General features: G+C 37.6%; 5 protein-coding genes, 1 non-coding gene and 1 pseudogene across 6 annotated transcripts; 4 read left to right on the top strand and 3 right to left on the bottom strand.

Moving 5' to 3' along the window:
- Window positions 1-6,512, bottom strand: part of LOC137712282 (probable trehalase) — a 9,601-nt pseudogene extending 3,089 nt beyond the window's left edge.
- Window positions 6,513-7,399: 887 nt separating this feature from the next.
- TRNAG-CCC (transfer RNA glycine (anticodon CCC)) lies at window positions 7,400-7,470 on the top strand. Its single transcript has one exon. It is a non-coding gene; the product is annotated as a tRNA-Gly (tRNA).
- Window positions 7,471-7,911: 441 nt separating this feature from the next.
- On the bottom strand, window positions 7,912-15,244 carry LOC137712625 (ABC transporter F family member 3-like). The gene is made up of 18 exons (XM_068451733.1): window positions 14,905-15,244; window positions 14,028-14,243; window positions 13,607-13,796; window positions 13,226-13,434; window positions 12,955-13,101; window positions 12,472-12,600; window positions 12,269-12,370; window positions 12,025-12,171; window positions 11,562-11,624; window positions 11,364-11,410; window positions 11,196-11,255; window positions 10,962-11,044; window positions 9,930-10,024; window positions 9,630-9,716; window positions 8,969-9,056; window positions 8,648-8,733; window positions 8,439-8,501; window positions 7,912-8,331 (listed from the first exon to the last, which is right to left on the bottom strand). Exons 1-18 carry the CDS (start codon window positions 15,103-15,105, stop codon window positions 8,209-8,211), a joined length of 2,136 nt encoding a protein of 711 aa, XP_068307834.1. The 5' UTR covers window positions 15,106-15,244; the 3' UTR covers window positions 7,912-8,208.
- A 17,019-nt stretch (window positions 15,245-32,263) lies between these two features.
- Window positions 32,264-38,828, top strand: LOC137713241 (glutamine-dependent NAD(+) synthetase-like). The gene is made up of 13 exons (XM_068452525.1): window positions 32,264-32,696; window positions 32,987-33,292; window positions 33,820-34,043; window positions 34,197-34,300; window positions 34,504-34,638; window positions 35,564-35,732; window positions 36,177-36,312; window positions 36,955-37,093; window positions 37,235-37,411; window positions 37,539-37,706; window positions 37,896-37,991; window positions 38,188-38,316; window positions 38,417-38,828. The coding sequence occupies exons 1-13, from the start codon at window positions 32,503-32,505 to the stop codon at window positions 38,639-38,641; spliced, it is 2,202 nt and encodes a 733-aa protein (XP_068308626.1). The 5' UTR covers window positions 32,264-32,502; the 3' UTR covers window positions 38,642-38,828.
- Window positions 38,829-39,562: 734 nt separating this feature from the next.
- LOC137711907 (luminal-binding protein 5) lies at window positions 39,563-43,485 on the bottom strand. Its single transcript, XM_068451062.1, has 8 exons — window positions 43,287-43,485; window positions 42,037-42,304; window positions 41,737-41,951; window positions 41,401-41,643; window positions 40,836-41,315; window positions 40,573-40,727; window positions 40,388-40,470; window positions 39,563-40,293 (listed from the first exon to the last, which is right to left on the bottom strand). The coding sequence occupies exons 1-8, from the start codon at window positions 43,342-43,344 to the stop codon at window positions 39,792-39,794; spliced, it is 2,004 nt and encodes a 667-aa protein (XP_068307163.1). The 5' UTR covers window positions 43,345-43,485; the 3' UTR covers window positions 39,563-39,791.
- Window positions 43,486-48,426: 4,941 nt separating this feature from the next.
- On the top strand, window positions 48,427-53,410 carry LOC137712701 (importin subunit beta-1-like). Its single transcript, XM_068451835.1, has 3 exons — window positions 48,427-48,574; window positions 49,967-52,392; window positions 52,508-53,410. The coding sequence occupies exons 2-3, from the start codon at window positions 49,973-49,975 to the stop codon at window positions 52,704-52,706; spliced, it is 2,619 nt and encodes an 872-aa protein (XP_068307936.1). The 5' UTR covers window positions 48,427-48,574; window positions 49,967-49,972; the 3' UTR covers window positions 52,707-53,410.
- Window positions 53,411-53,953: 543 nt separating this feature from the next.
- Window positions 53,954-57,290, top strand: LOC137713249 (beta-amylase 1, chloroplastic-like). Its single transcript, XM_068452541.1, has 4 exons — window positions 53,954-54,704; window positions 55,612-55,822; window positions 55,917-56,033; window positions 56,186-57,290. The coding sequence occupies exons 1-4, from the start codon at window positions 54,160-54,162 to the stop codon at window positions 56,990-56,992; spliced, it is 1,680 nt and encodes a 559-aa protein (XP_068308642.1). The 5' UTR covers window positions 53,954-54,159; the 3' UTR covers window positions 56,993-57,290.
- Window positions 57,291-71,500: the final 14,210 nt, after the last annotated feature.

Raw genomic sequence — 71,500 nt, 5'->3', positions numbered from 1 at the left:
AATAGCAATTCTTAATGAATTTAGGGACTTATTACCAAAAAAATAATTCAATGACCTAATTTCACTGAAGTGATAATTCATGGACTAAATTGGCACTTCACCCAAATATTTATTAAATACCCAACTCTGCTTTTTATTAAAGCAGCTTTTAAAAGCAACCTACATGTTGCTTTTGAAAGTTGTTGTCTGAGCTCGTTGTTTTTAAAATAAGCAAGATATTTTACTTTTACCAAACACTTTTTTACTGCTTAACTAAGTTTTAAAAGTCGGCCCTGCATTTGAGCGTGAGAGATTTTTTAATGTGTGCGAAACACGGAATGAAACATTACATATCATATACAATTAGAAGAATACTTGAAAATTTGTCGAAAAATTAACGAAAAATTGAATAAAATAACTTTGAATATAATAGTAAGGATGAAAATAACAATTTTTTATGAATTTAGGGACTTATTTTACCGAAAAAATAATTCAATGACCTAATTTTCAATGAGGTGATAATTCAAGAACTAAATTAGCACTTCATCCAAATATTTATTAAATACCCAACTCTGCTTTTTATTAAAGCAGCTTTTAAAATAAACAGGATATTTTACTTTTACCAAATATTTTTTTTACTACTTAACTTTAAAGTGAAGTAGTTTTAGTGAAAGAAAAAAAAAAAAAAAAAGCAATACCAAACAGAGGCTAAATCAAGTGATGATTTTAAAGCTAATTATATATACAGCTATGAGATTTAGGGTCATTTTCAAGAGGGCATCAAATCCTTGATTGTAAACAGTTGAAGCCACTTTAGCTCAAACTGCATGGTCTTTGTCAACTGCCTATGTGGTTGGGAGAAAAAAAAAAATAGTCCGATCAAGTTTTAAAAGTCCTACACTTGAGTATGAGAGATTTTTCAATGTGTGCGGAACACGGGACGAAACATTACATATCATATACAATTAGAAGAACACTTGAAAAAAAAAAAAAAAAAAAAAAAAAAAAAAAAAAAAAACATTCCTCCGATTATATAATAATATGTAGTGTTACATCCCTTATTTCAGGTATACTGAAAGATCTCTCGTAGACAGTTAACGAAATACCTAAATAGTTTGAGCTAGTGTGACGTAAATTGTTGCCGATTTAAATTTTAATACCTTAAGGTAGTAATTCCAAACTTCAAATGTGTCTTCCGTAATTAGCTCTTAATTTTATCTCTCTCGTGTAGATGAAAATATGAAAAATAAAGGTAAATTCATTTTTATATTATTTTCATTCTAACAAGGAGTCTTCCGCAAGAAAATCGATTGCATTTTTGGCTCAAGTACTAAATAGGATGAAGATTAACGCCACCTTCGAAAATCTGGAACTAGGATGAAGATTTTCAAATAGCAGAAATAACGCAACACATGGACAGCCATGTGACATGCACTGTCAACCAACTATATTAATTAGTAAAGCCCGTTTTAGGTTGTGTATAAAAGTGCTTTTGATCATAAGTACATTGGTCAAAAGTGTTTTTACTAGGAACGTGTTAAAATTTTCATAGATAAAACACAATCGCTCCTTGAAAATGTACTTTTCAAAAAGTGTTTCCACGACTCATAAATGGTTTTAAGATTTTCCTTGCCAAACATTTGTCAAAAACAGTTTTAATTGACATAAGCGTTTTTAGCTACTTAAAAAGAAGCTCCATGCATGCCGTAAATAGTACATGACCAAGCTAGAATAAAATAAATGATTGAGAGATTAAATTTTGTAAATTAAATAATATGGGAGTTGATGAGTGGATTATAAGTAAGGCTAAAGAGATCAAAATTTACAAACTCAATAATGTGATTATAGATGATTAGATTATTAATTAAATGTCGATTAACGTATTTGCTTCTTATTGGTGATACATCATTTGGTTTAAAAAATTTAGTCTCTCAAGCATTACTCGTGGATTATTACTTAAACGTTGATAAACGTGCTAATTTCTTATTGATAACACATCATTTATTTTGTAAATTTAGTTTACAAATTTAATCTCTGTATTATTTATAAAAGAAAGGTAGCATGATTGCTCCTATCTGAGCCTTATCAAGATCCGTGCACAATGATTCAAACACCATTATCAATCCAGCTTTGCTTCCTCAAAAGTTGAAAAAAGAAGACGTAGCACTGTGTTATCAGTGTTTTGGCCACAACTGTTAAAGTTTAAAGTTTTCAATCCAAAAAAAACAAAAAAAGGAGAGAGATTAACACTAATGACTTGCCTAATCACCCAGTAAGAATCCCAGTAATAAACCTCCCTAAACCTTGAACCAGGAATCACAAACTGCTCAGGCAGAGGAAGCACAGAGTGTGCAACTTGTGGACCCCACCAGAGACCTTCCCGCTCAGGTTCTTCCAAAGGGAATGCACCTCCAGAGCCCAAACCCTCACTTCCGGGTGCTTCACCATCGGCAGGAACCCCTCCGATCCGGCCCCGGAACGAACTCCTCCGGCTCTGCAACCACCACATCCTCCCCTGCACCCTCGAAGTATTCATCCACATACTCCTTCAAATCTTTGGCCGACACGGACCCACCTGCTGACCGTGGCAGCCGATCAAAAGCCTTCTGAGTCGCCGGCAATTCGAGCTTCAGCGACAAATCGACGTAGTTTTTCGGGTCGAATTTTTTTTTTCCGAAGGTGGTTAGGGCGGTTTCTTGGAGTTTCTCGAGGAAGGCGACCAACTGGGTGGTGGGGTTTAGGGGGCCGGAATCTGAAACGCAGGGAGTGCGTGCTTTGTTTACAGTGATGGTCGAGGCTTTGGTCACTGTTGTGGTCGTAGTACATTAATGGGAACCACAGTCAAAACCTAAACGACCCAAAGTCATGGTAAATAATAAATTTTAATCATCTTTCGAAACCTTCATTCATATTTTCAGCGGTCATTCACATTGTTTTTATAATATTTTAAAAGTTTTAAAATTCCAAAATTGTGAGAATAAAAATTAAAAAAGATTGTGCGAATAACATCTTCATCAAGCAACTTTTTAATATTCATCAAAAGATCATTTCTATAAAAAAAGATTATTCAAATCAGATCGTTTATGTATCAAAATGTATAAAATAAAGCGATTATAAACACCAACTAACATATACATGATTTATAAATACCAACTAATATATGCATGATTTGATATATTTGAATTACTACTAAACGGTGGTTAATGTAAATATTTTTCTTACACGATAAAGATACGTTCTTTGCAAAAGATGAGATATGATGTCCTTTGAAATAGCGTAAGGCTGACCGCCGACCATCGGGATTAGGGCAATCATGTGAAACCACCACCAATCCGCCCTTTTACATTGATTTATCTCTTCTTCTTTTTATTATTTATTTTTCTTTATTTTGGCATTTTCCCATCTTCTAGTTACCGACTGATGAGAATAGCGAGCGAGATGCTACCTCCAAAGAACCCCCAAAAGAGAGAGACATTGTTTTCTTTTGAGTTTTTTACTCATGAAATCCATTTAGAAAGGCACCCCCATCAATTTTCCTTACACACGGACGTGTCGTCCAATTTTCATTGCCAATTCATTTTAAAGGGAATAATAAAAGCGAGAATTAAATTATTACTAACTCATATAAGGCTAAATCTTATATCATTCTTTCAGAGTAGATTATATATTTGTTAAAAAAAAGAGAAAAATAAAGTAAGAGAAGAAGAAAAAGAGAAAATTTAGGGGACAGAAAATGACAAAAGGAAAGGGTGTGTGGGTGGCTACTGGTTAAGCACCTCCCTCAGATGTCCCTTTGAAATGAGGCATACAGACGGCAGGATATGGCACGGTCCGCTCGGCCCAGGCGAAATCGACCATGAGCCTATTTACAGAGTTCTCACCCGGTTCAGGACCGGTTTGATTGGTTTTTTACTTTAAAACATTAAAACCGAAACCGACCAAACCGGGTTTGGTTTGCAAGGTTTCCTTGGAATTTTAACCCAGTCCAAAAGCAGACTGACGAGATAAAAAAAAAAAAAAAAAATTCCAATGGTTTACAAAGGAAACTTCAAACTCGGTCTGATTATGGTTGTGAACAATATATATCAATTCATAACCTCCTTCACAAGACCACTAAATCATCCCAGAAAAATAATTTTTCAATCGCATAAAAATAAGGACCTACGTGTAATAGATTCACCACTACGATGCACGATGCATTCCCGTCCATGGAAGACCACTAATACTTGTTGGTTCTCTAGGCCTCACTAGAACCGCAGTGCATTTACTCATAGATTCGTAACGCTGAGTCATGACACACAATCTAACCCCCCACCCTGATCGAAAAAGTGGTTTCAACTTTGAAAGGATCCATGGCTGGTCAAAAGGACGTACAATCTTCACTTATGAGGCTGAAAGATGTCATAAGGACACCTCACCAATCCAATTATCTAGCAGTCCCAAAAATAATTAACTTCACGAACTAAATCCCCCCACCCATCCAAAAAATTTCCCAAAAAGGGTGGTCCATGGTCCTTTTTTTTTTGCAAGCAATAAATCCTGGAAGCGGAGAGGGCAGTAAAAATAATGGAAGGTTTAGCAGACAACCAACCTGGAAATCTGGATTTTGGACCAGGCGGCAGCAGAAGACCAGGCTTCCGGAGCAGAAAAGCAGCACCTCCCTAGGTTGACTGGAGGACTGAAGCTGAAACGTCAGCCAATAGTAACTCACACAAGAGAAAAGATTCCTCTCCTTTTCCCCCCTTCCTTATAACCTGAGTGCACACGGCACAAAGGGGTTATACAGAATTGGGAGGAAATCCAGGAGGAGTGAGAGAAGTAGGGTTCATGGAGAAGTCTGCTTCTTCCCTGGAAAAGCAAACTAAAGCTCAGGCGCCCAAGAGAACGTTGAAGGAGAAGAGAGCAAGGTTGTACATTATCAAAAGGTGTGTGCTGATGCTAGTATGTTGGAAGGAACATGCAGACTAAAAGTTTCACCATCCATTTTTTACTTGGTATTTTTGTTCCAGTGTTTGCAGTAGTTGATTAGAAATGTTTGTTTTGTGTGTGTGTGTGTGTGTGTGTGTGTATGTGTGTGCAAGAGAGAAAGAGAGAGAGAGATGTGAAGATGAAACATCAAATTGTAAAGATAAAGTTGTAATGCTTGTACTATTGATTATTTCAAGTGACTATAACTAGTTTCTTCAAATTTTGAGACAGCAGTATCTTTGTAGAGGAGCATTGAGGCTATAATATGCACCATCCTGCACATTCAAGACACAGACATGAAAACATATAGAAACAGTATACGTCAACATCGCAGATAAAAGTTCCCGAGAAGTTTCATTACAAGGTGTGATAGGGGAGTGATAGATGAAATTTGAAGCCAGATATGGAAACACACTCCCAAAGACAATTAGAAGCAATCAATTCTCAAGTATTTCCAAGTTACTTCTACCATCTAAGTTATCTAACATTACCCCAATAGGAATTAAAGGGTTGAGATCAGAAATGCAACATAAAATCCAGGGTCTTAAGCTCCAATTTCTATATAAATATGTGGAAACTCTTTCACTCGCACAGCTCCGGTTACCAGCACAATCAATGACAAATAAGAACACGTCAGTGTTCAAATCGAACAAGTGATCAACCTCTGAACAAAACCAACAGTAGCGTCTTATAGATTAACATCCGGAAGAGAGGGGGACCGCGTCCGATCTCGCCAATATGATATATTCTCCATGCTACCCTGAATGTGTAGTTTATTAAGCATGCCTTCCTTAATGTGTAATATACTGAGGATGCAACCCTAAATACTGAACATACTTCCCTGAATGCATAACTTATCAAGCACATTCTGAAAAATTTGTATCCAACAAGGAGATAATCAAAGCAATAAAACCATAATTGTAAATCAACTTGATTAAAACGTCGAATCCGAACAATTGACGATTAGGGTCAGACATAAATCCCTAATTTGCTACCTAATGCCAAAGATTCAATCTTTCAGTTTCTACAACTTTATGCATGATTCAACCAACGGAATTACAATGCCAGTAAAACAAAACATCAATTAATCATCTCAAGATACCGGATTAAAGAAAAAACAAATTTATTAATCAACAATATGTTCGACTGCAATCCGCATTATACAGCTCATACATTCCCCATTCACATTCATTAGGCATTGAGACGCCCGCATGAAATTCAGAACCGCAAGCTGTTTTCGATGAGCCCTAATTACAATACAAACGAAGATCTAGTGTGAGAATACCGCAGATAGAAAGAGAAAGGGAGAGAGGGAGAGATCAGACGGGGAGACTAGCGACGTCGTTTGAAGGTTCGTTGTTGTTGTAATTGGTGAGGGTGAGAGGGCGGTCCTTGGCCTCGTCCTCGTCCTCGTCCTCGTCCTCGTCATCGGGGTCGGTAGTGGAGAGATTGACGCAAGAGAAGCGCTCGAGGGAGGAGAAGAAGGCGGTGCACACGGCGGCGCTGAGCCAGCTCGCCACCTGGTCAAGCTTCTCCCGGGATATGATACTGCTCTCGTTTTCCATTGCTTTTCTTCACCTTTTTTTTCTCGAAAATTGAAAATTTGGGATTGACAGGTTTGACTCTATTTATGGTTGGGACGCGGTTTAATTTGAAATGGGCTATAAAGAGTGTAAGGCCCAATATAATCTGAAATTTAATTGTTCCCATATCCTGATAAAACACGTAATTAAATAGAGAGAGTCGCCCACACGCGAGTGAGTAGTTTTTAATTGTCGTCAATCCAATGCAATAATGACATGTTTACAAATCGAAGGTCCTTAGGTGGATATTGGTTGGATTGAGGAGGAGAAAGAATTTTAGCCTGCATGAGTGTGTCCGTTTGGGTTGGGGAGGTGAAGTTGTAAGAGTTATTTTAGAATGAGAAGAAAATGAGGGTGGTTTCGGCACAAAATTTCTTTAACAATAGCTTAAGTGAGTGTGATATTTATATATACGAATAAGGCAGCATGAGTTTGATACTGATAATACTAATGCTACACTAGTGCGAGTTCAATAATTGTCAGACATACTTTACAACTTACTAGTTTATAAGTATCACACTCATAAGTTTAATATATTAATCTCACGAGTTCAGTATATTGGTATCATACTCAAAATTTTCAAGCCATTGCAAGAGAGTGATTTCTATATGAGCTCAATATATTGATATCACACTCACTTTTTCGACCTATTGTGGAAGGACTAATACCACCTTCCTTAAAAAAAATTTCTCTAAAATTTTAGGAGTATGATTTCTGATTCTAGATGGCTCCTTTGAACGAGTACCGCAAAAAAAAAAAAAAAAAAAAAAAAAAAAAAAAAAATCTCTTCCCATATGACTTGATTAATAATGGAAATTGTACCAAATTTTTTCTTTGTATAAAATATAGTTTCGCAAAATTAACAACATGCGCATCTGGTGTAGTGGTATCATAGTACCCTCCCACGGTACTGACCAGGGTTCGATTCCCTGGATGCGCATTTATTTTTGTTTATTTTATAAACCACCAATTTTTTAATAGCCAAGTGTTTTACTTTATTAAGTTGCACTTTTTTTTGCCACTTAGTACTACAATCTACTAGTATTTCTTTTATTTGTAAGTAAGGTTTTAGGTTGATTCTTGCCAAAGTCTAATTCAAACCACATTATTGCATCATATTGTGAGGCTAAGACAACCTCATTCCTATTAATGTAAATAATATCGTATATTCAAAAGAAAAACAAAAAAACAAAAAAAAAAGTTGCACCCTTCTTCCTGACATCGGAACACAGGAACTTTTGTACTAATATCAATTCCATGGGCTTAACCTTCTGTGTGATTTGCTTACGCTCGTTACCCCACCCATTTAGTTGTAATCGAGTTCATATCTCCCTGGCCGTAGATTAAAGTAGCTTCGTCCAAGCAAAAATGGCAAACAATGTAATTCAAGAGTTATAGCACATATGAATCTTGTTGCTCATTCCAATGGATACTCTGCATTGTTGTTCATTCACACTTCATTATAAACCTTAAGTTAAGCGTATCAATGGAAAAATCGTCACATAAAGATTAGTTTTAAATTTATAAAGAAAAGGCCGGTAAGTGCATATCAATCCGATTATATTGCTCAACCATTTGATTGGAGGGAAAAAAACCTAATCGCTCCAGATTCCGTGTTCTTCCGGCAGTCCACCGTAGCCATCGGCCATGAGATGGATGAAATGCTCATAACTGTTATCTACGACGACTGCAGTATCTTCTTGTAGTCCTCAAAACTGCCATGGAATGGTTGTATCCTACCTTCTGATACCACCCATAGCTCGTCCACACTTCCAGAGATCAGATGCTCGTCGTGACTAACCTGTAAGAAAGAAAACACGCTGATGAGTCATACTAGTTCATCAAATAATTCTCGTATATAAGCTCTCGTTGCAAATGGAAATTATGAAGATATTAGGGATGAAATACCATGAGAATGCCTCCTTGGAAGAGAACAAGACCTTGAATTAGTGCCTCCACAGCATCCAAATCCTACATGTCAACAAACATTGCAATGTGAATAAACGCGCAACCAGCCAAGGCAGTGTTCTTCGGTTCATTTTATACCAGCAATTTCGTAATCCAAAATATTGTTACTTCTTTCAAGCAATAAAATAATGAGAAGGATTGTGACTTACCAGATGATTGGAGGGCTCATCAAGTAGTATTATGTGCGGTTTCTTGAAAGTTATCTTGGCGAATGCAACTCTGCTCTTCTGACCACCTAATATACCCCCATTTTAAATATTTAGAGAATAATGTTCGAAGCCATAGAGCAACACTGGAATTGACTCTTTGAGTAAAACTCGAAGCTAGCATTGGCTGCTAAAGTATGCCGGCTAGTCATTCGACTTGGCAAACGATGCCAAGGCCAATCTTTAAGAGGTTCAAGTAAAATAATAGTTCTAGAAATCAATTGATCTCTTTAAACTATTCACAATATGGAATTGAGAAAATACCAGACAATGTGTACATAGGCTGAAGTGCAAGATTTCCACTGACACCGAAAGAACCCAAGTGAGATCGGAGCTTTTGTTCGGGCACTCCCTGCAAAAAAGATTCTTCATTACTTAATGTGATCAATTTTAACAAAAAATAGAAAAAGCATGCCAAATCTGACTAACAAGATTGTTTGCCCAAATGAGATTAATCCACTGTGAATGATTGATTCCTAAGAGATCTCACCCCACCCAAAATTAAATCTGTTCCAGTAGTGAAGTTACGAAATTGAATGGAAACTTGTTGCCGTAAACGAAAATGGAAATTTGTTTCCATGGTCAAAAAATGGAAACTTGTTTCCATTGTAACAATTTTGGTATCAATTCCATGTCTTTTTCAATGGCATAAAATTGGAGAGGGAAAGCGCCAAAATATCCCGTTTAGGTTGCAAATAAAATAGATCCGATCCCCTGACTATATCCTAGATTTTAAAGAAAATTATACATCCGGATATGGAAATGGATTCAGAGGGGTTCAATTGCAGGATCCTATCACGGACACTTGTGTATACATTAGTTCAACAACTAACTAATAAACCCTTAGAAACATGAACAGAAAAATGAAAATTTTTTCCATATACATAAAAAAAAGGGAAGAAAAATGGTACTATCAATAACTCACCGGGAAGCAGCGCATCATATACAATAGGGGATTAGAAGATAAATCTAGTCCATCAACATGGTGCTGACTGAATACAGCGATCCGAACCTGTGAGCAGTGAAAGAGATGCAATGGTCAAAGAGTAGACACATAATGAAGGTAAGGAACACAATACCAACATTTGCATATATAAACAATAATATCTATAACTTAGATAAATTGGAGGACAGCCTAGTGACATGTTAGTTGAAGTCTGAAATTAATACAATCAATTCAAAATTGTTATCCAGTAAAAGTAAACCCAAGAAACATGCAAGAGACCTTAGCTGAACGAAAAACTGTCCCAGAGATTGGTTGTAGCTCCCCTGCAATTAGTTTGAGTATCGTTGATTTACCAATACCATTTGGCCCGACCACTGCATAAAGTAAAGCAAACAATGTAAGAATTTCGACTTCCCTGTGAAACTTGTTCTTTGGTGTATCCGGCAATAGACTAAACTTAGCAAATAGAGAATGGCTAGAAACAGACAAGATTTATACCGGTTCGGCAGAACTTTTGCCTACGTCCAGTTTATGTATCCGGCAATGGACTAAACTTAGCAACTAGAGAATAGCTAAAAACACACAAGCTTTATACTGGTTCAGCAGAAGTTTTGCCTACGTCCAATTATGATTTTCTACATCTTCTTTGGAGTGTACATTGCTTTTGTAAACCCTAGAACTAATCCCTCTGACTTCTCCCAGCTGTCTCTTTTTTCTCCCTTGTGTTTTCGCCCCTTGCCACACCCTATTTATAAGTATAGGTTGCAGCTTACACACCTATTTAGTATTTACTGATTAGGACTCCTATTCTATTTGGGATAGGAAGTACACTTGCATTCCTACTCCATTTCTGCTTCACGAATTCCTAATCTAATTGTACAAGAAAACTTATTCTTTCCTAATCCTTGTAGGACCAGAATATGTGCACCTTTAGCTTTCCTAAATACAATCCCAAACAAAATAAGACTACTACAAATGACGAGCCAAATCCTAACAACCAATATACCAGATAAATTCCAGCTTATTCCCGTCTTTACCCAAGATCCCAGCCTCACAATTCCATTTTTGGCTAAGTTGCAGATTAAATGGGCTTCTAGATGCAGTATTTCGTTGGTGATCATACAGAAAAGAAGAATCTATATTTCCCAAGAAAATGAGGCCTCAAAATTGAAATATTGAATGAACAGTCATTTTCCACTAGAAACAAAATAACGAAAAATACTCTCAATTGTAGAACACATAATATGTAAGCCACTCAAGCAAGATATGGATCATTTTCAATGATAGACAAGATTTAATTAGCATCCTTACTTGCGATGCGGCTGTCAAGGTCAATTCCAAAATTTAAATTCCTAAACAAGATGGGTCCCCCAGGATAACCAAATGATGCATCACTGCAAAGACATACCACCAGAAAGATACAATAAGCTCTTGATCTAGGAATGAAAACAGCTGAAAGTCAAAAAAAAAATATAAGAAATGGATCTGAAGTGACTCGCTGAACCCAAGGAGGGCGACGAAATTGCGCTCCATGAGCTGACAAACCTGAAACTTATTATTGGAGGACCAGGTCTGTCGTCTGGAGTTGGGAACTCAAACTTATAGCTGCACATGAAAAGGCCAGAGGCATTACAAAAAACTAGAAAGAAAAGTAGAAATATTGTTTCTATATGCTCTTATCCCTATAAACCATGAAGACAAATCAGTGCATACTCAGGGTCATTTACAATCTCATCCACATGTCCCAACCGGTCCAAAGCCTAAAAAACAGTAAAAGAAGATAGACCAGTTATTTGTAACACATTAAGATCAATACAGCAACCCAGTTTGAACACGAAGAATTTGATAAATAAACAATATAGAGGTAACAGTTTCCAGAAATGTTAGCATGCAAGAAAAAAATGAAATCACCTTAATTCTTGACTGAACAAGCGCGGCTCTCTTGGCATTGTAGCGGAACTTATCAATAAACGACTGTAGATCATAGGAAAAAAATTGAATGTCAAACATAAGTTACTATAATTCAGAACACATGTTAAAAAGAGCTGAAAGGAAAACAAAAGAAGAGAGTGATTGAACATCTGAAAGACATAATTTCATCCATATGTTTTAAACAGAATGCTGCATGCAGAAAATTCCGGAAAAGAAAAATACAAGTCGAAAAAAGATGTTGACCATGAAGATCAAATTAGTAATCACTGGTCGAAATAAACAAAGACTACCGTAAATACCTATTCCAAAGCAATAAGAATGAGGGAACAAAACAAAGTAATATGGGCAACATGTTAATAAAGTTGTCAAACTGCCGTAGATATCACGATAACAAGACAAAAGCATAATAGCATCATTTTGTCATTATGGTATGATGAAAGACCTGCATATGTGTTCTTGAACGCTCATTGGCCTCAAAAGCCTTCTGTTGGTTCTTGACTAGTTCTATTCGCGTCCTCTCATATGTATCGTAGTCTCCCTTGTAAGCATTCAATTTTTGCCCATGAAGATGTAGTATATCAGTGACTACCTGAGAAAACAGAACATAGAATGCGTAATGTGTTAAAGAAACCATACTAATTATGCAGTTGACATGACCAAATGTGAAAATAAACCACAAAACTTACCGTGTTCAAGAATTCTCTAGCATGAGAAACAACTATGCATGTTTTTGGCCACTTCACCAGGTAAGCCTCTAGCCAGAGGACTGCATGAAGATCAAGATGGTTCTGAAAATAGAAAAGAAAATAAACATGAGTGGGGAAAAATTAAAAACATGCACCAAATTGACAGAATAATATGAAGAGCCTAAAGGGTATGAACAACAGACCGTGGGTTCATCAAGCAGTAACAAATCAGGCTCTATAAACAGGGCACGAGCAAGAGCTATTCGCATCCGCCATCCTCCTGAAAATGCTTTAGTTGGTTTTCGCTGCATCTCCGGAGAGAAACTAAGACCCTGTAAAATTCCTTGTCAGTATGATGGCAATTCAGATAAAATAACAAGAGGACAAGCATTTCTCCACAATGTACCTGAATGGCACCATTCACTACCAGCAGGCAGGATTTTTTGTTTCAATTATTACTTAGTATTTGTGGCTTGGTGATTTATACCCTTAATAATAAGTTCAGCATACCAGCAAAGAAATTCAACCTAGAATGAGATAGCATTTACAACTTCTTTTCCCACTTCTTTCTGTCGCTAGTTATTCTAGTTTTGGAGAGTTGAAGTCAGCCCTAAGATGTTTAAAATCAGGCTTAAGTCAAGAAGACAATTGTATGCGACTAATGCAGCAATAAATGGAGAACTGACCGCAAGAATGGAAGCTGCCCGTGACTCTGCCGAATCAGCATCAATGAACTCGAGCCTTTTGTATATCTCCTGAAGCCTCTGCCCAATGGCATCTTTCTCAACTTCCCCGTTACTCTTTTCCGTTGAGTCCTCAAACTCCAGTGCTCTCTTCAGGTTAAAGTAATTTATTAAGCACAGTGAAAGAGCATACCCATAAAAAAACATAAACAGAAAAGCTAAATGTTTCCACATCAGCAGCTCCCTTCTAATTAAGAACAATTATGCATCCAACCTGTTGGGCGAGAAGACGAGCTTCTTCTTCCAAAAGCTTTGTTCTTTCAACATCAGTGTTAAGAACACACTGCAAGGCTGTTGTATCATCACCCACCACTTCTTGCTCCACATGCAATATTTGGAAGTTCCTAGGAATGCCGTCAATGGCATGCATAGCCAAGTGCCTAAGAAACGTTGTTTTCCCCGTACCATTTCTTCCAACAAGGCCTGCATAAATTGTGGAAAGATCAATAAAGGTTTACAACTACAGCATTGTTCAACAGCCCTAGATATAAGAAGCTACAAGTACCATAAAATCATTTTGGAAACTCTAACAGATGGCCCTCTCAATTTTGAAACCAAAGAAAGAGGATCATAAAACATTGAAAAGCAAACTCACCATAATGCCTTCCAAAAGAAAGTGTTACTGAACCATCCACAATTAGATCACGGCCACCCACAGAAACATTGAAGTTTTCCAGACGGATATCCCTGACATTTGGGCCACCAGCACTTTCATGATTTACGGATACAACAGGCATTCCTGCCCTGACTGCTTCCATTTCAGCTAAATGTATTTGATATTGTTGCTGTTCATTGACAAGGAGAATATATAAAAATTACAAAAAACTAAACCAATTTTTCAAATATTTAAATCCTCAGCACGGACAACAACCTAGCTTGGATATTATCTCAATCTAAGCATATCCAAACTCAACATGGACCAGTAATCTTGCTCCTCAATATCACAAAAAAATCTCACGTAAACATTAGGATATAATAGTACAACTCACATACTAAATATCTACCAGAAACATTACCTCTCTTTGGCGATCATCCTTCCTCTTTTTCCTCTCTATCTTAGCTCGGTCACGTTCAGTTAACAGAGGGCCATCAATCACCTCAACCTTCTTCTTTGGAGCTACCTTCTCATCCATCCCATCATCCATTCTTACTGGTGCTGATAGGCTCCGCACAGTCGGTTTAGCTTTAACCAACCCATGTTTCCCGAACTTCTCGGATATTATACTACAAACCTACGTCAACCTCCACAAGTGTCAAGAACAATACAAAACAAAAGATTGCAAAACCACGTTTCCAAGAACTAACATAACTAGCATTGTTAATTTCCACAAGCAAGCCTCGCCTCCACAATGCGTAACAATAAATTTTCACTTAAATAGGAACAAAAGGCCTATAATTCCATAAAATAAAATAAAAAAACATTTTTTTACGATCCACAGATTCAAAACAAACTCTATAAAGCTCCGACAGTAAATAATCCAGTACTCTACTCCTACAAAACCAGTTTAAAAAACTTTCCTTCCAAGCATTTTCTGAGCGGCCAAATGGACCATATCAAATTAATCGAAAAAATGCAAACTTTTTGGATATCATACCACAAACCTACATCAAACCTCCAAAAATTTCAAGAACAATACAAAAATCAAGCTTGCAAAACCACATATACTGGAATCTCCATAACTAGCATTGTTAATTTCCACAAGCAACCCAATCATAAGTCTTTTCTCTGAGCTAACAACATAAAGCCAACAATTCCCAAAAAATAATTCCTTTACGATCAAACAGATCCAAATAAACGTTTTACAGCTACCAGTGTTTCTTTCCTTTCCACTGTCCAGCATTTTCTGAGCAGCCAAACAGACCAAATCAAATTATAGAAAGAAAAAAACTCACCGAGCGGCACTCAGCGAAGTCGCTAACACAGCCGGCTCCGACGAGGAGCTCGCCGAGAGCGTCGAAGGCGCCTTCACCGTCGTCGCCGAAATCGAAGTCCTCGTCGGCGAGGACGTTAACGATGTACTCGATTATGGGCTCGTCGACATCCTCGGCCCGCCGGCCCAGCACTTCGTGGACCACTGAGCTCGCCACCGTCATTGCTCCGAACCCGAATTCAAATCCAGAAGAACGAAAATCCGTTCGGTTCCCTGCGCGAAGGTTTTGGGAGATGATGAAAAAACGATGGAGAAGCTCGGCAAGCCTTTACTATCTTTGCAGAGAGGAGAATGGAGAGTACTTGATACGACGGCGTTGTGGCCGAGAATAGGTATGTAAAAATTGGCGGGCGTCGGCTCGGCCCAATATATTCGGGCAGGAGATGAAGGGCTAACAAATGGATTGGCCCGTTTGCAACGTTGGGTATTGTTCTTTTGTACTTTCACTAGTATATGCCTACACACTTTGTGTGCATGAATATTTTTTAGTTTTGTTTTTAAAATAGGAAGGAGTGAGGGAGAGAGGGAGCGTTGGAGTGGCAGTGAGAAGAGATGTTTTTTATTTTATTTTTTATTTTTTAATATTAGATATATGCTAAAATCACCTATAATCGGTAGATGAGGCTTCAATAAAAAAACAACAAAATTTGGTTTTGTAAGTTACATTATTGTCCATTATTTTTCTCTGCTATAAAAGACTAAATAGTCTTTTCATCCTCTTTTGGTTGACAAAGAGGATTCTGTTAATAGTTAGTTAGATAAAAAAAACAACAATGTGAATTGCAAACAGAAGAAGCATCAGTGGGTTTTTTTTTTTTTTTTTTTTTCCTGTCTGAATTTTTATCCTATGAGGTTTTTTTGTTGAGGCCTACTTCTTTCTTAGTTTTTTATTTCCCGTGATACTTTTTGAGCAATGTATTTTTTGTAAGAATCATGGTGGTAAGGTTTTACTTTTTAACTCAGTGTGTTCTGGTTCAAACATTTCTCCTCCCTTTAGTGTAGAATATCATTTGTATATTAAAGCTAATTCTTTTATGATAGAGCTCGATTCTTTTCTTGTATAGTATGAAGAACATCAGTTTTTCGCATAATTTAAGGCAAATTATATTTCACACTTTTCAAGTTTAAGATTCGTTTTAAAAACAAGGTCTTAATTTTTTCATATTGCATATATACTGTTGAAATTGAATCAGTTTATTCACTCTATAAATTTGAAGGTCTAATCTTCCGCTAAAGTGCTGGTAGAAAAAATTTGTACACTAAAGTGAGAATTTAGTTGCCCTCCTTGACTGTTGGGTTTAAAACTTATAAACTTATATTTGTATGACCCAACGTGCTTTGTTGATCCTTCATGTATCATTATTGGCTTCGGTTATCAATCAACCACTCTCGTCGGGTCACGTGTCATTAACTATTAAACATCTTCCCTTAGATTTTTAATAAGTTGTCAACAAATTCCCTTGTGTCACATGTCCTTATCTGATCTTCTAATATCCTCTTAATTCTCCATAAAAAGCCTTCAAACTACATCATATGTTCACACCAATCATCTACATCTGTTCAAACTCATCAAATCTCAGATTTTAGACATTTGGTCATTTTTTCAATGTTTCACAAACAGAGGTTGTCAATGATCTACGAGTGAGAAAATGAAGAATGAGACGTAAGGGTTTCAAAACCAGTAAGAAAAAGTAAAAAAGGAGCAGTGCATGCAAATGAGCAATGAGACATCCTGCATCAAAGTGAGGTATGTGATTTTTCAAAATGTCATCTAAACACATAACTTTATAACATTCATACAGGAAAGAGCAAGTCAATTTTCAAGTACTAATTACCGATTATAATGTGAGAATGATATTTTCAAGTATTAAATTACTGATTATAATGTAAGAACAAGATTTTCTTTATTTTGTGCATTAGTAAACACCAGTCGAAATTAGAATAATTCCAATATTCATGTTTTTACTAACACATATGAATTTAGGAACTGAAATAATTCTAAATTTCTAATAAATATTCATTCCAAGTAAACATTTTTTATGTTTTATTTTAATTTATTATTATTAAGGAGAGTGGAAGATTGGAAACTATTACAATAATTTTGAAGATGGGGAGTTTTAGACCTATGACGCATGAGTAGAAGAAACTCATGACACACCCCGACCAAGATCAGGGCGTGCTGGCCGTCACACGGAGGTGACGTAACCATGTGCACGTGTGGAAGCTAATAAAATAGTGATATAAAAAGTACGAATAATTAAAAACTAGCATACAAAGTACTAAAAACAAGTGCTAGCGTAAGTGAGACACAAGTTCAGAGCAATAAGTCTACAACAGTCCAAAGAAAAAGATGAGACAACAGTACACCCGAAGGTGACCCTACGCTGGTGAATGTCTGTCAGAAATGCCGGGAAAGCCCTCTGGGAAACCACCGAACCTGCTAGACAACTAGAACCTGGAGGGGCCCAAAACAAAAGCGTGAGTGGGCAAAAACAAATCTTTTTGAAAACCATTTAGTAAAATACATTCTAACCCCTCGCCGTAAAACCTGTATACTTCCCAGAAAATAAACATATATACGTATGTATAGATATGCCAATCATGCTCAAGAATATGTCATGTCGGAACCTCAGACTGAAATGCAAGCGCTCAGGTATAAGTCATAACAATAACATATAATCTGGCAGCCGGAGTCACCTAACGTGACCTGTGCGGCTGCATATAGAGCTCAAATCTCAAACTCAATAGCTGAACCTGCCCACGAGTCGGAACCACCTAAAGTGGTCTGTACGACAGGCCTGGGTGTAATACATATATACACTCTAGTGCTACGATCACATGAAGGTTGTGCGAATAATCGCGGGTCACCTACGAGTCGGAACCACCTAAAGTGGTCTGTACGACAGGACTGTGCACCTAACTTGAATCCAAGCTGAGCGTGTGGTGCGGGAGGTGAACATCATGTGAAGGACTGTGCCCTACTCTGGGCGGGAGCACTAACACCGGGGGTGCAGGTTATGAACTCTCTAAGCATCTCAAACCACTACTGAATGTAAATATGAATAACACTCACCTAGCACTTACCTGTGCGTCCACAGCACCCAATATGCATATGTATATGTGTGCAACTAATAATGCACGTGATGATGCATAAACAATAATAATATGGTGCATGGCATAAAACAATTAACCCCTTTCAAACAATTTCTGGGAAAATAAATGTATATAGGTATATACGGAAAACCAAAAGCCCACTCACTGGTAAGTGGAAGGGTCGTAGCCCCCCTGCCTCGAGTGACCACGCTCATCCTCGGGATACGTATCACCTATATGCGAAACAACTACAAAAACGTTAATTTTAAAGCACATAACCTACCTTTCGTAATAACTTCTCATACATTGCTCAAATTGGACAAATGAATATACCAACGTGCTCTACACAACCTCAGGATCACACCCAAATTTTTAGAATAATTTTTCACCGCCGCACGCGCCCCCACGCGCCGGCCAAGGCACGGCCACACGCGCCGGCTATGCGCAGGCACGTGCCTGGCACGCTGACGGCGTCAACTGACGCCGTAAGGAATATTCCGTTAGTTCTAACGGATTCCGTTAACGGCGTCAGGAATATTCCGTCAAGACTTGACGGAATATTCTGTCTCCTTCCCCGGCGAACCACCGGCGCCGTCCCCGGCGCCGGAAAACTGGAAAAACTTCAAACGTTGATATCTCGTCCGTTTTTCACCCAAATTTCATGAAATTACTACCAAATTAAAGCTTAGACCTAGGAGAACACCAATATACCACTTTTAAGGGTTAAAAATCATGAGATCTCACCTGTCACCACACTCCAATTCCGGCCAACTTCGAATACGGCGATCCCGACGTCCAATTCCTTCAAACGAACTACTCCGAGACTCCTTGGGACCTCACCAAGCTACCTATAAGCTTCATTTACCTTAAAACATGAGAAATTACGTTCGCATGAATAGTACCCCAAATCGGACTTCGTGAAATCGACGTGAAAACGGTGGTTTTCTTACCTGAAAATGGTACTGTTGTACTCCTCTCAGCCTCACGAGCTCGACTATGGTCTTGGTTCCCTCGATCTATGGGTGTTTGCTGGGTTTTAGGTGGTGTCCGTACGTATATGGTGAAAGGGAAGGGAAAATGGGGCTCGGGATAGGTGCAGAGAAACAGGGAGAAAGGTGGTGGTGTGTGGGAATATGTGCGTGGCTCCAAACATGCCAACGAAACCCCAAAACAAACAATAAACGTAAGGAAATCGAACTAGGGGCTTAAGTGTCTTTTCACACATACGTTTTTGATATTTCCGGGACGGGCTGTCACACTCAGCACCTATCTACTAGAATATTAAACTACATACAAGTAAATGTATCATAAGAACAACTAATAAGCTATGGCCTCGAACACTCACCCACACAAACCTTAGACAATTCATGTAGTGTTCCCATTATTGTAAGTAAGGTACACAGAATAAAAAAATAAACACGCAACAAAACATCATAGTTCCATATATTTGTGGTTACAACATGAAAAACTACGTACATTTGCCATGGTTGATCTTGAGAATGAAGAAAATTGGGCATCGTTCATGGAGCAATTGTCCTATATGTTGACACCGCAGGAACGGACAATTATTTTTGTTGCAAATAGGAATAAGGGGTTGCTTGAGTCTGTGGTTACAGTTTTTCCGCATTTTCATCATGCTTTTTGTTTGGAACATTTGAAAAGAAATGTCTTCAATAAATATCCTTCTAGTTGTGGCAAAATTTTCAGGGACCATATTGTGCATTTGTTTTGCAAAGTGTGCTTATGCACCTACCCCCAAAAGCCTTTGATATGCGCCTAAGGGTTCTAAAGGATGAAGGTGGATCCGTAATGAGAACTTTCTTGGATAGTCTTTCAAAAGAAAATTGGTCTAATGTGTTTTTTGAAGGTGCCAAGTATGTGCATTTTTCAGTTTTTATTTTCTCTTTCATCCTTGGTTATGGATTGAGGTTTATATATTAATCACCATTCCCTTATATAGGTACGGAGAAATGTGGTCCAATGTTGCAAAATCTTTTAATTCTTGGATATGTGAAGAATGATCTTTGCCCATTTATCAATTGGTTGATGGTATTAGAGTGAAGATGATGGAAATGAACTTTGAACGGTTCCGAGCAACACACAATTGGAATACATTTCTATGCCCTAAGATGGAAGAACACCTTAATCAAGTTTTGGAAGTTGGCGGGCATTGGGAAATTAGTAGGTCAAGTCTATCTGTTTTTGAGGTACATAATGACATTTCAATGATGGTGGATTTGCAAAAGCGTGTCTGTTCATGTTATCAATGGCAAATCAAAAGATTTCTGTGTGAGCATGCAGTGGCTACGATTATCAAGGATAACGGAAAACCTTATGACTATGTTGAAGATTTCTTCACCGATGAATACTACAAGTCTTCGTACTCCTTCCCAATACATCCAATTTTGAACATTGATAGGCATGATATTAATGAACATGAAGAAATTGTTATGGAACCACCATTGACCAAAAAACAATATGGGAGGCCAAAGCTTAAGATGATGAAATCAATTGGCGAACAATCAAGGCCGATAACATGTGGGAGGTGTCATCAAATCAGGTAGCATAATTCTCGCACATGTCAAGCCCAAATTTGAGAACTTATCTTTTCAATTTATCTTGACAATAGAACTATGTTTGTTTCAGCGATTTTAGTTTTCTTACAACACCAATTTGTGTTGCCCTTGAAAATTTAGGTACGGTCATATAGGTTTAGTGTATATGACTTACGAATGATTAAGTTGTGTGAATTTCAATGGTTAAGGTTGATTAATTTTGAAATATCAATAATGAGTACGATATGTTTTTTATTACAAGGGTTATGAATTTCCTTTACGAAACAGCAAATGGCAAATCTATTTAATTGTGCCCACAATTTGGCTGATTGTAATGGTTAATGAAATCCCTTGTTTTCTGCAGATTACAATGGTTAATTTATCTCATAATGCCACGATTATTAGAGATTTTTCATTTCCATTGTATCACTGTAATCAATGGTTAAGAAATCCCTTGATTTCAGCTAATTAAAGCTATTTTCTTTTTCATTTCATTTTTTAAATAATAAACAAATGAAATTTTGCTTAATTTTACATTTGAAGTGACAATGAAAAAAAAAAAAAAGCAAACCATGAAAATTAAGAAGGTACAATAACATATGCATCATGCAATTGCAAAATTTCTAAAATAGCAAACTATGAAAAATATGAAGTACATGGCATCAAGTTTGATACCCGATTTATTGTTTTTGACGTCATGTAGCAACAAAAAAAGTAGGTTCTACAGTCTTCGTGTCATACAACATAATACTAAGTGATCAAAAAAATTAGTCCCATGTAGTTACAAATCAAAATTAACTCAAACTAATCGATCAAATCATGAACTCAGAAATTTAATTCATACCAGATGTGGAATCATTAATCAGTATACTCATGAATGTTAATTCATAATTTAAAAAAAAAAAAAAAAAACAAACTACAATAATACTTGTTCCAACAAAGATGCTCAACATTAACATACTATTGTCATTGATGAAATGTAACTAGAACTCCAGCTACTTATTCTTTTTGGTTACAAAGGCTCCAACTACTTCATTCATCTCCCTCTTGGTGCATTTAGCATCATGCTTATGATCTTTGCCCTCATCTTTGTAAGTTCACCATCCTCAAAAATGCCTTTTAGTGGCATTTCCTCTGCTAAACGTTGCATGTAGTACATAATAGCCACAACACAGTCAACCATGAAAGTCATCAAATGAATATCAAACACTAATACATGTACACTGTAAAACAATTTGAATGGGAAGAGAATTTAGAACACGTACAATGATTCACCCTGTTGTGGTCAAACTAGGCTCAAGGAAAGAGGATACTATGTACCTGCATGGCTCAGAAGGATATATGTTTCCTTCTTCCCCATTTTCAATAACTCCTTCACTATTATGGTTTTCCCTCTCCTTTTTTAACCAATTTTTCTACCACTCCTGTTGTTACAGCTAACCTTTCGTTTACTTAATTCCGCTTCAGAAATTCAATCACCGTCTTATGTTGCAACTCAAGTACCAACGTTAGTGTTATGTTCTAAAGGAAATATCCCAAACAAATTTGAAGTGGTTGTTACCTACCATATTCTGAGCATCTTCGTAGCACCTGTCGTTTAATTTGTCCCCAATCATCAATGGATTGTAATGATGCCATTTATGTTTCTTTGTTGTAGGGACCATCATAGTGAATGTCAAACAGTTTGGTGCCTCAAAGGAATGAAAACGAAATCACTCATTCCAAGATTTGGTATCAACATATCCATTAACATTTGTTCCAATTGTTGGATTTCACCACGTATAATGTATTCCTACAATCAATAAAGAGAAAGCTATATTAATGGTATGAGATTCATAAAAAAAATATGAAAGACAAAAACAGAAGATACCAATTTTATGCAAATTCAAACTAGTGAATTTGACCTAATTGAGTAAACCTAAACAGCCACTGGAACGACCAAACTTAAAGTCGAAAATTAAGAAAATATGCATTGTATCCTTGGTACTGACTACTAAAACCATGTTAGTTTTTACTTTCAACCATTAATAAATATGACTCATACTCTTACCCAACAATGTATGGGCATAAACAACCATTTCATTTTCCTTGTTGGATCTAGTCACTAGTGGATTGAAAGTATCTCAGAAAATGCATCGATAGCCTGCGTACATTTGTTATATTGAAAATCAATTCAACTAGTTATAAAGGCCAACAAGTAATTGGTTACTTTGAAGGTACTAACTCCTTTTAATATATATATATATATATATAAACTAACATAGGTGCAGTCCTAATTCTTTTAGCAAGAACTCAACATCTTGTTTGAACACAGCAGCCATATCACCCTCCCATAACGGTTCACTTTGGGTGAACCATATGAACAAACATGTAAATATTTTTTGACATAATATATTCCATCAAACATAAAGTGCATGCAACATGGCATTAAAACAATTAAGATAAATGTGGACTCACCTAGACGTAGTGCTTCTAAGATATTTGTCAAGTTTCTCCATGTCTTTTCCATCTAGGCATTTTCCAACATTATTACTCAATATGTCAAGTGAGGGGTTCAATGTAGCCATTGGTCTTTCCTTTTGCGGTCCTCAACCATGGTTTGAATATTTTCATTCTGGTTCTGTTTTGTTGTTGTAGTATTCAACCGGTTCATGCTTCCTCTTTTTTATTAAATTGGCTTGGTTATAACCAACACCTCCATCTTCAATAATAAAGCCAATGTTTTTTTATCACAGGTGAACACCCATCACACTTCCCTTTTGAATGGTTCGTTGGTATCCTTTTTACCAAAGGTTCACATTCAAAATCTTCGAAGACCACCTTATTTCGTTTTTTATTTTTTAGTGCTTTTACCATGGATCGTTGTGGTGGCATTCCAATTTCAAGATCACCATTACGTAGTCCTGCAATTTCCTTTCTCAACGTGTGGTTCTCAGCTTCAAGTACATTTTTTTCAGTCTGTAACTTTTCAAGGGAACTTTCAACAATGTTGACTGATTTGGACAGTAAATCAGCAGTTACTTCAGCAACCTCACACCTAATATTCAATTTGGACAACTCCATTTTCAGTTTTTCATTCTCCCTTTGCAAATTCTCCATGTTGTTGACCATTATCAAAGGTTGAGCTTCTTCATTTGCATTGTTGTCAAAACTTTGGGATGGTATTATGTCTAATTGGGGAAATCACTTGGACCTATCTTGCTTGATATATAACTTCTCATGCTACTAGGTGCTTTGTTCTCAGATGTATGATTTGGTATGACTTCAACACTAACTTTTTGTTCTCAAGTAAGGTCATTTTTCACAAGGATTGAATGAATAATTTGTATTTAAACTAATCCTTTGCTAATTATTTAGAACAAGGTTTCAAAAAGGTTAATTTTGGAATTTAAAATAATAAAAAAGAATTTAAATAAAAACAATTAAATAATTGGCAAAGTAAACAAAACAAAAAAAAAATGTTTTGGAAAATAATTTAAACTCTAGGGTTCTGCCGTCACCATTAACAATCCTATGCAATTCTACCAATTACTTATAAATTTCTACATACATGATTTGAAGGATAGGCTTTCCTAATACATATTTTCCTCGTGATGTTCAAGCGAAAATGTATATCTAACATGCAATCCGTCTGTGATGTCCAGATCAAATATAAACATGCAAAACTCAATAAGTTTTGTGAAAACCCTCTGAAAAACCATGCAACCTTTAAGAGCATGATGTTCGCCTTAAGTGAACTTTCAATTACTAATCACAATAAGCCTTCCTCAATGGGTGATGTTCCAACAGAAATTACATCAAATTACTTGTCTAAAAACCTAATGGTCGCGAATCACTAAAACAATTAGATAGTTTAATCATGGTGATTAATAATTCAAAGCAAGCATGCATCCATTCATAAGCAAATTAATAAAATCACATATTCATGCTAAGGCTTGTGGCTTTACCCTAGCAAAAGAACTTAGTTACGAACAATCATAATAAAAACTAAACAAAATATCATTAACTAGAAAAATGATTGAAAACACCTTATAGGTAAAAAGTCTGAAGTTCTCCAAAATAATGCGTGCGTTCTCCCCCCAAAACCCTAACGGCTAAAAAGCCTTATTTATACTACTCCAAATTAAAACCCTCGTAGAATAGGTTTTAGCATAAAACTAGGAAACATAATAAAATATTAAAACATAAAATAAAAGGTTTCATATTTGAACTAAATTCAAACTTCTCAGAAAATCAGACTTTTGACCAACCAAATCAACTCCAATTTGGTCCCAAAATATCTCTTTTAAAAGCTGAAGATGTCCCCTACAAATCCTCAGAAGGGATGTTCTTAAAATATGTCATCTTGACCTCCAAAATACCCAAAACGTCCAAAAGCGGCAATATGAGAAAGTTGCGGCTGGGCCTTTATTTCATTGCCACAATCAAATGACTTGATAGAAAAATCTGGAATTTTGATAAAATCATCTTGAAACACTCACGAACATCCTTCAATTAGAATCGCTCCAAAATTCATCTGTTTGATTACTCAAGAGGAAGTCGAATGTCCTACATTAGAAATATAATTCAAAGAATCAAAATTCACATATAGAAACCAATAAATTATTACTAAGATTAGGGTAAAATATATAGTATAATATGGACTCATCACAAATGCCAACAAGCTATACAAGTATAAGCTAGTGTGTTGATTATGAGAGCTAAACACATTTTCCACACCATATAGCTTATGATTATGACAAAAGAAAAGCACGAATGGTAGCTTACAAGTGATTCGTGGGTCCCGACAACAGCAGCAAATCGAGGAAGCCAAACAATCATAGCTTCAAACAGATTTTCATGAAGTAAGGGTCCAGACGATTACAATAGCTGAAATACTATTTTGTGATAGTAGACAACCTGTTAGAAAATTTGAAAATTTTCATTGATTATAGGTGCAATTCAAGCCATTTTAATGTCAACTGGCCACCGGATAAAAACGACTCCTCCGATCTCTCTCAATCTCTAGATTGTTACGAATTTGAGAACAACAAATTTAAGGTTACAGTTCTAACATTTAAGATGGCAGGCATGTAAATAATGGTAAAAACTTTGGTATTTGTATAGGTGACATGTCATGGTGCATTGAAATAAAGGATCTTTTTTAGTTATTGAAAACCCCTTTCATTTTTCTCCTCTTCGTCATTTTTGTTCATTACATCATATTTATATTTAACGCATATAGGACTCAAACTCTAACAGTGAGTCGGAAAAAATGAGTGTGATACTAATATATTGAATATATATAGGAATCACGCTCCTATAATAGGCCAAAAAAATTAAGTGTGATACTAAATATATTAAACTCATGAGTGTGATACTACTATATAAAACTCACACATTGTTATAGTAGTAGTGTTATAGGTATCAAACTCAAACTGTCTAATATTTATATATACCACAGTTACTCAAATTACTGTGAAGACCTAAAAGACATAATAAAGTTTTAGAGCTCGTTTGGAAGTATTTTTAAGGGTTAATCTCAGTTTACTACCCTGAAGTTTCTTGGTTTTCAACATTTGGTACATGAAGTTTTTTTCGTCCCAGTCTGGTACCTAAAGTCATAATTCTGGGACACTTTCATACATATGTTAACTTTTCCGTCAGAACCTCCATTAACTGATGATGTGGCGCCTACATGGACAGATGATGTAGCGCCTACATGGACAATGATTGGGCATCACGTGTCAATATGAGCCCATGTGAATATTTTAAAATTAAAAAAAATAAAAAATAATTTTGGACCCACCATCTCCTACCTCACCTCCCCATCCCACCCCACCCCACCCTCCCTCCACTGCAAACTGCACCTAACCTCCATTCTCTCATATGCAACTCGCTACAATCCAACCATGGCAGCCAAGTACCACCGACAGCAACAAAGGATAAATTTCTCCTTTTACCGTTCTCAACCAGCAACCATGGCTGATTAAATCAAGTTGAAGATGAATAATCGAAGTCCAAACCGCCTCTACCACCTCCTTTTGCTCCAGCAGCCCAACACCATCTTCAAGCCTAGCAAAACGCAACAGCAATCTTCTGCCCACCACCGCTGCCTAGTCTCTTGCACCAGTTGATTTGAAGGTTAGTCAAATTAGGGTTTGATGGGCTTTGCCGTGGAAGGAGGTGCGAAGACAGAGTATAATCGTTGGTAGATAGAACCGATGATGAAGTGTTAGGAAAATAGGTCGTAAGCGAGGCTTTATGTGAAGGTAGGGATCAAAAATTGACGACTGTGACAAGTGACGAGTGACGGAAGTGGATGATGGAGGTGATCTCGCGATGGTGTTAGTGATGAAGGAATAAACTGTGGGTACTGGAAAAAGGGATTGGGAAGGGGGTGAGAAGGGGCTTATGGATGAGGGCAAATTGGAATTGCAAATTTGCGGGGAAGATGAAGCTTCAACCAAATTGCAGTTTTAAGGGATTTAGGTTTAGCAAAGCAAATTGCATATTTGAGACGGTGGGTCCAAAATATTTTTTTATTTTTTATTTTTTAAAATTTTAAATTATCTATATAGGCCCATATTGACACGTGGCACCCAATCATTGGCCACGTGGGCACCATGTTATTAGTTAACAAAGGTTATGATGGAAAAGTTAACAGATGTATGAAAGTGTCCCAGAATTATGACTTTAGGTACCAGACTGGGACGAAAAAAACTTCATGTACCAAATGTTGAAAATCAAGAAACTTCAAGGTGGTAAACTAAGATTAACCTTATTTTTTTTAAATGACTGGAAGTGTTTTTGGTGAAATTGGTTCGGGGTTCCAAAAGTACTCTAACACTACGTTTGGATGGAGAATTTCTAAATTTTCATAAAATTCTAAATGATGGGAATTACAATTACCAGTAATTGAAACCCCATCAATTGAAATTTCATTGTTCTGATGTTGGATACATGGAAATTGCAAAATGAAGGGAATTACAAATTTCATTGTTTGGATATTCCCTAGAATTTGTATTTCATAGAAGAATACAAATTTGAAAAAGGAAAAATGTTAAATGGTAACAAAGTCATCAATGATAAAGGTCATCAAACCAAAAATTGGAGCTGCCAAACAAGCACTAAAGAAAAACAGTCTAAATTTTCCAACAATTAAGAACTTCTCAAAGGTCTGCATAATATGATAAGAGTTGATTGAAGTGGGAAAATCCATGTAAAGCACACTTGCAAATGTCAACGAACATTCGTGACATGCATGACTTTTATTCTAAATGTCGTACTGAAAAACACTAAAATAAGAAACATAATGGATGAGAAACATAATTAAAACAATCTTATGCGCCTCATGAAGTAAGCAATAATACCATATTCTTTTTCTTCTTAATTGGGAGTGTCTTCAACATTACAAATTGCTTGTCATTTTTGATCAACCAAGCATATGCTTTGATTTGTTCTTCTTTGCTGAGATCTAGTATTGCATTTACTTCATCATATACCTCTGTTGGATCAAGTTTCTTTGTGTCTACAGAAATATAGTCTTGAAATTATGAAGCCATCTTGGCAAGTGAATTTGCAATCATATCTTTAGGGGTGGTTGATTTTCTTTATGTATGAGGCACATCAACAAAACTTTATGGCTTTCTCTTGCTTTGAGTCTTTTGACCATTGGCTGAACTAGGTGAAATCTCATTAATAATTTCAATATCTTCTAAACCTTGTGCACCACCAGCCAAATCTATATGATCATGTTCATTATGCAGAGGAGTCATAATCTCAATATCTTCTACACATATTTCAGCACCCTCACCCGTGGTTTTATCTTTGTCACATAAATCCACTATATCATCCTAGTTTGGAATGAACTTCCAACGAAAACTTTTAGCACCACCATGTGACTACCAATCAAAACATAAAAGATCAAAAAGCAAACCATAAGTATAAGAACAATTAAAAGAATTCAACACACACAAAAGAAAATTAATGAACTTGTTACCTTCATGTACGCTTGCTAGGAAGGGTTTTCATCTACACTTATCATCTTTTTGGTTGCATCCCAATTAAATCCACAACAATTAAAAGAATTCAACACACACAAAAGAAAATTAATGAACTTGTTACCTTCACGTACGCTTGCTAGGAAGGGTTTTCATCTACACTTATCATCTTTTTGGTTGCATCCCAATTAAATCCACTTTGACCTGGTATATCACTCACTATTGCATAAAAAAAATTTCAAGACTTCACACGATTTTGAATGTTATCAACAGTTATATGAATATCAAATTGAGCAGATAATATGGTTGCAGCAGATTTATAAGCAGTTGTCTTCCAACCACCATCTCCTTTTGTTTCCCAATCTTCGTTCTTCGCGAAGAATGTCAGCCAAAGCACGTTCCATATCTACATTCCATCTAAAATAATTATTTTCCTCTCCTTCATTTTCATTTTCTTGGTTCTCATTCTTTCTCCTTGGTTTTTGTTTGCATACTGGTTTTCTATCAAATCCTTCCATTGCTCCTAACATACAAAATATAGTATTGAGACGTTAAGTCAGTCATAGACACATTCATAGTAACAATTTGAGTATCAGCTCATATTTATACATTCACAATTATATAGAACTAAGTTACAAAAACTTGAGTATAATTGCTTGAAATAGACATACATTAAATGGTAACATAATGGACATAGCTGCACGCACATTAACTTTAAAAAAAACAACATTATAAATCAAACATAACATGTTCAAGAAACACATAAAGCCATAGTATTCATATGAAATCCACATTCACCATGACAACACAAACTAAAAGCAACTAATTTTCCATTAGGAATTATTGGCAGCTCTCTGAGCTTGATAATCGTGGACCATCTGCAATGCCAATGTATCACAAAACATTGTCCATTCAACAGTAGCTTGAACAGATGTAATCACATCAGAGTTATTTTCATTTTACTCTCTTGTTGAACGATTTAACAACTCTGAGTTGACAAATGCTAAAAATTGTAAACCTTGAGCTTCTAAAACTAGATCAGTAGCTTGCTCAGTTCTAATAAAATTATGTTAGATACAACACGCATTTATAATCCTAACTTGTGTTTTAATGTCGAAAAAGGATGGTGTGCGTAATATGCTCCATCTCTTTTTTAACAATCCAAATGCCCTCTCAGTAACATTCCTTGCCCTTGAATGACGCAAATTATATAGTAGTTTTCAGGTCGACGGTCTCCAACCCATTCTTTCAAATGATAACTAGTTCCACGGTAAGGTGTTAAAAACCCCGGTTCATTAGTATAGCCAACGTCCACAAGATAATATTTATCTACAACAAAAAATTTAGAGAACAAATTTAGATATATTTTAAAGTTTTTTTCTTTCTAATATAGAGCTAATTGGTATCATACATTACCATTTGGAACATGAAACCGGTTACTCCTATGTAAAGCATCATGCAAAACACAAGCATCAGATGTAGAACCTTTCCATCCAGGTAACACATAAAAAAATCTTAAATTTGGACCACACACTCCTAACATATTAGTGGATATATCACCCTTTCTATATTGATATCTTTGTCTTTCCTTAACCGTTATTGTTACTGGTATGAGAGTTCCATCAAGTGCTCCACACAAAACTAAATAAAAATGTCATACAAAAGAAAACAAAAGATAAGTCTAAAAAGCTAATGAAGATATCAAACTAAGGCATATTTTTTAGGTATAGTTGTTGATTGATTACCTCAAACCACCACCACTTCTCTCTTTCAGAATTGGCAATAACACATGGCTAATATTTCACATATTCTTAACTTATTTTCATCATTGCATGCAACGCATTGTGAAATTGCCGACTAATTGTTTCCTTGGAGAAATAATAATGAAAACTGATGACTTTAAACTTCAAGTTGTGGGCAAGTATATTAAAAAAAAAATATTGCAATAGATTCTTCAATGGACACATTTCTAGTGCGAACTAATCCACCAATCCCTGGTAAAATTTCACATAACTGCTTAAATGCACTCTTGCTAACTCGTAATTGTTCAATGCACGTTGAATCTTTTCCATCAAACAATCGGCCAAGGAAAGATTGTCTTTCTTGATCCCAATCATTTGAAGGTTCTTTGAGAAGAACACTCGTACTATACCAATGCATGACCATGACAATAACATATATAATTGTATCCCAATCATTTGAAGATTCTTTGAGAAGAACACTTGTACTATACCAATGCATGACCATGACAATAACATATATAATTGTACTGACAATAATTTTCCTTTTTTTTCCTATTTTCCTCTTCATTTATTACACGCTTTCGCTTTAACCTCGTTAGCATGTCTACAATATGAGTATTTCCATACCTGTTTGAATGTATGAACAAAGATATATTGTGATGTGCAACAAATATTTATGGGATATGCGACTTTCTGTTTAACCAAAAGTTGTATATATAAATGTAAACACACAAGGTTTTTGAGGCAAGAAGGAGACGATGCAACCAAAAAACAAATGAACTAACACCAAAGGCACAACATCTAATTAATCTTGGCTATTGTTAATGTGATCGGATCTCTGAATCCCTAGGACTATTGTAATCCAACACTTATTTATACTGCTAAATGCAATAATGAAAGTCACGACTTCAATCATCCTAGCATCTATATTTTTGTTTTTTACAGTTAACCTTCAAAAGCACAATATATGTAACAAGGAACTAACACCAAAGGCCATAAAAAACTAAAAATGGAGGACTGCTAGACTATGTTTTCTTTTCTTCCATTGAAGTGAAGGAAACAATTCAGGGGAAGAACCAATAAAGTGTTTTTAAGTAGTTTAGAAAGAGTGTATTCCCTCCCCCACCCCCATCCCCATCCCCCCAAACCACCATCACCAAAAGCCTTCCACCTTTTCCAAATAAGGTTATTACAGACCCAATAAACAATTCAATCTGAGAAAAAAAACATAATAAGCGCACCAAACATAAAACTATCAGCAAAATTCACAATTCTATAATGAGTATACCCAAAAAGCTAAAAATAATTCAAGAAAGAAGAGAGTAAAGACACTGACCTAGAAGAAGAAAGGAAGAAGATGATTGCACGAGCGAAAATTCCTTTTAAGATTGGAGAGTTAACAGAGTGAAGATGCAGCCCTTTTAGTGTGAAATTTGGCGGTATACATCCTAGTTTGGCGCTCGCAAAGTTTCCCTGTAGATGAATTCGAGATTCTCATCATTGTTGGAATTGTGAAATTACACATCTTTAGACGGAAATTAAACTCGGAAATCTTCATCCCCAATTTCCACCTTTTTTTCCCGTAGAAGTATTGTTTCTCACACTGCAAGGTTCCCAAACGAGGGAAAACTGCTCTCCCATCCTAAATTCCCTAGTTTAAGTGATATTTTGTTTTATTTTATCGTATTCAAACGGAGTGTAAATGTTTTTTTAAAGAAATCAGATAAACCAGATATTTACTTCTTGCAAAAAACAATTAAAATGGCATTGTAGTATCCACTTGAACTTTTTATTAAGAATTAATTTAAAAAATATAGTTTCTAACCATTTGAAAAACCCTGAAACTTTGAAGTTGGAAAACTCTGTATGCACTGATTTAATAACTAAACCACCGCTTGCTGAAACTTTAAATTATCCAAACCCCATGCAACATTATTTGACACGCGTGCGCTTCACGGTTCCGCATCTGCTCCGAAACCCGAAATTTCAAACGTGTCAAAACCGGAATAACTAGACCGGGTTGACCCGTCCAAGGATCCAGGAAGCACAAGGCCACGAATTCTCCGTCTCTGCTCACTACTCCCATCGGCGAAGCTTACGATCCATTCCGCGCTCTCCGATTCTCTCATCCAACAACCCCATTTAGCAACCCTAGAATTCAATTCGCTGGAAATTGAAGGTATTCGAGATGAGACTGCTGAAGGTCGCAACCTGCAATCTGAACCAATGGGCAATGGACTTCGACTGCAATTTGAAGAACATCAAGGAGTCCATAGTTCGGGCTAAGGATGCCGGCGCCGTCATTCGGCTTGGTCCCGAGCTTGAGATTACTGGATATGGCTGCGAAGACCATTTCCTCGAGCTCGACACTGTTAATCATGCGTAAGTTCTCACTCTCTACGTTTCAAATGATTGGTTAAATCTTTGTTAAGTGATAAGTTAGAATAAAATTAGCCCGTATTTAGTTTAGTTAACTTAGTTTGAAATTGGGTTTTGCATTTTGCGTAAGAATTAAGCTTAAATGATAGAAAAATCAGAATTTTTGGTCTTATTTGTGGATGAATTAAGTGGTAAATGTTTATTTAAAGATAAATTTATAGTGAAGGTTTTCACTTTTAAGTTATTGTAAATGGTAATATTTTGTGGTGATTAAGAAATGTGTTTTTTTGCAGATGGGAATGCTTGAAAGAGCTGTTAGTTGGGGATTGGACTGATGGCATATTATGCAGCTTTGGTATGCCTGTGATCAAAGGGTCGGAGCGTTACAATTGTCAGATTATTTGTATGAACAGAAAGATTATCATGATTCGCCCAAAGATGTGGCTTGCGAATGATGGAAATTACAGGGAACTTCGTTGGTTTACGGCATGGAAACAAAGAGACCAACTTGTGGACTTTCAGTTGCCAAATGAAATTGCTGAAACTTTGTCGCAGGAATCTGCGCCTTTCGGTTATGGGTACATACAGTTTCTAGACACGTAAGTGCCAATATTACTTGCTTTATTTTCAGTTGGTCAGTTGTATTGTGACTGTGTGCAAATATGTTGCTTTTGTAGCAAATCTAATGAAACGTAGGATTGGTTAGGTGAGAATAAATTATTAGAGAGTTTCCCCGCGTCAGTTTGGTAACTGTTAGTGCCGCAAATATAAAGAGTGAGTGCCGCAACTCCCTTGAAAATTGCCTTCATGATATTTCATAAGACAAATTGAGTAAACTACACAATTCATGATTATTAAGTTCTTTTAGAACTTTGCAGTTGCCCATGTTTTAGTATTCATGTCATCACAATTCATAAGTTCGTAACACATTGTAAGGTGTGTCTTGTGCGGGAAGTTGTTGTTGGTTGATCCTATCACTGCTTTATCTAAAATGTGCCCCAAATCAGATGGCTCCGAGGCCAGCCTTAGTGTTGCAGGAGTTGTAATTTTATTTCAGCATAGTATTCTCTTTCAGTCATAATCTAATTGTGGAAATTCTAAATCATAAGCATTGTTCCCTTATTAGAGCTGTTGCCGCTGAAGTTTGCGAAGAACTTTTTACTCCTATTCCTCCTCATGCCGAGCTTGCATTGAATGGGGTTGAAGTTTTTATGAATGCAAATGGAAGTCATCACCAACTTAGAAAGCTTGATATTCGTCTTCGTGCTTTAATAGGTGCTACTCACACTCGTGGAGGGTTATACATGTACAGCAATCACCAGGGTTGTGATGGTGGTCGCCTTTACTATGGTACGTGAGAATACATTAATTGGTGGATATTTTTCCTCAGTGTGGCTATGCATTTTGCTTAGAAAATATTTGTATCAGCACTGTATGTGCTCAAGGAAAAAAACTTGTAAATGGACAGTGTCTGGTTGTTGAACTATGGTTAATTTGTGGCAGATGGATGTGCTAGTGTTGCCATAAATGGAGATCTAGTTGCTCAAGGCTCACAATTTTCTTTGAAGGATGTTGAGGTTGTGATTGCCCAAATTGATTTAGATGCGGTATGTTATTCTTTTCACCGATTGTATGTGGGGTAGTGTCTGAATTTTCCATTTAAAAGCTCCATTGAATTCCAGTGTCTTTTATTCCACGAAATAACGAATACATGGTTGCTCATTGTTGAATTTGGATTTCTTCCACTAATACAGATTCCTGGAATTTCCTACGATGACTTTACCTTACTCTTCGTTTTCCTTAATGGCAGGTTGCTAGTCTTAGAGGATCTATAAGTAGCTTCCAAGAGCAAGCGAGCTGCAAAACCAGGGTTCCTTTTGTGGAGGCACGATACAGCCTTTGTCAGTCTTTTAATCTGAAAACGTGCCTTTCTAGTCCTCTGAAGGTTAGATCAAGTTCTAGCAATGACCAACTCAAGTAGTTGGGGTAGTGATTTATTTATCTATTTATTTATGTATTTTGTCAAAGGGGTAGTGCAGATAATACTATGGAGTTGTTGAGACAAGAATCTGCATATAAGGTGGGTCCAGAAATTCTTGTAGACTTTGTTGAAGATGAGCATGTTGATTTTCAAAACTGGAGGAATGGTTTAGAGTCTTTAGACAGTGTTAATTCTGAGCATGTTGATTTTCTTGGATTTGATGGTTTTCATTTGTCTGTTGTGCGGAATTTCATTGATCCTGCCAATCAACTGAAATTTGGATTAAAACGTTGTTGGTTGAGAGATTCAGTAGGAGATGAGTGGAATTGGTCGAGCAGTTTGAGATAGTCTAAATATTTTAGGAGTGGGAAGATTCAGTGCCAAGGCAAAAGTTATGCGGATAATTTATTTTGTTTCAGCAGTTATCACCAAAAGATTCGAGAACGAATTATTTCCAACCCGGTGGATCTGAAGCTTGAGAATAAACATAAAATGTTCCAGAATGGTCCGTTATTCAAAATCACTCTTTGTTAGGCTTGGGAGAATCCAGTTTTGGACTCGAGGATGAGTTCTTTCCAAGCCAGTGGAGTTGATGTAGAAGCATTCAGAAGATTCCAGGGCTACTTGGGCCTGCTGGCCAAGTAGGCTTTGGTTTCTCAGTGTTGGTTTTTCAAGAATTTGCCTAAAAATATTTATAGTTTACATCCTTGTGTATTTCTGACCGAATGTTACAATATAACAAAATATTAACATGATTACTTTGTAAGATTTCAATTTAACATTTAAATTCACTTGAAATTTTAGTTATGTGGCTAAGCTGTGATACTTTGACAGAATTTATTAAATGTGGTTTTCTTTAATACAATTGAATATAATTTATGATTTGCAGATTAAGTATCACTCTCCTGAGGAGGAAATAGCCTTTGGTCCTGGTTGCTGGTTATGGGACTATTTAAGAAGAAGTGGAGCTTCTGGGTTTTTGCTTCCTCTTTCTGGTGGAGCAGATAGCTCCTCAGTAGCTGCTATAGTTGGTTGCATGTGCCAGCTTGTTGTAAAAGGTTAGTTTTTTAATCCGATATTTGTGTACAATAATTTCATTTTTTTTCTGCCGTCAACTTTTTGGCAACACACTGCATTTTAATGTAGAAGGATACTCGATGGGTGGATGGGGGTCTGTAACCATTTCTTACAGGCATACGATAAACAGTACCTGCATTGATCCTTTGCCTTGCAAATACTACAGTCGTAGAAAGAACATATGCCACATTTTGAAGTTTGAACCATAATATTTTCAACTAAATTTGAGTAGTCTTAGCTTACTACTTAGTCGTAAAACCAGTATCTTAGGTTAAGATGAACATAGAGGTATCAGGCAGTCTCTCCTTTGAACTTATACTAGTAGTCTGAGCGCAGAGGTGGGAAAGGCATCTTATCCTACTGGGAAAATGTTGTCCTCTGAATGTGTATCATCCATTTCTGAATCCTGATGCACTTGTATGCAGAAATTGCAAACGGGGATGAACAAGTTAAGGCTGACGCGATACGGATTGGACAATACAAGGATGGACAGTATCCTACTGACAGCAAAGAATTCGCAAAACGCATATTTTATACTGTTTTCATGGGATCTGAAAACAGGTGGGTTCAGTTTACACATACACTATTTCCTTGTGTGAGCCATGTGCTATTCTGCTTGCGGCTAATTTCCTTATGTTGCAGTTCCCAGTGCATTAGCTAGTTTACAGGTAGGAGCATCAAGATCTTCTATTGGATGCTACACCAAGATTAACATTTAATGTTTTGTGGTCTCCATTGCATATCGAGTGTCATCAGTTGATATGAAAAATGAAATACAATAAATTGGGGAGGGCATCGTAATTTTTTCTTTCTTTGGATTTTAGTAACGCCTGAGATTCCTGAACCGAATGTGAAAGTAGTTTAATTAGAGCTCATTTAGATGTGCTTATAAAATGACTGAAAGCACTTTTGGTAAAAATATTTTTGGAAACAATCCTTAGTAAAAATGTTAGTAAATCCTGGAAAAGCACTTAGAGTGCTTCCAGGAAGAAGCACATAACTGGTGCTTCTTGTCAAAAGCACTTAAAGTGCTTTTGGAACCTAAAAACATTTTCTCTAAAAGTGCTTTCAATCATTTTAAAAGCACATCAAAACAAGCCCTTAGTGAAGTTTCCATTATAGACTTGCAGTAGTTTTCTCAATATTCCAATATCTTGCAGATATGTGCTCCTTTATGATACTAAAGTAGCTTGTTCCTTGCAGCTCTGAAGCAACAAAGTCACGGGCGAAAGTTCTAGCTGATGAAATCGGCTCATGGCATCTTGACGTTCCTATAGATGGTGTTGTTTGCGCACTTCTGTCATTATTTCAAACAGTAACGGGAAAACGACCAAAATACAAGGTAAAAATTGTCTGGCTTCAAATTCCTCCATTGGTTATGTTTGCATGTCTATATTATGGTAATTGGGATCACCACAGTCGCATAAAAACTGTAAATAATTGTGCTTTAAATTGATTCCTCAATCTTGTTTTATTTTGATAGGTAGATGGTGGATCTAACGTTGAGAACTTAGGTTTGCAAAACATTCAAGCTAGAATAAGGATGGTGCTGGCTTTTATGTTTGCATCACTCCTACCTTGGGTTCATAATAAACCTGGGTTTTATCTTGTTTTGGGTAGCTCCAATGTGGATGAAGCATTGCGTGGTTATTTCACCAAGGTATTGTATATTTTTTTCTTGTGGTGTATGTTAATAAATTCTAGTACTTGTTGCCATTTTGTCGTATCTTAATGCTCTTAATCTGCCTACTAGTTTATATCTGAGTACTCTTATTTTTCCTGCATAGTATGACTCTAGCGCAGCAGATATAAATCCTATCGGAAGCATTAGCAAGCAGGACCTTCGAGCATTTTTGCGATGGGCTGCCATGCATCTTAGTTATGCGTCCTTGGCAGATATTGAAGCAGCTCCACCCACTGCTGAACTGGAACCTATACGTTCCAATTACAGTCAGGTAATAGCTCGTCTTTACCTATCCAATTGCATTATCAGTAATTTTTCCTCAACTGTAACACTTTCTCCTGGAAACATGTTAAATATAATAGGGGAGTACCTGCGGAAAATGTTTTATGCTCCTGAGTCCTGACCCCTGTCCTACGCATACGAGATAGGTGAGTCTAATAATGTTTTCTGTGTAAAACAGCTGGATGAAGTAGACATGGGAATGACATATCAGGAACTCTCGGTCTATGGAAGGATGCGCAAAATTTTCCGCTGTGGTCCCGTATCCATGTTCAAGGTTAGTCCAATGCTTTATGGAGACCACTTAAGAAGTATGGGCTGGTCTATGCCCATTTCCATGGTCGTATGGTTATTTTCCTACATGGAATTCTCAGAGGACATGATTGCTCGTTGCATTGTCAACTATATAAAATATTGATATCTTTTGCTGTTCTCTAACAACGACCTTCATCTTATACGATTCCTTGTTACAGAATCTCTGCTACAGATGGGGTACAAAATTGACTCCACGAGAGGTGGCAGAGAAAGTGAAGCACTTTTTCAAGTACTACTCCATCAATCGACACAAAATGACTGTGCTAACGCCTTCATATCACGCTGAGGTATAGATATGAAGACTTTATGAAACTAAGTTCAGTCTAAAATGTTGTCCCTCTTGTGAAGCATCAAATGGAGTATCTCATTTTATTTCACTTCATGCAGAGTTATTCACCCGAGGATAACCGGTTTGACCTTCGCCAATTTCTATACAACGCGAGATGGCCATTTCAATTCCGGAAGATTGATGATCTCGTACGTGAGTTGGACGGTGACAGGGTTCGTTTGGGAGATTCAAGTGACCAAGACAAGTTGGTTGATATTTCACATGGTGCAGGTGGGATGGGAGTTGTGGCAGCAGGCTCAGGCAATCCAAATGTTGGACTCTAGGGTTTATCTTCTTCTTCCTTTTGTTTCTTCTGAAGAGAAGAAAAGAAAAAAAAAATGATAAAATAACAGGCGAAAAAGACGTATATTTTATATTTCTTACAGCTCTGTATGAGACCTTCACTGCTCGACGTGCTCGTGCAAGGTTTCTGTACATTATTTCATTGAGTCTAATAAACGATTCACGATATTCACGGTGGTTAGAACTGTTAATTTCGCAAATGATGGAAATTATTGCACATGCTTTATTATTTGAGAGTTAAAACCCGCTAGCCTTGTAGCTCAAGGTCGTGCCTCTCAGTTTTCCCTGGCTCCCATAAACGGTCAGCATTTTCCATTTTTCTGAAAGAGAAGTGGGAGTTTTCTTTGCTCTCATCACGGCATATTCCGTTTCCCCACCCACTTCTTTTCCCCAAATCTATAAAATATAATCCAACACTCGTAAATGAGGTCTTATGTCCGATTTTCACTAAAGGCGAAGTTGAACAACATTATTTTGGTAAGCGTATTGCTAGGCTGAGTCCACTCTCCAACCCTCTTAGAGTAGATAGTACCATTTGTTAAAAAAAATAAAAAATCCAACACTTGTAACTTAAGTGATTGATAACATTTATCTCTATTCTTAATATTATCAATACGAGTCTTTTCTTTTTAGTACCTCAAAAAATAAAAATAAAAAATAAAAAACAAAATACCGACGTAGATTTACTAATGAAAATTTTTCCCCCGTCTAAAACTAGTAAATGCATTACTTACTTGGAAACAACGGGTACGTGACTCGCACTTGGTTCATCATATGTGATGCCAAGGCAGATTACGCATGCATTTAATCACTTTTTAAGCCCTACTAATCATTAATTAATGCATATCTTAATATACTGCATATGATATTAACCAGCAAATAAAAACCGACGACCAACCAAATTTAGGAACTCTGTTTTCTTTATCAAAATAAAGAAATTACAGTTCTAACAAAAAGACCTGAAATATCTCCACTTCAAAAACAAGATAAGCCGAGGGAGTCGTCTCCCTCGGCTTCTTCTATCCCCATCGGAAAAATTACAGTAAGTCTCCTTCCCCTAAACCTATAACCACTCTCTCTCTCCTCACTGCTTCCAACTGTGGTCGATGAAAATAAAATAAAGCTACTCTTTTAAAGCTCGTCATGCGACTCATCGTCCTCCTCCGAGGCTCCGGCACCACCTGGGGCACCTCCTGACCTCTGGTATACGGCTGAGATGATGGGGTTGCACACAGCTTCAACCTCCTTGAGCTTCTCATCGTAGTCTTCCTTCTCAGCGGTCTGGTTGTCGTCCAACCATTCGAGGGCTTCCTTTGTGGCAGTTTCAATCTTTTCCTTCTCATCGGACTCGAGCTTGTCAGCAAGTTTGTCTTTGTCGTTGATCTGGTTCTTCATGTTGTAGACGTAGGTCTCCAGGCTGTTGCGAGCATCGATCCTCTCCTTCACCTTCTTGTCTTCCTCGGCAAACTCCTCTGCCTCCTTAACCATGCGCTCAATCTCCTCCTGGCTGAGACGACCCTTATCGTTTGTGATGGTGATCTTTTCAGCTTTACCCGTGCCCTTGTCTTCTGCCCTCACGTTAAGGATACCGTTAGCATCAACTTCGAATGTGACTTCGATTTGAGGAGTTCCCCTGTTCAGTAAAGAATAACGAAATACTGTTAGAATCCTTGGAAACAAACGGGTGGCAAATCATAAGGGAAGATTAAATGCCAGCATAAACAGACCTTGGAGCTGGAGGAATTCCGGTAAGATCAAATTTACCGAGGTTCCTGCAATCTTTTGTGAGACTCCTTTCACCCTCGAAGACCTGAGAAATTAAATAGAATCCATTAAGAAACCGATATGCATTTGCACGAAGACTTAACTAAACTAAGCATTTTATTGTCATCAAATTGACAAAGAACAATACCTGAATGGAGACAGTTGTCTGCTGATCCTGGTAAGTGGTGAAAACCTGGGATTTCTTGGTTGGAATAACGGTGTTTCTTGGGATAAGCTTGGTCATCACTCCTCCAACAGTTTCAATACCGAGGGTGAGAGGAGCGACATCAAGGAGAAGGATATCTGAATACCATAGTAAACATTTGTCAGTAGTTGCTACAGCAGTTCAGCTAATAACCGCTTTATCAAATATATCAAAATTATCTGCGCAAGAAGAGAAAGGAGTATTACCTTTGGTTTCTTCACCACCCTCTCCACTCAAGATGCTTCCTTGTACAGCAGCACCATAAGCAACAGCCTCATCAGGGTTCACACCCTTGTTTGGCTCCTTGCCATCAAAATAGTCCTTAAGAAGCTGCTGGACCTTGGGAATCCTGGTACTTCCACCAACAAGCACAATCTCGTCGATCTGTCGCTTCTCCAAGCCAGCATCATCCATAGCCTTCTTCACAGGTCCCATGGTCTTCCTGAACAAGTCGTTGTTCAACTCTTCGAATCTAGCTCTGGTGAGGGGTTCAGAGAAGTCCACTCCATCGAAAAGGGATTCAATCTCCACACGGACCTGGTGCTGGCTACTGAGTGCTCTCTTGGCACGCTCGGCTTCCCTCCTGAGTTTTCCAAGGGCTCTGTTGTCCTTGCTGATGTCCTTTCCGTGCTTCTTCTTAATCAACTTGATGAAGTACTCCATGATCCTCTGGTCAAAGTCCTCACCTGCAGAACAGCACACTGACGTCAGCAACATACCACAATGACAATGTATGAGCAAGTAGTTAAACAAGAGACAAGACTTTCTCACCTCCCAAATGGGTGTCTCCATTTGTGGAAAGAACCTCAAAAACACCATTATCAATTGTCAAAATACTGACATCGAAAGTTCCACCACCAAGGTCAAACACAAGGATGTTCTTTTCACCACCCTTCTTGTCCAAACCATATGCGATGGCAGCTGCGGTTGGTTCATTGATAATCCTAGCAACATTCAGCCCAGCAATCACACCGGCATCCTTGGTTGCCTGTCTTTGGGCATCATTGAAGTATGCTGCGTTTTGAAAAGGAAAACAATGTCAGATTTATGACCAATACAATCGTATATACTTGGAAAGATAACAGGTTAAATATAAGCTTTACTCACCAGGAACAGTAACGACGGCATCCTTGATTTTCTTCCCAAGGAATGCTTCAGCCGTTTCCTTCATCTTAGTCAAAATCATGGCGCTGACCTCTTCGGGGCTGAAAACCTTGGTTTCACCATCCTTGATCCTCACTTGGATATAAGGCTTTCCATCTCTATTAACAATCTTGTAAGGAACAAGCTTCATGTCCTTCTGAACCTCTTTGTCTTCAAACCTGCCAAAGAATAAGCACCAGTCAGTATTAACTTCCAGCCAGCTTAAATGATTTTAAATCATCAACATACAAAGAAAACACATACTTTCTTCCGATAAGTCTCTTGACATCAAAGACGGTCCTTTCAGGGTTCACAGCTGCCTGGTTCTTAGCAGCCTCACCGATCAGTCTCTCACTGTCGCTGAAAGCCACCCATGATGGGGTGATACGGTTACCCTGGTCATTGGCTATAATTTCCACATGACCATTTTTGTAAACACCAACACAGGAATAAGTGGTCCCAAGATCAATTCCAATGACAGTTCCCAACTTGGTCGCTTCTTCTTTAGCGATGGAAAATGCAAAAAGGCACCCTGAAATGCAAATTTTTCCATGTTAGTACATATATGAAGCACATACGGTAAATGATAATAACGTATCGCTTTCAAACAATAAATTATTGTGTAGTAACTCATCACGTGGTATAATCAATCCACGCACGTGATATGGTTATTAATCACAAAACCTCATGTATAAACCCGCTCCTCAAAAATTATAACACGTGGATTAGTTATATCACGTGACAATGTTCCACTACCATATCAATATATTTCCTTTCAAACAAGGCTTTGGCCATTGGCATGTCACGCATCACGCAATTAGCAAATGACAAACAATTAACAGAAACTAGCAGCAAGCTGTGCACAGATTATTATCATATCATTTATTAAGCCTACTTTCTTAGCAACGCAACCAACACTTTTTATGACATTGCCCATAAGAAATGGTACCACAACGGTTGCAAGATCGAAATCTCCTCGACGTTCGGAAACTTCCATTTCTTAACAAAAATAAAAATTCATCAAATTACCAGCTACTAAACCCTAATATCTGTTAGCAATACTAAACATTCTAATTCTTCCTATCTTATGTTTCAATTTCACCTGACGTATACGAAATCAAGCAAATAAATTTCATACACACACATACAAACGATATGTTTACACAACCACACATATCAATCTAATCACTTACAGATCTCAATCATTACACAATTAAATCAATAACAAACAATTTTATAACTTTCTCAAACCATCTAGATCTACTCCGACACCTCAACGTAATCATGAATAAACCTATCATCCACCATTTCTTACACGCACCAAAATTCAACATCCACTAACAAAAATCCACAAAAAATTTAAGCTCAATCCACAAATCTCATCGTTTCCGAGCTCAAAAACATCAAATCACAGTCAGATCCGCCGCATTATCCCTATCAAAAACAAAAATCTACATAACCTCAAACAAAATATGAAAAAACCAGATCCAGCACTCAGAAACCGAAACACTCACCGAATGTGACGATCGCGAGCACGATCAGAGATCCGCGAGCTCTCCAAGAGCCAGCCATGGCGTCTGCGCAACTACGAAAGCTCTGTGCGTTTTCTCTCTGCGTCGGAGATCGAAGTGCAAAGAGTGATGGCTTCTGGTGGCCTCTCAGGCGATTTTGGAGGAGTCCTCGGTGTTTCTGAGTACCGCCCGTGGGACTCGAGCTTTTATAGAGGGAGATAAACGTATGCTGTCCGCATCTGCGACTCCGTCTGTAAGCTGATGATGGCAATTCGTGGAAACATGTCATTTCTAATGACGTGGGCCAATCAGATTGCGAGGCCTCGGAGCTTGGCCAATCATATTCGACTCTCATGTGTGATCGTCTGGTCCGTTGGATCTCGTGAAAGGGTTTACGTGTATGGTGAAGAGTGAGAAGTGCCTGTAGCTTAAGAAGCAAGTATCGCTTTAGGCTATATGAAACGCGCCGTATAAAGGGTGTTGATTGCTCTTCTTACAAATTCATTGAAAAGTTTTAGGTTTTCTTTAAAGAACTTAGTTATATTTAATCTCATGTTTGGAATATGTTTTCTTATACTATAGTAGACCTTGTGCATTAAATTTAAATGTCATTTTGCGGTAACGGAACTAATCAGTTTTTAAGATCGATTCATTTACTCGGTAAAAGCAGGGTTTACGTTTGGTTTGATGAATCATTTTGTTTAAAAGTTGAAGAGAATGTTATTATTAAAGATACTCGGAACTTTCATTTATAGATCAAAATTGGAACCAACATATAAACAGTAACAATGTGTGAAAAAGAAAGACTAGATTAGATTATTAAAATCATTGTAACAATTTGATGTTCAAAAATAAATTATATAGCTAGTTTATGTCATATGAATATAATTGAATTTATTGCACAATGCTTGAATATAGTCTCTCTTAATTGAGAGAAGAAAAAAAATTTATTCATATCACGTACCACGTAGGTTGGTTAATTACAATTGAGGAAAAAAAAGTTTTGAAAAAGTTTTATTTTTTTTTAAAAAATTTTGAATGTTGCATGTGCATGAACGACTTGTGTGTTAAATTTTACGTGAATTGCATGACAGATTGGAGAAATTTCCAATGTACTTGAAACATAGGCCAGTATATCACATGTCATGATAAAAGTGGAGTGGACACTTGACAAAAAAAAAAAAAAAAAATCTTCTCCGCTTGTATTATGATAGGTGGTGTACTGACTCATGTTATGATAACACTGAAAACCCTCTGGATAGATTGCTCATGTTACAACGCGTACTGTAATTTAATTCCGAAGTGGTTAACCTTCGTGCTCGTGACACGTATGACTTACCATCTTAGTATATTCTCGTAATACCCAATGATGCGAACACGTATGTGCAAGCAAAACAGAATTTGAAGTACAAACAAAGATTCTATGAAACTTTAGTATTTAAGGCATTCGTTCACCAGAGTTATGGACAATTTTGTTACCTTATTTTATTTATATTTGGGTTTTGGGTCCACTGGACCCACCCACTCTCTCTTTTCTCAGCACTCCCTCACTTTTCCACCAATAATACTATTTTTACCATGTTTTTATACCATATTTATATATCATCTTATATAGTATCTGATGTGGACAACCACATCATTTAAATTAATCATAATTTAATTTAAATTAAAAACCATTTAATAAACCAATAATTAAAAAAAAAGCTGGAATAAAATGGTGATTGTGGCATACGAGGAGTCTTCTCCTTCCTTCCCCATTCAATCCTGCTTCTTTTTTCTTCCACGCCATTTTTTTAGGTCAGTCGAATCCACCACAATCTAAATTAAATCTCATACAACAAGGTTCATGCGCTCCCCTATTTGGATTATTGGTACGCATGTATCATTTTTTTCAATGAACCTTGTCGTATACTTATAGTGGAATTTTCCAAACTCGTTCAATTCCGGTCAGCCCTGAAACCCCGATTTAGGAGATGGAATGCCTTTGGTGTCTTGAAACTGACTTTGAATCGCCAAGAACGTTCAAAGTTGGACTATGAGAACTTATGGATGTCTCCTAGCTCTTGTTCTCTACATGTCCCTTCCCCACCGACCACAATTTGTCGAAGATTATCCTTGACCTAGATGGCAGCAATTGCGCACAATTGTGTTGTTTTTGCTGCTCTTCTTGCCAAGTTTCGCGTTCTTCTAGAGATTGTGGTAGTCCACACTAACGTGAAGGGTGAAAAAAAATGGTGTGAAAAAACTAGCTTGGAAGAAGAAACGGGGAAGGAAGGAGAAGACTCCTCCTCGTATGCCACAATCACCATTTAATTCCAGTTTTTTTTTAATTATTGGTTTATTAAATGGTTTTTAATTTAATTTAAATGATGTAGTTGTCCACATTAGATGTCACATAAAGTGGTATATAAATGTGGTATAAAAACATGGTAAGAATAACATTACTGCTTTCCCATACTTCTTTCTTTCTTTCTTTCTTTCTCTCTATCTCTCTCTCACTTTTCCATTCTTCCTCGACAACCATGGGGACAACAACAATGGCGCCATTGCCTTTATCCAGGCAATTTCAGACAACCAAACTACCATCACTTTATTCTTCTCGTCACCACGAATCTTTCTTGAGTTTTCATTGTCTAGAAACTTAACTCGAGATGCCGATTCGAAAAGCTCTAACGCAAAGAAGCTTTCCCAGCAAGTCTCTCACTGGAAACGGCAAAAGTAAGCCTCATGGTTACTACCATTCGATAAATATCATTGAATAGATGAATTTTCATATATTGCATGGTTGATTTATTGAGAAATGCCACATATTCGACCTAGAAAAGTCTTTAGCTTTTTCGGCGAGAAAACCCAGAATCCGACGAGAGCACTGAGGACGTGCAAGGGGATTCTAACCAAACGGCAAGGAATCGACCCTCGAGAGCACCACCAATGTTTTCTTGTGGAATGAGGAGCAACCCCGTTCTTTGATAGGAAGTTGGACGATGGACGGGTAGCAGCACTATAAAGTTTCCTGGCCAAGAATAAAATCCGATGAGGATTCCGGCGTGCACAGCGACGACCTAACCCAGATTTGAGTCAATTCGACCCAAACCTGGTACGTACGGACCAGGCAACTCGATCAGTCAACCCAACCTTTTTTTGAATTGGGTTGGAAAATCTAAAGAGTGGTATCTTAAGGATTATAAAGAGCATGCAAGGTAAGGCAAATATGACTATACGGTGTATCTTGAGTGGCCTTTTGCTTCTTACTATATTATTAATATATGTTATCGGAATCGGTTTTATGTGATGCATTTATATCAAGAAAAGCATTATCTCCGAATCCTTTCCTCCTAATCTACCAAATCAAGGAATCCTTGCATTGAAATTTGATCCAACGCTTCAAACAGGGGCCCACTTTAAAAGTTATAATAACTTCAGCTGTTAGATCAAATTTCAATGATACGAATTCCCTATTTTGATGGATTAGGATGAAGGAATTCAAAAATAATCGCTTTCCTTTATATCATACTTTGCTTTTACTTAGATAATGCAAATGATTTATTTGTTGACGATGATGCGATTTATAACCTTGTGAGCCCTACTTTGGAATGTTTTTCTATTGGTTAATACTTTATGCAATATTATGATTTGTGACAGTTGTGATTTGAGAGTTATCTATGACATGTTTTCATATAATTTATCCACTCATTATGTATACTTACACATTGTTTATAGTACTGTACGAGGTTAAGATCAGCTTCACATGTATGTTCACATTGAATCTTTATAGGTGCCTACCTATACTAGTTTACATTAGACAATTAGGATTCGTATGTATACGTTTAGCGTCAGTTTCACATATTTGTTTTACTGATTTCTGTATGATCTAGTGTGTTTGCATTCTCTAATGAGCATACCATATTTGTTTTACTGATGATTTGTGATTTATCTGCTTTCCTGTAACAATAGATTTTCATTGGTGTCATGGTATTGTGATTTCTACATGTTGGATCTCTCTTGTTGATTTTATACTGAGGATTTAAGTGACTTGCCCTATTTATCGTAATACTGTTTCTACATTAATGTTAGGTTTTTCATACTTATATGTAATTTGGTTTTGTTTATTATGTGGGTTTATAACGAGCGGTTAGTATGTTCGAAAGAGAAATGATTTTTAGAAATCTTTATTATTGCCAACTCACACATTTTGTTTTGCGCCCTCTTAACATCGAGGCTAGGTGGCATCTTCCCCCATCAGTGTAGGGATTATTCTTAGTATATTTGTATTAACATATTTGGATGTGTTACATTGTACACTTACATCGTGGATATTTAGATATTTTAGTTTCCTTTACATACATTTATTTATGGTTCATCATACTCATTGCCCACTCTACTCTTTTATTCTTTTGTTTATACTCTTACTTTAATTTACTCGTACTTTCTACGCATCACTTTCCCGTTATGGTTTTTTGGTCTTTGCTAAGAGCACAAGCTTGCTCCACTATCTTAACATGATGTTCACTTTTAATGCAGAAATTGACCATTTTTCCTCATAAATTCCTTTACCAGACACTTTGGGGATATTCTGGTCACCAAAATCGACACTTTTATTTGACTGAAATTCTAACTTTTGTTCTTCATTAACTACATCTGGATAATTTAATTTTAAACTGGATTTAAAGCTGGTATATTGGCACCAAAATGAAGTCCAGTGGTAATTGTAGGAAACTTTTAATTTAAGTGGCAAAATGCGCACACACCTAGTAGTTCAGAAGATATTTGTAGAAATTTTCATAAAATATAAAACGAAGCACAAAAATATAGATAAATAAAAAAAAGCAAACACTCACCAGCGCCTTACAGCGGATCAATCCCGTACAAAATTAAATAAACAACTGTAATAATAACGGTGCTAAATAATACAGCGACACCCAATCCCACACGGACTACAATACCGTACGACCCACGCCCAATCAAACCACCGCCAGCCCAAGCCCATCCTCGCCAGAACCCAGTGGGCCCACCAAACCATCTCCAATTCCCCTTCCACCTTTAACCACACGCTCCCACTCGCCGAAGACTCCGCGTGGACACCTTGGAGAAAATATATAAAAATTAAGATATCGCTGGGTTTTTTTGCAAATCCCAGCTTTTACAGTATCGGCATATTAGCTTTCGTTCCCACACTCTGCTAGGGTTTTCAGAGTCGCCGCTTCTGCTCTTCTTCTTCTTCCGTCAACTCGGTCTTCGACTGGGATTGATCACTCACTCCCTCTGTCACCGAGTCCACCCACCAACTCGGAGTAAGTTCGAATTTCGATCCTCCATTTTGTGTAACATTTACTGGCAGTTCTTCGTTTTCCGATTCCAGTTTTCTCGCTCTGATCTGAAATCTTTGATCCGAGATTTGGATTAGTTTACTGCTTATTATGTTAATTTTTTGTGTTAGGACCAGTAAATTTTGTAACTGTTTTGTGTTTGAAATTCAAATTTTGTTTGGGAAAGTGGAGGAGCCGATAATTTTGAATTTCCGATTGTTTGTAGGGTTTTGGTAGTATTCGTACTCAGTGTCCACCGTATGCTGCTATTAGTAGTTTCGATTCCGCTTAGTTGGAAAGCGATTTCAGAACGTTAGCAAGGAGAAATGATATGCTTGATAAATTGTTCGTTGTGTTTTCGTTTCGGTTAGCGAAACTAGGGTTTTATGAGGATTAGTGGAGGGGGATAGTGTGTTCGAATTTCGATCCTTTCTTTTGTGTATGTTTACTGGCACTTTTGTGTGTTCTGATTCCAGTTTTCTCGCTCGGATATGATATCTTTAATCAAGATTTGAAACTGTTTTCTGCTTATTCTGTTAATTTTGATCTTGGAATTAGTATTTTTTTTAACTGTTTTGTGACTGATCCATTTAAATTATGTTTGGGAAAGTGAATGCGTCCATAATTTTGGATATCTAATTGCTTCTAGTGTTTTGATAGTTCTCCCGACTCAGTTTGCACTCTATACTGTTATTTCTAGTTTCATTTCTGCTAAGTTGGAAACATTTTCGGAATAGGTAACAAGGAGAAATGTTATGCTTGATAAGTTGTTAGTTGTGTTTATTTTTTCTCTTGGCAAAACTAGGGTTTTATGAGGAATTAATGAAGGGGGTTGTTCTTTCTAATTGTTGTGAGTAGAGGTGATTAATGGATGCATAAGTTAATTGGGTATCGATGATTATCGTCCCATATATTATCTGTCACGTGGTAATAGTTCTGATAAATAAGCTGTGGGACACTTTGTGATCTATTTTGGATTATTAGGATTTTTTCTATCACAGAGTTTCTGTGTTCCCAATGTCCTGATACCCTCCCTCTTCAACCTCTGTTCCTATGAGTTGTCCTGATACCTCTATGTGTTTGATATTTGTATTTGTATGATTTGAACTGCTAGTTGAATCGTAGACGAGATGATTTGTTGGTTGATAGGCCTTAAATGCCTTTTTGTCTTTATATAACAAAAATGGTTTATGTAAAGAGTTCCATTATGTGTAGTGCTACTTGGTTAGTGCATCTGCCTCCTCCCTAAATTGTGATTTATAAGATGTATTTATAGAACTTTACGAAGTTCAGTTCGACTTAGTGCATATGTTAATGCATGTGTGATTACAATTTGTTTTGGTAACATTAATAATTTAATTGGATTATTGGTTTCAGATTCAAATGGCGATGGAGGTTACCCAAATTCTTATAAATGCACAAGCAGTTGATGGGAATGTACGCAAGCATGCCGAAGATAGCCTCAGACAGTTTCAAGAACAAAATCTTCCAAGTTTCTTGCTCTCTCTTGCTGGAGAATTGGCCAATGATGAGAAGCCTGTTGAGAGTCGTAAACTAGCGGGCTTGATCCTCAAGAATGCTTTGGATGCCAAAGAACAACATAGGAAGTTTGAGCTCGGACAAAGATGGTTGTCCTTAGACCCATCTGTGAAGGCCCAGATCAAAGCCTGTTTGTTGAAGACCCTTTCTTCTCCTGCCCATGATGCTCGGTCAACTGCATCTCAAGTTGTTGCAAAGCTTGCCGGGATTGAGTTGCCACTTAAACAGTGGCCTGAACTGATAGAAGCTCTATTATCGAATAATAATCAACTTCCAGCTCATACCAGACAGGCAACTCTTGAAACTCTTGGGTACATATGCGAGGAAGTATCCCCAGATGCTGTAGAGCAAGATCAAGTGAATAAAATGCTTACTGCTGTAGTTCAGGGCATGAACTCTACTGAGACTAACAATGATGTCAGGCTTGCAGCCACAAGAGCTTTGCATAATGCTTTAGGTTTTGCTCAGGCAAATTTCTCAAATGATATGGAGCGTGACTATATAGTGAGAGTTGTATGTGAGGCTACTCTTTCCCCTGAAGTGAAGATTCGACAGGCAGCCTTTGAGTGTTTGGTTTCTATTTCTTCAACATATTACGAGAAGTTGGCTCCGTATATACAAGATATATTTAGCATCACTGCTAAGGCTGTGAAGGAAGATGAGGAACCTGTTGCACTTCAAGCCATTGAGTTTTGGAGTTCAATCTGTGATGAGGAGATTGACATATTAGAAGAATATGGGGGTGATTTTACGGGGGATTCTTCTATTCCATGCTTTTACTTTATCAAGCAAGCACTTCCTGCTCTAATTCCTTTACTATTGGAGACTCTTCTTAAGCAAGAAGAGGATCAAGATCAGGATGAAGTGGCCTGGAATGTTGCAATGGCTGGTGGAACTTGCTTGGGCTTGGTAGCACGAACAGTTGGAGACGATATTGTTCCACTGGTAATGCCATTTATTGAGGAGAATATTACAAAGCCAAATTGGAGGCAGAGGGAGGCAGCCACATACGCATTTGGTTCTATTTTGGAAGGTCCATCCCCTGAAAAGCTCATGCCTCTAGTTAATGTTGCTCTGACTTTCATGCTAAATGCTTTGACGAATGATCCAAATAACCATGTAAAGGACACTACTGGTTGGACTCTTGGAAGAATATTTGAATTTCTTCATGGGTCAACTTTGGAGACACCCATAATAACCCAAGCGAATTGCCAACAGATTATCACAGTTCTTCTTCAGAGCATGAAAGATGTTCCAAATGTAGCTGAGAAAGCTTGTGGTGCACTCTATTTTCTTGCCCAGGGTTTTGAGGATGCAGGACCTTCTTCCTCTCCTCTGACTCCCTTTTTCCAGGATATTGCCCGAGCCCTTCTAGATGTCACTCACCGAGAAGATGCTGGAGAATCCCGCTTGCGAACTGCAGCTTATGAGGCTCTGAATGAAGTAGTAAGATGTTCCACTGATGAGACTGCTCCATTGGTGATGCAGTTAATTCCTGTCATCATGATGGAACTCCACCAGACACTTGAGGCGCAAAAGCTTTCAGCTGATGAGAGGGAGAAGCAGAATGAATTACAAGGCCTTCTTTGTGGTTGCTTGCAGGTCATCATACAGAAGCTTGGGTCATCTGAACCGACAAAATATGTCTTCATGCAGTATGCTGACCAGATGATGGGTTTGTTCTTGAGAGTGTTTGCGAGTAAAAGTGCCACAGCTCATGAGGAGGCCATGCTTGCCATTGGAGCTCTTGTCTATTCAACAGGCTCAGATTTTGCTAAGTACATGACTGAGTTTTATAAATATTTGGAAATGGGTCTCCAGAATTTTGAGGACTATCAGGTTTGCGCCATCACCGTTGGTGTGGTGGGGGATATATGCAGGGCTTTGGAGGATAAGGTATTGCCTTATTGTGATGGGATTATGACCCAGCTCCTCAAGGATTTGTCCAGCAACCAATTGCACCGATCTGTGAAGCCCCCAATTTTTTCATGCTTTGGTGACCTAGCTTTGGCAATTGGGGAGAATTTCGAGAAGTATTTGATGTATGCTATGCCCATGCTTCAGAGTGCCGCAGAGCTATCTGCCCATACATCAGGTGTCGATGATGATATGGTAGAGTACACAAATACATTGAGAAATGGAATTATGGAGGCGTACTCTGGTATCTTGCAAGGATTTAAGGGCTCCCCAAAGACCCAATTGTTGATGCCTTATGCACCGCATGTTCTTCAGTTCTTGGATAGTTTATACATAGAGAAGGACATGTAAGATCATCTGGAACATATACTGTAACTTTCGTTTACAATTGTTTGTTTGTTTTTTTTTTTTTTTGTATTAGTTTCTGGTATTTATTTATGTTTTTTTTGTTTGCTTTTTCAGGGATGATCTGGTGATAAAGACTGCCATTGGGCTACTTGGGGATCTCGCTGATACGCTGGGTAGTGCTGTTGGTCCGCTAATTATGCAATCTATGTCAGCCAAAGAGTTCCTAAATGAATGTCTCATGTCAGATGATCCTTCGATTAAGGAATCTGCAGAATGGGTCAAGATTGCTATCAGTCGGGCAACTAACTTTTGAGGCGACTGCTGCATAGCATATTCTCATTCGTACATGCATTTGGGTGTCTTGAGTTGGGGTCTGGGATTGCATATCATGAGAGTCACGTCATCACCATATTTGGGCTGAGACGTTTGCGCCAACGTCAGTCAGTATACCAAGTCAGCATTGGGGAGTTGGTTTTTTCGTCTTATTTTTTAAATATTTTTCGCTTGCATTGCATTGGACGAAGTCGGCGGTGATGACTTCTGTGTCTCTGCTATCTTAGCAGAAAGAGATAAATAGAAAAGAGAAGCTGGTACACTGGTGTCCGAGGAAAAAAGTACCCCATCATGCCCGCGCCGCTGCTGTCTTTTGTGGGACGAGAGAATGGCTGTTTCAAGTGTCTGAAGTTGATGGTGGTAATAGTTTTTGGTTCAGAAGTCGCCGAAATCAGGGCCCTTGAGCAGTTCTGTACAAGTGTCTGCATTTTCTCTCCCCATATCTTTTTCTTTCCTCAGCTGAACTTGGTGTTCTAAAGTATTTGCATTGTTACATCGCATGCCAAATTGTGATAAGAGTTTTGTAGTCCTGTCCTGTATACTTGCTTGTTACGTAGGATCGGCGACGTCCGCAGAATATTTTGGGCAAAATTCATGCATACATTTTAGTCAAATGGCAATCGTATTGTTGTACTCACAGGAATATTTGTCAAGTCAAATGTTAAATCTCATGCATTTTATTCATATTTTCGTCTTCTGCTGCCTTATTGTTGCCTTCTTATGATCTTGTATTCGGTAATATCGTGTCCATGGTGATTGAACATTGAGCAGCTGCCTGTACATAATTCGATGAAAGTTTATAGAATTTCAACTGCTGGACAAGATGAGTGAGTAATTTTATGTTAAATTAGCAGTTTAGAAATTATGGATTTGGTATAACATGCGAAAATATACGTAGTCGGATAAAATTACGGTCGGTTATCGACAAGGGAGAAACTGCTATTTTGTACGGTGTGAATGTATTCAAGAGTGAGTAGGTGAATTTACAAAGTCCTCTCTCAAATTGCTTCCTACTTGCTTGCTAAGCTTTCAAAGATCAACTTAAATGAAAAGGATTGATTGTTATTGTGACGTTCTGTTTTAAAATAATACACTACACGAGATGAATCTGTTCTATACAAGTCCCCCAGTCGTAGCCCAACTGTTGAGTGGGGGCAAAGACCAAAAGGGGCCTAATAACAAAAGCCCATATTCCCCGGAAATGCGATAATTTGGTAGTCTCTCTCTCTCTCTCTCTCTCCCCCTTGTTGCGCCCTGTGGCTGTGGACGGTGGACTGTGGGAGTGTGTGTGCGCTTACGCCCGCGTTCACCCCCGCAAACGCAATTTCCGTCACACGTTCTCGCTCGCTCATTCATTTCCCCCAACAAAACCACCACACCCACCACCTTTTTCCGGTTCCCGAAACCCTAACCACAATTGCGAGCCTCCATCAATGGCGATCGCATCTCCACTAGTTCCGACCTTCTCCGCCTCCTTCTGCCGCACCTGCACCGAGTTTCCCTCCCCCTTTTATCGCATCCCTTCCATTTTCTCCCGCGCTCACCGAGCCAAACCTCACCCCCTAACTCGCCGGCTCGCCCTCTCCGCTCGTCTCAACTCGTCCAAGTCTTCCGATGCCGGCGGCTCGGTCTCGCCGGACAACGGCGACCTCCAGTACGAGCTCTTCCACGGATTCTCGCCGCAGCGCTGCCGGAGAGGATATCCAGTGTTCGTCACGCTGCCTGTGGACTCCGTTGGGCCACTGGGCGCTGTCCGGAGGCCCAAGGCCATGGTCCAGTCGTTTAAGGCGCTGGCCGTGGCCGGAGTGGAAGGCGTGGTCATGGAGGTGTGGTGGGGTCTGGTGGAGAGGGATCGACCCATGCTTTACAATTGGGAAGGCTACTTGCAGATCGTCTTTCTGGCTCGACGCTGCGGATTGAAGGTTCGGGCCGTCTTGGCGTTTCATCAGTGCGGCGCTGGGCCGGAGGACACTCATTGGTCAGTTTTGTATTTGTTTTCTCTGGTTTCAATTAATTTAATTTATTCTTTAATTATATGACTAATTGGTCTTTGTTGAATTAGTTTTAGGTTCTGCGTTTTCTTTATCTGCATGAGGTTTGGAATCTTAAATAAGGACCTGCAATCGAAAGCTTGAATTTTCCATTTTATTAATTCCAGTAATTAAACAGTATTAATTTTGTATTGTATTGTTTCTTTTGACCAATTGTGTTTTTGAGGATTGGAAGTATACTGCAAATTCTGAAATTGAAATATGAAATGAATGGTTTGTCACCCTATAAGGATTCATTGGTTCCAGGAAAATATACGGCGATTTTCGTTTGATCTTCATAGATTGTGTCTTCTGCATAATATATTATCTAAGGTAGAAAGTTACAAGAACTTACATCAGGGTTATATTATCGTAAACAATTCCCCTGGTGATGTTCATTTTCGGATCTTCTGAGATGCCTCGAGTGTCCTTGTAATTGGGATCACATATTTACTTATTGGGCACCGATGCATTTAAGCTCATGTCACTTTGAGATATAGCTCGAGGCTTAAAGGTTGCAGGTAAGACCAGTTGGCTGATTTACCTTTTTCCGGCATTTTGTTGAACTGTTTCGCTGAACTAAATTTGCTTCTTACATGTTCTACTTTCGTCCTTGTACTGTACCCAAGGAATATCATTTACAACTTATGAAGTGAGTAATGTTTTAGAGATTTAGCTGTTCCATTAACGATTTCAGATTGCCTGATGTTTTAGTGATTGAGTTGTTCCAGTAAGATTTCAGATTGCCTGTCATTCTTTCCCCATTAGTACTTTTTAGCTGTATTTTTCAAGAATCTTCTGTTAGCTAGTTTAAAACCCACTGATGCTGAATCTTTGTCCTTTTGTTCATTGAAGGATTCCTCTTCCTCTGTGGGTACTTGAGGAGATTGATAAAGATCCAGATTTAGTATATTCTGACAGATTAGGAAGAAGAAATGTCGAGTACCTTTCTCTCGGGTGTGATATGCTTCCTGTTCTGCGGGGACGTTCACCACTTCAAGCATATGCGGATTTTATGAGGAACTTCAGAGACACTTTCAGACCTTTTCTTGGTGTTGTCATAACAGTAAGATAATGTGAAGTGAATAGTTGAGCACATCAAGGCTATATTCATATTGGTATAATCCCCAACAGTTAAATTAAGTGCTTACTTGTTGCAGGGAATTCAAGTTGGGATGGGGCCTGCTGGTGAATTAAGATACCCTTCTTCCCCTACCCAGAAGCTAACGTGGGCTTGGCGATCTCGTGAGCTTGGAGAGTTTCAGTGCTATGACAAGGTAGGAGGGAATTCATTTACAAGCTAATACATGAATTTCTGCCTCTGCCTGAATGAGGATGAACTATTGACCGTCTTTGCTACTCATTTTTCCTGATAATCATATTATTTGCCCCTGTATTGATTTTGTTTTGTCTTTAACTCCCTTGCCAGTATATGCTTGCGTCTCTCAATGCATGTGCAAGAGAGATTGGGATGCCTGAATGGGGAAATGGAGGCCCTATTGGTGCTGCCAATTTAATGCAGGATCCTGAACTGACAGAGTTCTTCAGAAGTGATGATGGATCCTGGAATACATCATATGGTACGTTTTTTCTTGAATGGTACTCAGGAATGCTGCTTCTGCATGGTGAAAGGATATGCAGGGAAGCTGAGACCATTTTCCGGGGTACAGAGGCTAGTACGTCAGTAAAGTTAGCTGGGATGCACTGGCATTACCGCACTAAGTCTCATCCGTCAGAGTTAACAGCTGGCTATTACAATACTTCAACAAGAGATGGATACTTGCCAATTGCTCGCATGTTGGCAAAGTACGGCTTTACTTTGTGCTGCTCAGGTTTTGACTTGCAAGATCAGGAAGAGAGGAAGATGAACCCTGTCAGCAGCTCGGAAGGCCTTCTCAGACAGTTGCTTTCAGCTGCTAGGGTGTGTGATATACCACTGGAAGGTGAAACTTCTGCTGCCAGTTTGGACAATGAATCTTTGCAACAGGTGGTAAGGATGTCAAAGTATTACTCATATGGTCTAGAAAAGCCCTCGTTTTCGTTCAACTTTGTGAGGATGGACAAGAACATGTTCGAATTTCATAATTGGGTTCACTTTACTCGTTTTGTGAGACAAATGTCCGATGGCAATGCCTTTCGAGCCAAACTAGAAGTTGATGCAATGCCTGATACACGTCGGTCTCCCACTTGCCTTTCAGATGTTAAGAAATTTGGAATGGCTTCTGCATATTGCTAGGGACCGATCATCCACCACTTACAGCATTCATAACAAGTGTTATATTCTTACACCCTTCGCACCGCATTTGATGTGCATACATACATAACGTGATTACCTCAGATCGATTGTTGTAAGATGTGTAGTAATGCGTCAGTTTTCCTGTCGATGATTCTGTTAAGCGTAGTGTTCTTCTGCAGAGAGTCGTTGCATTGTGTTGTAAATTTGTAACACATGATTGCCTTCCTCATATTTTTAGAATGGTTGGCTTATCGTTAGCTCTGTTGTAATTCAAAATACAAAAATCTAGTTTCTATCTAATGCTCATATTCAGTGATGTATTTGTTATTTTTAATTCCCATCGTGAAATTTCCGAGTTGAAGGTGCTCTCTTTTTTGTTTGTTGGGGCCAAAATGCTCGAATCAATGGCCGCTGATTGGATGAATGAACGAAGGATGGTTGGAGAGATGTTGAAGAAATATACGAGAAAAGAAAAGCGAAAACTGAAATCGAATATAAAAAACTCGCTCTCCTCTCTCCCCTCTCCCCTCTCCCACCACCTTTCATAATCCTTTATTTTCTCTATATACTTTTCTCATATCTCGTATCTTTAAGATTTTAGACGTCCTAGGAGTTGTAATGGTGTGCAAAACGTTTATGTTTCCCCCATAAGCTCCAAAGGAGTTTATAACATTTTTATTCACAATTTTTAAGAACATGTTATTCACATTTTATGCCTGTCATTTTCAAATAATTTGAGATGTTTACAATGAGGCCGTATTCTGTAACCATACGTGCCTTATTTTGTGATATATACAGGAACAATCACTTCATCAAAAGTACCGCCTGCACGCGCACGTGCGTAATTGACTTTAACAGTCCTCAAATGTGCATAAAATATAGGGACTGTTTATATTCTCCAGACCCACTGCCGTTTATCGGGGGATATGTTTAGGACAAGTGTTGGCCATCTGAATTCTGATGGAAAAAGCAGGAGGACTCGTGAATCTCGTTGTCGCCCTTTATTATCGCAGACAGCAGAAGCATGCATATTGAATACATTGATCCATATAGCACAGTGGTGTGGCTACCGACTTTTGTAGAGACGTGACTTCATCCAAATTGGAATAACTCAACAAAGTCAGCTAAGAAAAAAGTTGGCTCTTCTGTTTCAGATACATCATCAAACATGGAGAATTTGATTCAAATATTGTGCTGCCGACAGAGAACAGTGTGGTGATTGGTGCAAGTTTCTGAGGGAAAGAGGGGAGGGATTTTAATAGTTATTGCGAATAGAAATCACGTTGGTGTGCTATTTTACATAATATAACAAAGCCGAAAGACATGTTTAATACAAAAAAAATCTACCTTTTATAGTTTGAGTAGAATGATAATAAAAATCATATGATCGTCTTTTTAGTACACCTAAAAGTTATTTGAAAGAGAAAGACGAAAGTTGTGCGGTCAAGTTTAAAATGAGAGATGACATTCAGTGATTCAAATATCTTTATTATGGCAAGTAAAACGAAGCGGATCTCTCCATGGCTTTTAGGTCATTCCTGATTCCTTTTCTCCCCGAAATGGGACCTTGAGAAATGCAGTCTGCTTATTACCATACAATGTGAACCATGACAGAAGAAAGAGAAAAGATAGCAAGCATGCAAGCTAAAACAAGGGCACACATATACTATTTTTTTTTTTTTTTGGTTTGTTTTTTTTGGGGGGTGGGGGGGGGGGGGGGGTGTGTTTGGGGTGTGTCGGTGGGGGCAACACCCATGGATGCAACTATACAGAAGCATATGGAAGTGCTTATTTCAAGAGTGCTTCCAAGCCTCCCATAGTGCAAATCAAGGCAAACTGTTTCAGCTGTTTTGTGATTGTGCATACAGCACAGGGCAAGGGGTCACTCAGTCAGTCAAATCTTTGAATTTATAGTCCACCTATAGAATGATTGATTGAATGCACATTTACTCAAAGCTACTTTGATTCAATGTACATTTACCGTAACCATGGTGTTTTCTCTGTTTTAAGTGCTAATCCCAAATTAAGGTGCACTTAATCTAGCCCTTCAACTGCTTTGGTAATGAGTTCAGATGTTGGAAACTTCTGTTGATGATCATGAAAATTGTTAAATTTTGGACATGTTAGAGACTAGCTTACTTTAAAATATAATTTGAGAATTTTAGCCATTTGAGGAGAGTTCAAACATTACTTGAGGGAGAAAGAGAGGGCGCGAGAAGTGCTCAAAGGAGATTTGAATACTAAGGCGGAGTGCTTAATGACTTTTTGATCGTGCCAATAACAGTTTCAAACACTACAAAAAAATTTCGTCAGGCAATTAATTTAAAGGAAAAATAAAATAAAAACACAGAATAAATGCTCAACTATTGTGGTCTATTTTATTTGACAAGGTTAAAGAGGGCTAGCGGCAAGGAGAAGAGAGAGAGAGAGAGAGAGATATGTGTTTGTAGAATTATAGGGGAATGCGTGCTGTTATCCCTCCTACATTGTGCCTTAATTTATAGTAGTAAAAGGAGAGAAGATATTTCTTCATCCCCAAGGAATACAAGATACAATAGGAAATGATAATTAGAATAAAATCTAATCTAGAATTTACACAATCACACTTAAACTAGGAATGTTTACAACACTCCCCCTTGAATTTGTAAATACTCAAGGTAGATTTAGCATCATGTAGAAGTTGAGGAAGTCGACTCATCGACACTGATTCTAAGGAACAACACTTATTCTCGATAAGGTACGAACTTGCATAAGTAGTATGTCTCACTAAAAAACCCTAAGGCTATGGCAAAAACCCAAAGAGGGACAAAATCCATAGTCTAAGGAAAAATGTTTGAGAAATGCAAAGTCAAAAGAAATGTCTACGGGACATCATTAGGGATATGACCAGCCCAAGGTGGGTGCCTAGTTAAAACCTAGTTAGGTAGCAAAAACCCAGTGGAAAAAATGCTCCTAATTGTAGGGAAAAAGAGTACATTAAGATTAAGCAAGTATCTACATGATACTTCCCCTGAGTTTGACATAATTCTAAAGAGAAATAGCAAAGTTACAAATCATAAAGTTTATGCATACCAATTCCATGAACAAGCTTCTGAAACGTCACCTTTAGCGGTGATTTGGTGAAGACATCTCTCATAAAAACCTGTAAACGCACCTTTTCTTTTCCTACTATTCAGGTTAATCTCTTCCCCTTCATCAGGCAACCGAAAAATCTCAGATATATCTTTGGCAGTTATTGTTGCAGTTATTCCACCAAAAACAAATGCTTTTTGTACTGGGTCATAGCACTTCAATATGGACACAATATTCGCATCACATTTCTTGCAAACACCATCAATGATCAAATTCTCATGGTACGCTTGGAACAACCTCCCGAACGGTGTACGATTCATTAACTCAAGATGCGCATTTGTCACACTAAGTCTCATTTCTTCCATAACGCGACGAAACTTCAAAAGGTCAGACCTGTACTCCAAGCTTATCTTTTTTTTTCTCTCCATGCAAAACATCTTCGGCTACAAGTAATACAAAGTCTACTATAACATGATTATTCCAAAACATACTAAATAACGCCCAAATGATAACATATCAAACCAAACTACATATCATATTTATATAAGTAATGTTAAAAAGAGACTAATTTAACAATTTCAACTAATTATTCTAAAAGTAACAAGCTGCAGGCTTCGGCTTCGGCAAGGTTCAGCCACAAGCTGCAGGCTTGGGTGAGTGCTCGAGGTCATGGGTTCGAAGAACCCAGGCCGTGGTTTCTGATTGCTTTTTGTTTTTTTTTGTTTTTCAATTCATATATAATTCAATTCAATTATATGCATATGCAAAACAAGAATATGTTAATTGAATTCAATTTGATGCATATACATATATTTGATGCAATTCATGGCAAATATCAAATTCACATAATTCAACAATTATGATTATGATGCATACACAATTTATGTAGAATCTAAAATTCGTAAAACGTAAAGTCGGGTCATGCATCATGGTGAATGTTCATGCCATCAGGGCTGCAAAAATATCGAGATAAAAACCGTTGTTTTGAAAGAACCTGATTGCTTGATGATATGGATGAACTGGTTTGATGCAGAAAAATTCTCTAACGTCAGACTCCTAAGTGCAGCGGTATGAGCATGCTGATAACATGTTGTGGTCTATTTTATCTGACAAGGTTAAAGAGGGCCAGCGGCAAGGAGAAGAAAGAGAGATGTGTTTGTAGAATTGTAGGAGAATGTGTGTTGTTATCCCTCCTACATTGTGCCTTTATTTATAGTAGTAAAAGGAGATAAGATATTCCTTCATCCCTAAGGAATACAAGATACAATAGGAATGGATAACTAGAATCAAATTAAATCTAGGATTTACACAATCACACTTAAACTAGGAATGTTTACAACATCAACAAAATTATTTGTCGGGCAAACTTTTTAATTTAAAAAAAAAATCTAAACTTAAATAGGTTATTTAGTTTTAATTATAGCAAAATAAAATTTTGAAAACAATCACAGTTTGAAAAAAAAAATATATTTAATTATATTTAAGCTGAAATATTCGTACAAATATATGTAAAGTATCCTAAACTAACTACTACTGGATGGTTGATGAGGTGGCGGCTGAAGATCGCTCGGAGGATTGGGGAGGCTAATGTTAGAGGCTGCTATTGCCCGGACCATCCCAACAATGTATTGCTTTAGCTTCTGTCCCTAGCATTGCGCTTCTTTTCACATGTGCGCAACTTCTTGAAGGTGCTCTTCTTTCCGAGTTTCTTCTTCTCGGTAGCGGAAAGCCACTAATTCCAACTTCAGCTGTTGGAGTTTGGAATACGTCCCGTTTGAAGTATAAGAGCTAGATGTAAGAAGATCCATCGAGGTCTCGAACCCGACCCGCTCCTAAAGCGCATATCTCTTTGTGTTTCTATCACCCAACCCCGTTCATAAGCAATTGTAAAGACACTTTTGGATCAGGTATCAGCTCCTTCATTGGCGTGTCTAGTTACTACTGGGAGAGGTTGGCGAGGTACTTGTCATTATTTTGCGACATAGAAACCAACAAAAAAAAAAGAGAAACCAATTAATATTATCGATCATAATTTTAAAATTTTGAAGTGTAATGAATTTTGAAATTATAACTTGAACTAAATACTTACTTAAATGTCGTTAACCACCTGGTTTCCATAATTGAAATGTGTATCCCCTAAGCCTCGACTTCTGGAAAAAGAAGCCATTCCCAAGCTGTTCCTCGACCCAAAAAATGAGGGGTCGAGAACCAGAGTGATGAAAGTACAACTTTGCTTCTCGGTTAGCCTTATTTTGCGCTGATTTTCTTTGTGAATTAAAAAATAATAATTAAATTAAAAAAAAATTGAAAAACCATAAAATTGGATTTGAATTTTAAAAGAAACTTAATTACCTGAAATTCAGGGCTTTGAAAATGACCGCACAACCACTCCTATTTGGATCACTAAGAGCTTTAGCAGAAGATTCAAAAGTTTGAGAGTACATGTGTAGCTCGTACTTCCACTCCTTATACCATCTAGTCCACACTCAGTTTATATACTCGGACATACCCATGCACTCCATGTTGATGGAGAAGTTAACATAAAATAGACAAAAAAAAAAAAAAAAAGTGTATTAGTTTAAAAAATACATTAAATAAGTAAAATTAATAAAATAATATATTAAAAAAAAATTCATACTTACCGAGATCTGTTGTTATCTCCTCCTGCACATTGAGGGATAGCTTATGTAATGAAGGGCCGAGCATGGGGCACTTAGTGTGGATGATGGCACCTATGTTGTGAGTGAATAATCTGTGGACTTTTAGGCTTGCTCGCGGATGGAATGGGTTGTAGTCGACCACGATCTTGTTTTGCGTTATGTGGGTGATCCTGTTCGAGGACAAACCCAGATCCCTTGCACTGTGACCTTATTCTCGGTTGGGAGTTCTCTGTCTCATTCCAGACGCACGGTGACCGAATCTACAATGGCTTCAACGACATCAGCAGAAGGTTGGCACAGCCTCATGCCGTCTTAGGCTGTTAACACGCCTGGTAGATTAGGGCACCCGACTTGATGAAGAAGTTGTAGTGGGGTCGGTCGTCGACACGGCATGGGCCAACTTATTGCCACTAAGTAACTTTGGTGCTAGGTCACTCTGACCTGAACCAGAGGCAGAGCATCAGCCATTGGTGATCAACCATGATGACATTTGTGGGAAAATACACAATAATTTCTAAAATTCCTACATATTTCTAATATTGCTAAAAAAAAAAAAATCTAAAATTCCTCCAAATTTCACATATTTCTCAATTGTCCTACAAATTTCCTTATTTTCAACAAATTTTGCATATTTCTAAAATTTCCTACAAATTTCACAAATGTCCCTATTTTCCTACAAATTTCACAAACGTTCCTATTTTCCTACAAATTTCTAAAATTTCCTACGAATTTCCCTAGTGTCCTACAAATTTCACAAATTTCACAAATTCCTACAAACTTCACAATATTCCTACAATTTTCGTAAATGTCGCATATTCTTAAACATTAAATAATTTGAAATTTCACAAATTTTACAAGAATCCTACAAACTTCTCAAAATCCCCCTATCCCCCTTCCACTTTGTCCCACACCCACCACCTACCCACCCCGCAACCCACCACCCCACCACCCCACCATCCCCTTCTCTGAGCCTTTTCCCCACCCCCTCATCCATACCCCATCCCACCCTACCTCACCCCACCCCACAACCCAACCTACACCCTAAACCCTAAACCTGAGCCTTTTTCCCACCCGTAGCCTACCCTTTTTCCCCACCTCGAACCCACCCCAATCCACCTGAGCTTTTTTCCTTACCTTTTTTTTTTATTTAATTTCAAACGGTTAAAAGTCATTGAATTTGATGATCAAACTAATTTAGTGTGTGGTTTTACTTTCAATTAGCATCCTTGAAAAAAGTATCAAAACCAAAGGACATATAGCCGTTAAATCATGATAATACGTTTCTAACCGTCAAAGGATTTTGTCATATCCCGGCCCGGGCCGGATCACTTCCCGAGCCCGCTCCACCACCGTAGCACGATGTTGTCCGCTTTGGGCTTACCATTCCCTCACGGTTTTGTTTTTGGGAACTCACAAGCAACTTCCCAGTGGGTCACCCATCGTGGGATTGCTCGTGAGTTCACAAAAACAAAACCGTGAGGGAATGGTAAGCCCAAAGCGGACAATATTGTGCTACGGTGGTGGAGCGGGCCCAGGGCAATGGTAAGCCCAAAGTGGACAATATCGTGCTACGGTGGTGGAGTGGGCTCGGGAAGTGATTCGCCCCGGGCCGGGATGTGACAATTTCGTCACATTACATAATTCCTGAAAGTTTGTTTTTGGTGTATGCGATCTCGTAGTATATACCAACTACATTGACAGTTAGATCGCAAGGTTCTAAAAGACACTAGGAGCTAGTCGGGCGGCAGGTTGGGGCCTAGTGCTTAGGCGGCTAAGAGGGGCCTAGGAGGGCGCCTAGGTGGACTAGGCGGATTTAAGTAAATCTACTATATTTCATGTAAATAAGTGTCTGTTTATACTTAAAATATATGTAATTTCATCAAAAACTACAAAATAGAATGACATATATATTATGAAGTATTGGAACATAATGAAAATATGGGGAACAAGCATATAATGTGTGTTTATTTAAGTATTCAACAAGTCTCTTACAATTTATTGAAAAAAAAATAAAATGCAAAATGAAAGTTATCTATTTTCTTCTAAGTGAGTCGCAACCTAGGCGGGTGCCTAGGCAGGTTTGGACGGGCTAGGCGGGTGCCTCAGCAGGTCTAGATGCCCTTTTTTAATTTTCAAACGTTTGGGCATTAATCGGGGTGGTGACCAACCGCCTAGCGCCTAGGGCGTTAGGCGGGGATTTGTAGAACATTCTAGATCGTTGAAGTTAGTTTCGTAGACTGCGCATCCAGTTAAAATAATAGATTTGACAAACAATTAGAGTTTATTCTATACTTCCACTACGTAGAATGTAAGGTTTTGTGGTAACCACTGGTGTAAGTATTTTAAATTGATGATTAGGTTCGTTCATCAACATCAAAGTTAAAATAACCATCAGATCATGATGATACGTTTCTAATTGTTGAATGATTTCATCTCGCTACCTAATTTTGGAAATTTTCATCTGGAGTGATTTTCAACATCTGCCCTCTCGGAGTATATACCAACTACATTGACAGTTGGACCGTTGAAATTAATTTTGTAGACTGTGAAAATCACCAAAGGGATTGAATATGCCAAAATGTCCCTGACTTTTTGCTGATGAAATATTTCATTTTGCCCAATGGACTGTAAACCGAAATCCTAAATCATTAAATATATGTTTGTGTGATTAAACATGAAGGGTTTGTCGGGCAAAAGATGTCATATTACGCACCATTTTTTTTTCCTTGGAGCAAAATTTACCCAATGAAGATTACTTTGCCCGTCAAACTGTTTTTGTCAGCCAAAAGTCTCTAAAATAACCAAAACGTTGACCAATTTTGTCCCAACTAAGTTTTTTTATTCCATCGCGTAAAGTTTCTTTGCCTGATGAAAGATAGTTCTTTTCGTCAGACAATTGATAATTTCTGGTAGTGAAATCGTTATTTACATTTACAATGTTGTAGTCCTTTTCCAAATATTATAATTTGCATGGTAATAACAGAAGTTTTTGCAATAAATTTCTCATACCCAATTCTGCTGAGCCCCTAAAAAAAAAAGAAAAAAAAAAAAAACAGAAGTTTTTGCAACCCAAGTGGAACCTCCCCATTGCATGGAGCTTGGTGAAAAGGAAAAGTAAAAATAAACAAAAGGTTTAAATAAATACCAAAAATATAGATTAATTGAGTGACGCAATATATCCTACTAGTAGAAGCCACAAGAGAAAATACGGAGGTTCAGCCGTGCATGCAAGAATCACTTTTGTTTCTGCCCATAAACTGTTAAAACTTTTTGGGTAAGTCCACCTCGGATTTGGCATCTTAGTTAAAAGTTGAGAGCATAATTACAGAACAGAAGTTAGTATGGTTGACTTTGTAATTGGGAAAGAAATTGATCACCACTACACAGTAAGTTGCAGTTGCACCATGAAAAGTAGTCTTGGATCGATATATGCATCTCCTTTACCAACAATATAAAAGCTAGCTAGCACAACCCTCTTCCTCCTCAGATATCACATTCAGCATGGATCGTTATATCAAAACCTTTGTTGTCATTCTCTTACTCCTTTTCGACATTTCTTCAGGTCCGAGCATGTTAATATAATATATAAAGTGCTATCAGAGTGTCAGTTAATTAGGTTTACAATGAATGTATTGGACGGATCTCTTTCCTTCAAAACTCAAGGATTAAGTGATCCGGACCTTTAAAATTTGATCCAACAACAAAAAATTATTATAGCTTTTAAAAGTTTTTACTACCTTCTCTGTTTTTAGCCATTGGATCAAATTTCAAAGGTCCGGATCACTTGATCTTGGACTTTGAAGGGAGAGATCTGGAGAAGATCTCTTTCTGAATGTATTACATGTGTGTGTATTATATATTTATTTATTTAATTACTTAATTCATGCAGGCAGCAGAGTCAAAGGCTTCAGGCATGGTATCAGTCCTGCAAACCCTTCGTCAAGCAAGGTAACTATAATTTTCATGCACGAAGACGGGAAATGAAATCCACACTCTTGTTTTAATTTTGTCCCTGGATTTTTTTTTTATATTTATCCAATCGACAAATGACTAAAAATAGAGAACAGTGTGTAGGGGAGAATATGTCTCCTCATGAAAAAAACGTTTTTATGGATACAGATTATTTTTCAAATTTTTTGGTTAATTTTATAACTAATTTGTACTATGTTTGTCTTGAAGGTAAATGGTGAGATGGAGGTGAGAGAGCTGGTGGCAGTCGATGCAATGTTGGACTACGTGAAGCCAATGCCAAATCCCAGGCATGACAAAGGGAAGTCAGGTGGTGGTAATTAGTCAAGAAACTCCTTCCCAAAATATGATGCCAGAACATTCCAATTAATCAATAAAATACTGCAGCTATGCATGACTATAACAAGGGGAAGATCACATCATTATATATCCTTAGTAATTAATCTGTTTTTACCATATAAAGTATGTTCATCTCTTTATGCCATAAATAAAGAAGGTGAAATATTTTTGTAGAAATGCAACAAGGTTTATTATTATCATTAATTAATATTATTTCGTGATCATTGTATTGACCTATATGTATATGTATATGTATATGTATGTGTGTGTGTGTGTGTGTGTGTGTGTGTGTGTGTGTGTGTGTGTGTATGTATGTATCTTCTTGACGAGTCCTATTGCATATTACAAATCATGTCTTCCATTAATGCAATGACTTTCTGCAATAATAACACCAATAATCCAATTTTAAAGTGTCAACCTACGTGAAAATATATTGCCAAATTCCAATTAATTGATGCAGTTTTAGCAATTCGATGGTATTACCTATTTTCATCCATTCATTAATATGAGTGTCGTGTTTACTTATAGCGGTCATGAGATCTTGAGGGTCCTAGGCGAGCTTCTAAGAGGGGGCCCCAAAATTTCCAAGTCCTTCGATGTGTCACACACATTCATATAGTTTTTTTTTTCCTTTCATTTTTTTAAACAAACACAATAAAGAGAAGAAGCCTCGAAATAGAGCACACAAGGAGTCTTGAGTTAAATTAAACAGTTTGATGAGCACAAGTTGGTTGTAACAAAAAAATAACACACCAAACAAAATGCATAATCAACACCGAAACTTATAACTGCATCCAAACATCAACAATCAAGTTTTCTTCCTACCTCTATCAACGGATAACATAACTGTCACTGAATCTATGGGATAATTAGATTACCTCAAATTACAATCTTCTAAATTCTATGGGATAATTAATTTGCAAATATAGTGAAATAGTGCTAGGGAGATGGAGTTGTAGGGGAAGGCTCAAAGAAGTACGAAACCCTAGGCCCTAGGCTTCAATAGAATTTTTGAAAAAAAAAAAAAAAAACCCCCCTAATAAAATAGCTTACTTTCTTAATTGAGCAATGTTATTCATGCCATATTTTTGTACCACATTTTCATACCATCTTAGGTGGAATTTGATGTGGACAGCCACATCATTTGAATTAATCAGATTTTTAAATTTAGTTCATTATTTAATAAATTAATAATTAAGAAAAACTAGTTAATTAAATGATGATTGTGGTATACAAATAGTCTTTCTCTTTCTTTTCCTTGAGTTTTGCAAAATTTTCAAATGGTGTGGCTGTCCGCATTAGATGTCACCTAAGATGGTATAAAAATATGGTATGAATAATATTACTCTTCTCAATTTCTTTTTTTAATGTGTAATTTTTGTTTTGTTAAATGATGAAAGGAATAGAATGGACGGACTAAAAAACGGATGAAAAAATAACGGAAGATAAGGAGAGAGAATTGAATTAGGTGGGATCGAACTCCCACACAGGAAGTCAGGAAAAAGTTCTTGACTTGTTATTATTTATAGATTACCACATAAGACAAAAAGAATTTCGGGGCCCCTCCCACTTGGGGGTTCTAGGCGGCCATCTCTTACGGCTACCATGAGGGTCGACCCTGTACTTATACCTAGAATAGGTATTGAAGTTATTATGGTTTCTGACTTTTTATGGGTTTATTATTAACACATACGAAATTAAAAGGTTTGTGAATCTCGCATTAACATCTGTAATCCAATACATGAAGAAAATCATGATTTAGAGAGGTGTATTCGATTGGAATTTTGAGAGATTTTAATATATTTATAAATTCATAGATTTGGAAGAAGGTTAATCGATTTCTGAAGATTCCATGTAAAATTTTGGGTGAATTCCCTCAAATTCTTAGGGGAAGAGATGAGATTTATTAATGCTTAAAATATACTACGAAATCTCTCAAATTCCCCAACTTTTCAAGATCTTTTAAATCAATTTATAATTAAATACATTTGAAATTAAAGCTATAAACTCTTTTAAAAATTTGAGTTAATACACCTAGACTTTAGAAAATCACTTAAACTTTTGAATAAATACTCCTAAATTTATAAAAAGAATTGAAATCTCTCAAAATCTCAATTGAAACAGCCTTATTTAACTAGAAGCAAAGTAGTTGAATGAAAATATAAATAATTAAACAGGTAGGAATGCTGTCTGATTATCAGCTGACTCATGATATAACTATAAACCGCTGATATAAAAGGTGGTAGCATTAAAGCAAAGAGTAAAACTTAAGGCATAGTGGAGGTGGATAATTAATTTCTAATAAATAATTAAGCAATAGCAGGAATTGTGTGCTAGGATGGCACTGAGAGCCAAGTAATGTGACTAAATTCCTTCTTGGATCGATGGAGCTGTCAAAGTTCACGAGTCAACTCTTCAGAACGTGTTTGTGGTATACAATGAATTGATAACCACCATTGAAATGCATCACAGATCCCTCTCTAAAGGCATGATATTAAGTAAATGTATGACATTTCCAACGAGTTTTTCAAAGAATCCCATGCTAAACCCATTATTTGACAGAGAAATAACCTAAGAGTAGAAGGATATTGACAATAATAGAAACATAGGTTTACCAAGTCACCTCTAGAACAAGGGAGCAACTTACATGGCAATTAATGACCACGTCACGCAATCGTGTGGGTTATGCATACAAAAACATTAAAATTAAAACACAGAAGGCAGAAAAGGACTTCTAATTCTCTGTTTCTGATCAGTTTCCAGGGATGAGCACATTGAATTGTTAAATTTCCAGGTAAGCTTTTTGCTTTTAGGAAGTAGCCCATTGTTATGATGTTAGCCAACAAAATTTCAAGTTGTACAAAACCAACATGGGGTTAAATTGGAATCTTCATCATTTTAACCATTTAAGAAAAGACCCTGCAAGGGCCAGCATAATCAAAATAAAACGCTCATTAAATTAATTGGAAGTGATTTATTTAATAGCAACAGGAGCCAGCTTAGCTCATTAGATTATGAATCCGATTATTAAAATTGTTATGGGAATTTTTTGTGCCACCCATTGAGGACTCATGCTCATAAGATGTTGTTGATCCTAAAAATTACAAAACCTACCTGGCGCGCAGGCCGAGTAACTAATAAGCTAACTACGTCCTTCGGTCGAATGCGGGGCGTGCCAACTCGTCGGCCGAGCCTGGCCGAGGAGTAAAATTTGTTGATGTAGCTCTGAGCGCGTTGCTGACTTCTTTAACTTGCGATTGCGACCGAGGAAGGAACACTCTCGGTCTCTGGGTTCTACAGCCTGAAGACAAGGCTGCTAATTCTGCGGAGTTCACAAATCGTCCGAGCCCGATTCGGTCACTGTGATTATATTCGTGAGAGTATAAGCACGTCGAATCGAGACCAAGGTGTATGGGCACAGGTACTCGAACGTGATATATGTCTTGATGGTAAACGTAGTTCGGCCGTCGGAGTGCCGAACCCTGAAACTCACCTGTGAGTATCCAATCATAAAACCACTCGGCGACCAGTACGCCGAGCAATGTAATTCGTAACACCTAACTATGCCGAGAAAGCTTAGTAAGGTGACCTCTGCCAACAAAGGTTCGAAAACCTTTCTCGACCGAGACTTGGATAGATAATCGGTCGACCTCGACGCAGTGCTGTTTATCCAAACTGAAGATGCTTCTTGGTCGGCTGATTCTGCGGCAGCAGTGCTGTTTATCCAAACTGAAGGTGCTCGCCGGTTGCTTCCACAGTGCTGTTTATCCAAACTGAAGGTGTGTCGGCAGGAAAAAAGAAAAGGAAAAAATCTCAAGGTGATTGAGAGGTTTTGCGCAGGGCAATTGTATGCTGAGTTGAAGGTCCCCTGAATGTTGCATGATCTCGTGTATTTATAGTACCCCATTCCTTGAAACCTCCTCTGATTTGGATTGGGAGTCCTTGTCCCATTTCGATTCTGGTTCGAACAAACCTACTCCCACTGGGATTCTGAATCTTCCTCCCTTTGAGGCTTTATTTCTTGCTGGTCAAGAATCCTGGTCGCACCAGGATTTCCTCAATCCTTCCTATTTATCTGGACCTCTTGAGATAGGATTCGGCTGACCCTGCCAGCTGGCCCGGGTTTTATTATCCGGCCCATAGCATCTGTTATTACCTTGGGCCGAGCACATCTGACTGCTCGGCCTGCCCAAAATATTTTGGGCCCAAACAGATGTGAATACTTAAGTTGAGCAAAGTGCAATAGGTGTCAGTCCTGCACTGCAAAAAGAGGGCGGGAAAAAGAGTCCGAAGAAGCAAGCAAAGGATAAACCCTAATTTCAACATTGTACTTATTATTTCTGTTGTAGCTAAATACTTTAAGACGAACTCCAATTTATGCGGTGTTTTAAGGTGCATACAACTTATGTTAATCGTTGCATCTTTGTCATTGATATACAACATGTATACGTGTGCTTTTGAGTCAAAA

This window comes from Pyrus communis, chromosome 13 (assembly GCF_963583255.1).
Source record: "Pyrus communis chromosome 13, drPyrComm1.1, whole genome shotgun sequence".
In the NCBI taxonomy this organism is placed as follows: Eukaryota; Viridiplantae; Streptophyta; class Magnoliopsida; order Rosales; family Rosaceae; genus Pyrus; species Pyrus communis.
This window is presented reverse-complemented; position numbering and strand designations above follow the sequence as displayed.

Excerpts from the sequence above, each read along its gene's own strand:
- LOC137713249 (XM_068452541.1), top strand. The coding sequence starts at position 54,160 with ATGGCGATCGCATCTCCACTAGTTCCGACCTTCTCCGCCTCCTTCTGC. Across the intron at positions 55,823-55,916 it reads TTCTTGGTGTTGTCATAACA|GGAATTCAAGTTGGGATGGG; the intron begins GTAAGATAATGT and ends TACTTGTTGCAG. Across the intron at positions 56,034-56,185 it reads AGTTTCAGTGCTATGACAAG|TATATGCTTGCGTCTCTCAA; the intron begins GTAGGAGGGAAT and ends CTCCCTTGCCAG.
- LOC137712701 (XM_068451835.1), top strand. The coding sequence starts at position 49,973 with ATGGCGATGGAGGTTACCCAAATTCTTATAAATGCACAAGCAGTTGAT. Across the intron at positions 52,393-52,507 it reads TTATACATAGAGAAGGACAT|GGATGATCTGGTGATAAAGA; the intron begins GTAAGATCATCT and ends TTGCTTTTTCAG.
- LOC137713241 (XM_068452525.1), top strand. The coding sequence starts at position 32,503 with ATGAGACTGCTGAAGGTCGCAACCTGCAATCTGAACCAATGGGCAATG. Across the intron at positions 32,697-32,986 it reads CTCGACACTGTTAATCATGC|ATGGGAATGCTTGAAAGAGC; the intron begins GTAAGTTCTCAC and ends GTTTTTTTGCAG. Across the intron at positions 37,992-38,187 it reads GTCCCGTATCCATGTTCAAG|AATCTCTGCTACAGATGGGG; the intron begins GTTAGTCCAATG and ends TCCTTGTTACAG.
- LOC137711907 (XM_068451062.1), bottom strand. The coding sequence starts at position 43,344 with ATGGCTGGCTCTTGGAGAGCTCGCGGATCTCTGATCGTGCTCGCGATC. Across the intron at positions 41,316-41,400 it reads TGGAGACACCCATTTGGGAG|GTGAGGACTTTGACCAGAGG; the intron begins GTGAGAAAGTCT and ends GCTGTTCTGCAG. Across the intron at positions 40,471-40,572 it reads AGACAACTGTCTCCATTCAG|GTCTTCGAGGGTGAAAGGAG; the intron begins GTATTGTTCTTT and ends TTAATTTCTCAG.
- LOC137712625 (XM_068451733.1), bottom strand. The coding sequence starts at position 15,105 with ATGACGGTGGCGAGCTCAGTGGTCCACGAAGTGCTGGGCCGGCGGGCC. Across the intron at positions 11,411-11,561 it reads TTGTTCAGTCAAGAATTAAG|GCTTTGGACCGGTTGGGACA; the intron begins GTGATTTCATTT and ends ACTGTTTTTTAG. Across the intron at positions 8,332-8,438 it reads TCCAAGGAGGCATTCTCATG|GTTAGTCACGACGAGCATCT; the intron begins GTATTTCATCCC and ends TCTTTCTTACAG.